Genomic DNA, 72,089 nt, shown 5'->3' on the forward strand with positions numbered 1-72,089 from the left:
ACTTGAGGGGGAGTATTGGAATATTACGTTAATAAGGAGTTTAGTTCAGTTAGTTCAGTATGTATACCTATCTGCAACGTTGTTAGGAATTCTAGTTCAGTATGGTTTCCTAATATTAGGCTGTATATATATATATATATATATATATATATATATATATATATATATATAATAGGGGAAGGATCCGCTGAAAACCACTCTTAGGCTGAAAACTGAAAACAAAGTAACTTTTAACCCCTTTAGGGTAACTTTTAACACTTTTAGGGTAACTTTTGTCAGTTTTGGGGTAACTTTATTATATTAAGGATAGTTCTATATATATCAACGGTAACTTTATTTATTATAAGAGTAACTATTACCACTTTTAAGGTAACTTTTTACCTTGAAATATATGTTAGTGAGAGGGGGTAACAAATAGCTTTAAAACAGCAACTAATCACAATACTTTGGCAACTAATAACAATACTGCCTATTATATCCAGTATCAAATTACATTAGGCATCAAATATATTTTTTCTTCTTCTTGACAGCAAATAAAAGAACAAAATAATCGGAAAAATAAATTTAAAATGGCGAAAATTTCTACCAGGACTGTGTATACGTGCCAGATTTTGACGGTGAGCTCCTTGAAAACATGTGAGACTAAAAATCGCCGAGTTTCCGGTGAGAGCGAGATTTATGAGTGTTTTCTTCTTGAATTTCTTCCTGCAAATTCCGTAAACTTCGTATCGCAAATGCGTTGCTTCTTTTGATCTTTTCAACTTACTGTCAACTCTTCCAATGTCGTCAATGTCAGTCGAATCTGCATTAATAACTCATTACTCAATTTTAACTAATAAAATTCAGCTACTAGAGCTCAAAAGAATAATAATAAAAATAAAATGAAATTTCATTAGCATTTTTACCGATTAATTTATCCGGATGATTGAATCCATTGAACTGAGCTAAATATATGTTAATGAAATTTCACTTTGGCAACTAAAATGAAGATCTCTTCGCAATTTCGATCGAAAATTACTAGATTCAAAAATTCAGTTGAAGATCTGAAAATGATGAACAAAATGAGCTCAAAATTATCATAAAATTAACAATTACTCATCAAATCACATAACTCTCAAACCAGAAAACAGAGAAATTTAAAATTATTCAACCTCAATCAATAATCAAAACAGAGATAGTTCAAAACAATGAAATATGAAAAGTTAAAAAAGAAAAATCGAGAAAGAATACACAGATATCATAATATAGGAAAAAAATCAAGAAGAAGAACCCTAAAATTAGAGGAAATGATGAATTTGATGATGAATTGATGACAAAACTCTGAAAAAGTTCCACAAAAGAAAGAGAAGATGATAAAAATCCGAACGAAACATCACCAATTTCATCTACTATTTTTCGCCATTTTAGGAATTGATCTAAGCTCGCAGAGGAGTAAAGAGAGAAGTAGAGATGCAAATCTTTTCTGCCATTGATGGAGGAGAGAGAAAAAAAAATGGAAGGGTTAAGCGGCACGATCAAAATCTGGGTTGATCTTTAGAGGAGAGAGAGTGGGGTGAAGTTTGATGAGTGAGAGGGAGTGTTAGAGTGGGAGAGAGGGAATTGAGATATAAACCGTACGATCAAAATCAACGCTCCGGATCTTCTGTTTTCAGTTTTCATTTTAATGGGTGTTTTCACAAGATCCTATTCCTATATATATATATATATATATATATATATAATATAATATAATATATATATATATATATATATATATATATATATATATATATTCTCTACCGTTTAATGAGATCAGGTGACGAGTTTTTTTTTATTCTAGATCTTAACATTGTATGACTTTAAATCAATAAATTGATTTTTATTTTTTTCTAAAATTAAGATCACCATTTAGAATTTTGTTTTTTCGGTTTGCCTTTCACCTCTCCTAGGAACATTGTATAATGCTCAAATGTTGTTAGTAATATATTTCAAGCAGGTACCTTACTAGTGGAGTGACCTGCTTGCAAATTAACTAAAATTTCAAGCAAGTAGTTTACCATTGGAGTAAAAAAATTAGTTGTAACTGGAAGGAACCTACCCAAACAAGCTACATTGCTTGGTTGAAATAAAGTAAACAACCTCTACCTAAATTGTACCTTGAAAATGTAATAGCTTAAAAAGCTAATTTGGCAAGTAAAGCTACAAGGTGTTGTTGCTTACTATTGGAGTTGCAAAACACTACTTGTATCACAAAAAAAAAACTATTTACACTACTATCTTATCAAATACTCCCTCTGTTTTTTTATATATATATATTTCTCACTTTTCTGTGCAGATCTCCCAATGTGCATTTTTGAACTTAAATATCTTTCATTATATATTAGTAAAAATTATAACGATTGAATATTAATAATGTATTAATTGGGACGAATCAAACAAAACCCCACATGATTATATTTTTTTCTTATAAATTGAAAAAAAATGAGAAGAGTCTCTCTAACTATAAATAATGTCAAGATTTAAGATGAGAATGATAAAAAAAAATAGAGGTAATACTACTTTTTTTAATTAATATTTTAATTAAATCAAAACATTAAAAATTACTTAAAAAGCTTGTGTCAAACACTCCTTAGTCAAAAGAAATATGCAGCTCAATATCCGATAGCGTAGTATAAAGAATTAATTGCGGTTGCCGTGTCCATTTATTCCGCCCATAACGCCACGATTGGATTTCTTTAGTCAAAAGGAGAAATGAAGACGCATGGCGGTGACCGGTTTTCTTAAAGACGGTATGACAGGATAAGAATGACATTAGCAAAAATCTAGCCGTTACACAATGATAGTGATGGGAGTTCTCGTATTTACTTCATGCGTTAATTAAGTCGACAAAATCATTTTTCGTCCCCCATCTGTTTGACTGTAAAACTGTTTATGTTATCATACTCAACTCCTAAATTTTGCCTGCCTCTGTTCCTCATGGGGTTTAACCTAATTTGGTATTAAAAATGTGGTACAATTATCATGTATAAAAAATGTGGTACAATTTGATAATTATAAGTGTTTATACAATAATGGGTAATTTAGAGTTTCGACCACAATGCCACAAAATTAGATTTTTTCACTACAATAATACAAACTTTTATCCGTTTTCTCACAATAATACAAACTTTTGATTATAAATTGCCAAAAATAAGCTAACCTTTGACTGGTCTCGTGGAAATAAGCCAAACTTTTGAAAATCCAAATATAAACCAACCTTTGCATCATATTAGCCAATTTTAGGTCATATGACTTGCAACTTTGTTTAACCGGTTAAAATTTTTTCTGCTTTTTTTCATTCTTTCTCTCTCCTCTCTTTCTTCATTCTCCCATCTCTCTCTGATCTCTGATCTCTCTCAACTCTTCAACAAAGATGCAGCCGACACCTTCATTGTCACCACCGTCGCCGCCACATGCATCTCTTCTTTCTTCTCTGTTTGTGTTCCTCCTTTTAGGTTGGGGTTGTGGGTCGTGGCTTTTGGTTTTTGATTGAGGTGGGGTTGTGAGTCTCGAATTCGGGTGGGGTTGGGGGTTGCGGTGTTGGGAGGGTGTGGTTAGGGTCTTGAGTTTCGGTGGGGATCAAGTCGTCGATTTCAGTGGGGTGGTGGGGTTCAAGTTGAAATTGTGGTTCGGTTGGAGTAGTGAAGGGATTAGGCTGTGTGTTCGATGGGGTGGCGGTGCCGCTGTGGGTTCGACTTGGGTGGTTGAGTTGGGGTGGTTGCTGGGGTGGTGGGGCTCGACTCTGGTGATAGAGTTGGATTTGGAATTGTGGGTTCCGTTAGTGGTGAAGACTTTCGGATTGTTGGTTTGGTTGGGGTTAGGGTAGTGGATTTGGTGGGGTGGTGGTGGGTTCGAATTAGGTGGTTGAGTTGGGGTGGTGGGGTTGGGGTTGGAATTGTGGGTTCGGTTTGGGTGGTGATGAGGTTCGGGTTGTGAGTTTGGTTGGGGTGACAGTAGTGGGTTCGGTGGGGTGGTGGTGGGTTCGGCTTAGGCGGTTGAGTTGGGGTGGTGGTGGATTCAGCTTGGGCAGTTGAGTTGGTTGCAGTGGTGTGGCGGGTTCAATATGGGTGGTTGAATTGGGGTTTTGGGTTGGGGTTGTGGGTTTAGGATGATGGTAGTGGTAGTGGTGGGTTCGGCTTGGGCGGTTGAGTTGGTTGCAGTGGTGTGGCGGGTTCAGCGTGGGTGGTTGGATTGGGGTTTGGGGTTGGGGTTGTGAGTTAGGATGATGGTGGTGGTAGTGGAGCATGATGGGGTGGTGGTGAGTTCGGTTGGGGTGTTGGTAGTGGTGGTTGTTGGGGTGGTGGTGAGTTGGAGGAGGGGTGGCAGTTTTGGTACGATGCTGGTGTTAGGGTGGATAATTTTTGTTTCTTTAAGTATAATTAAAATTAAAATTAAGTTTAAATTGTAATTATAATTAAGTTTAATTATAATTAAGTTTAATTATAATTAAAATTAATAATAAGATGATTAACCTATTACAACCTGTTGTAGCAGGTAAATGAAATATTTGACCTAAAATTGGCTAATATGATGCAAAGGTTGGCTTATATCAGGATTTCCAAAAGTTTGGCTTATTTCCGGAAGACCAACCAAATGTTGGCTTATTTTTGCCAATTTTTCCTAGTTTTTAATAATAAAACTTTTCATCAAAATTCTTCCACTAGTTCAAGTTGACTTGTAACTTGTAAAACATGTCAAAAAAATTACAAAATGATCTTTCTTCTTTCTCCCTCCTCCCCCAAACCCCCATCCACCCAGACCACCTCACCTTGTTACCTCCTACAACAAGTTAACAATCGGTATTGTCCTACTGGAGGAATTTTGATCAAAAGTTTGTATTATTAAAAAATAATCAAAAGTTTGTATTATTGCAAAAGAACGGACAAAAATTTGTATTATTCTTGTTAAAAAATCCCACAAAATTTGGCGTGAAACTTTTTTTTTAGTAAGATAAGAGAAACCTTTATAAGTTGTTCCAACTTAAGTAGGGTAAGAAAAATTTCAAGACTTTTTGAAATCGAAAAGGAAGCTATAACCACTAAACTATCCCTCTCTCTCAATTTGGATTGAACTTGCAAAATGTAGTTAACGCTGTATCAATTTTTATGTTATTTTTATTTCTTCCTTGAGTAAAATTATTCAAAGGAATCGAAAACGTGTGTGTGTGTGTATATATACATATATATATATATATATATATATATATATATATATATATATATTAATATATATTATATATATATATATATATATATATATATATATATATATATATATTGAAAGTATTGGGTCAGACTGTCTGACGTATTGTTTATTGTCAGACGGGCTGAGCCCAATACATCTTCTCTCTGCTTCACTTTTTAGGTCACATTCTCTCTCCTCTTTCTTCTTCTTCTCTGGATTTTCATATAATCCACCCAGTTTCGATTCTTGAGCTGCAATAATTTCATAATCTCCTTTTATAATCCAAATTTGTCGTTTCTTTCTTCTTCTTTTTTTCTCCTTCTTCAACTTCTACAAGGTTTTTTTTCTCTGTATTTGTGGAATTTATTTTGATCAATTGATATGAACATTGGTCCATCGTTGTGCTTATTATTATGAATTTCACGAGTGTGAAAGAACCCAACTCGAAATGTCGAATTGATCTTTAAACTCCAACACGTGACCAAGACCAATCTCATTTTGTAATATAGAAACTTCTGATTTTTTATCAGTGGACTTCACCTTGGGATTATTCTTCAAACCAAGATGATCAGATACATCTTTTATCTCTACTTTCATATGCTCAACTTTTATTGACGCTTCAAGTCTTAAATCAGCTAAGAGGAATGAAGAAGAAGGAGAAAGTGAGAGAAAGCAGAGGTTAGTGTTTTGTTTTTCAGTTGGACTTTGTTTTGTTTCAGTTGGACTTTGTTTTCTTTCAGTTGGACTTTGTTTTCTTTCAGTTGGACTTTGTGTTTCTTTCAGTTGGACTTTGTTTTGTTTCAGTTGGACTTTGTTATTTTTCAGTTGGACTACCTGAAAAAAATGAAGACTACCTGAAAAAGAATGAAAACTACCTGAAAAAAAATGAAGACTACCTGAAAAAGAATAAAGATCAACTGAAACCCAAAGTAAGTCTAACTGAAGTACAAAACCAACTGAAAAAAAAAGAGAAGACTAAAATGAAGACTACATGAAAAAAAATGAAGACTACCTGAAAAAAAATGAAGACTACCTGAAAAAGAATAAAAACCAACTGAAAACAAAGTAAGTATAACTGAAGTACAAAAATCAACTGAAAAAAAAGAAGACTAACTGAAAACAAAATGAAGACTACCTGAAAAAAAATGAAGACTACCTGAAAAAAAATTAAGACTACCTGAAAAAAATTAAGACTAACTGAAAAAAAATTGGAACCACCTGAAAGTCGTCCGATCAAAGATTATGGTCGGACGAGTCCGACACAATACGTTCTCATATATATATACTAGCCTTTTGTGCACGCGATGCGTGCGATGATATTTTTAGGCCTAATACTAAGTAGTAAACAAACTGAAAATGCAAGTTAGTATTTAAGTTCACCTCCATTTTGTGAATAAGATTCTTCCATGTTCTTTTTATGTTGTCATTCATTTTTGTAATTTTGAATAGTTTTTTGTTTCTCAAGTCTTATATGCGCATGTTTCTTTTATAATCAGTATGATGTTCTTTACTAAATATCGTCATGTTCTTTTTTTTTGGTTTTATTCATTTTTGTAATATATAATAGTTTTTTATATGGATTTCAGTAATTTCTCTATGATCCCAAAATTGTAACTGAAAAGTATAATACAATTTCAGTTTTTTTTTTCTTGTCTAACTTCTAAATTTTGATTTCACAAATTGATATTTAAGAATTTTCATCATTTTATTTTTTTCTCCTTTTCTAGATGTTCACACTTTGAGTTTTAATTATATTTGAAAGGAATTTTAAGTTTTTCATACACAATTCGATTTCGTATGAAATTGTCATTTTTAATTTTTCTCCTTTTTTAAATTTGAACAATTTGAGTTTCAATTATAGGTGAAATGAAATTTCAAATTTTACATGCACAATCTAATTTCGCATGAAATGGTTTTTGCAAATTAATGTATTTATTTTTTCTGAAAATGGATTTTTGCAAAAGTTGTTTGCAAAAAGGTTTGATATTGTTTTGTTTTTCAAAATTTATTTCTGAACATGGATATTCTGCAAAAGTTTTTATACTGGAATTTAGAAAAAAGAACTATATTTGTAACTTTTTCATCAGTGTCACAAAAAAAAAAAAATTTCATACACATCTTGTTTTCTGATTTTATATGAAAATGAATCAAATTTAAGTCTAATTATATAAAAGCCCTTTTCAACTAATTGATATTATATCCATTTTTTCAACTACATAACAGTCGACTAATGTGAAATAACTTTGAAGATTAAAAGAATTATGTACATATTTGAAAATTCGCAAATCCTCGATGGATGAATGTGTGATATCACTATCAAAATCTTATGTTTTTCTCAAATTTGTGTTTATAGGCAATTTTTGTGAGTATGTAATTGTGAATGGTTATTAAGAACAATGATTTGTAAGTGAATTTTGTGAATGTTTTTGTATGTATTGACGTCCTAGTATATTAGTTTTAGCTTGTAAGTTAATTTTTAGTTTTTGTAAAGTTTCCTGATCATTTGAGTGGTTTGCGTGATTTTTACAACGTGATTTTCTCAATTCTATGAGTGATTTGTAAAGTTTCCTCATATAAGTGATTTCTGAATGATTTTTGAAAATTAATTTCCGGTGGCTTTGTTTGACCCTCATTTTAGTATTGAGATTCCTTTTGTAATTTAGAAAGGAAAGGGGGCAAAATAGTCAGTTCAAAAAAGGACACCATTACTCCCCCCTTCCCTTATGTAATAGAGATATATATATATATATATATATATATATATATATATATATATATATATATATATTAAATATAAATTAAAGATTATGGAATTGATAAAGGGTAAAAGAAGTGTTGCATAAAAAACAAGGATTTCATTACTAGAGAAATTTGGATATAAAAGTGTGGCTTGAAATTTCGTTTATTTTTTTATTAATGTATTATTAAACTTTTTTTCTTTCATCAATTCATCACTAAAGCCATCACCTAATTCAATACTATTGACCTTGCATAGGGAAAGAAGGGATCTATATTTGCTAAGTACAATTCAAGCTACATGTGAATGTGATTATGTGAATATTTCGATTCCCATTCGAATTTGTAACAAAATTTCCGATTCTCATTCAAATGATTATCCAATTGTCGCCCACCACCCCTTATTTAACCAATTGGTTGATCAGTTTGTTCCAGTGGTAGTTTTGGTGAGTATAGTAGGAACTAGGAACTAGGAACTAGGGAAGTAAGAAAACTTTCTAATTAGGTCTACTATCAAGAAATTTTCATTGAATGAGAAAGTATATAATGTTTTTGGGCTAAATATCAAATATGAGAAGTAAAATTTTCCCCTCTTCATCTATGACTATAAGGGATCATTCATGATATGCCCCTCTTTTTTTTCGGTTTTTAGTTTATTTTTTTGTTTTGTAAAAATAAATTAATCTTTTTTTATGATAATTTTTCGAGCCTTACTACGAGGATTTTTGTCTTCTCTGTTGTGGAGGTTTCCTTCTCCTTTATGGAAGTTGTGAGTTTTTTTTATATTTATTTGTATGTATAATGGTTAATTTTGTTAATAGCGGCAAGATTCAAAAAAATACAACGGGCATGCACTATTTTGATCTGCTTTATTGTACTGTATTTTTATCAAAAACAAGTTTGATTACATATTGTTTCTTTTAAACATATGATACATGTCATCTGATTTTCAATTACTTCATCCGTTTCAATTTAGTTGTGTCACTTTTAAAATCATGGACTTATAGGCAATTTTTGAAGAGGATAGAGATAGATGAAGAAAATAAAAGAGTCACATGTGATAGGTGAGAGATAGAGAGGATTTATTACACAAAATAAAATGTCACAACTAAATTGAAGTTTGTTTTTTTAAAGAGAAATTTCATTAATTGAAGGCCAAACGCTATGTACAATAGATATTAAAGAAAAACAAGATATAGCCAAACAAAGTTAAATCAAATTCGTCTTTAAGGAAACTACAATGAACCATATCGAGCAATACATCGCAACCCCCTTGTATCTGTTGAATCAAACAACTATTAATGAGAAAGTCTATCATTCTGACATAGATTGGAAAGAGCATTCTTGATCGAGCCATGTTTACCGCATTCGAAATTCCAATACCTTCATATTGAGTCTCGAACTTCAACTAATGAGAACAATTTCTCATAAAAACAAAAAAACCATACTCACAACTCTCATAGAGGAGAAAGAGATCTCCACAACCGAGACTAAAGAAATCTCATAAGTTAGTGTTTGGAAACTTGTATTTCATTTCAAATAATGGATTTGAAATCTGAAATTTAAAGTTTGTATTTCAATTCCTAATCATTGTTTTGTAAAGGGGGTTTGATAGAGGAGAGAGAAATAGAGGTTCAATAGAGGAGAGAAAAAAAGTGTGGGTTAACTAAAGGAGAGAGAAATAGATATTAGAAAGAGAATGAGTGAAGTTGGTATACAGATACTCATGAAGTTGGGATATGTATGAGGAGAGAATTTCAAATGACAAGGTAATAGCTTGAATTTCAAATTCTACTAATATAGGCTTTTGATAAGAATTTGGACAAATTCCATAATTTCAAATTCATTCCATGCCATTCAAACAATAGATTTCATCCAAATCCGGGATTTGAAATGAAATCTTGCTATCCAAACAAAGCATAAAAAAATACTAATTTATTCAACAAAACAAGAAAAAGAACTAAAAACTGAAAATAAAAGCGAAAAAGGAATCATGGATGAAAACATCCATGACAGCCCCTAACTGAAGAAAAAGGGATAGGGAAGACTAGAGTTTTAGGCTCCGTTTGGTAGGGTGTAAAATATTTTCCATGAAAATGAGTTTTCCTTTCATTTTTCGTTATTTGGTTTGATAAGAGGTGTAAAATAAGATTTCCATCAAGGGACCTTTAGGTGAAAATTATTTCCTTTCAAAAAGAAAGGAAAACACATTTTTCTCGCTCTTTCTTAGCAACCTTTTACTATCCCCTTATCTATCCTCTCCTTCCCCCTTCCATTTTTCTCTTTTCCATAATTTTTTTTACATTGAAACAAACAAAAGAAAATTAGCTTTGCATTTGAATTTTTCATTGTAAAATGTTTTACATGAAAAATCATTTTACATTGAAAATGTTTTACATCCAACCAAACGGAGCCTTAGAGAGAAAAGAGAAAGAAAGTAGGAGCAGAGTTTGTAATTTGAAATTTCTAACACAAAAAACGTTACAACTAAATTGAAACGGAAGAAGTAATGAAATTTGTTGATATTAAAAAAAGGATTTTTTTGGTAAAAACAACCTTATGTTTGGTGATTTTTAGAACAATCCCCCTTATGTTTTTTTTTTTTGAAATGCACCCCCAAACGGTTTATAAAAATTTTGGTTGCACCCCAAAAACCTAACTTCTCCGTCAAATTCAGACGTTTGTGGGGCCCACCTAATCTATTATATAACAACCACTTCATCCCCAAATCAAGACATTCCCTCTCTCACAATGGTCACTTTCCGACACCCCCAAATTGAAGCTGGTAATCCAAATTTTCGAACGGAAAATTGCAATTCCACTCTCAATTGATAATTCCTGACATCCTTCAAATCAAGTAAGTGTTACATTCATTTCTAGACATTAAATTTTGGGTAATTTTGCGATTCTAGGGTTTATTTGCTACAATTAATTTGGGTTAATTGTTCAATTAGGGTTACGGCAACCAAATGCAATTGTCGAATTCCTGCTAAGATTTTGAGGTCATGGACGCATGACAATCCTGGGAGGAGTTTCTATGCCTGCAAATTCTCAAATGTTCATACTGGAAGAGAAGGGTGTGGATTCTTTGGATGGGTTGACAAGAACCAGGAGGAGTGGCAGAAGGTGGTCATTAATGAATTGGTGCTGGAGAAGAGGTTGTTGACACTTGAAGTAACGTTTTTGAAGAGTGAAATAGCAAGGATTCAAGACACTAAGCCAAAGGTTGAAAATTTCTGACTGAAGCAAGTGAGAGAGATGAATTCAGAGAACGAAGGAATTGAATGAGAGAGATGAAGAGGTTAGTTGAAGGGTTTTATTACCCAAGGATACAAATGTCATTTCACGCAACATTTAGGAGGGAAAATGGAAAAAAGGGACCCACAAACGTCTGTATTTGACGGAAGTTAGGTTTTGGAGGTGCAACCAAAATTTTTATAAAACGTTTAGGGGTGCATTTCAAAAAAAAAAAACATAAAGGTAATTATTCTAAAAATTACTTAACATAAGAGTGTTTTTAGAAAAAAAAAATCCATAAAAAAAATTGGACATGAGACATTCAGGCATCTCAATTTCCGGCAACAGAGCCGAATATCGGCAGTAAGTTCACCATTTTAGCGGTTACTCCTAAATATCATGATACGATTTGATTTACAGTAAAAAAGATATTAAAAAAAGAGTAATTCACTGCGCTTAAAAAGCCTTGGGTCCACAAACAAATCCACACTTTAGTGATGATTGATCATACATTACGGAAAAAAAAAACACATTACCATCTGAAACCAACAATCTAACATAACAGTGGCAAGTAACGTAATAATCTCCTAAAAACAATCCCCTTTTCATAAATTCAAACACTATAAACCCCGACAACATTTCCTGCTATTCCTTCCATTCCCCCATCTCTTCCTCCCTCACTCAGTCGTTTCATCACTGCAATAGAAACGACTGTCAATAATCTCTCTCCTCCACAACAATGGCGTCCAAATCTAAGATCTACTCCTTCTTCTTCACTTTCTCTCTCCTCCAATTCCTCATTTCTTCTTCTTCTCTTCGTAAAACTTACATCGTTCACATGAACCACCATCAAAAACCGTCCATTTTTCAAACCCACCATGAATGGTATTCCTCTAACCTCCATTCTCTCTCTTCTTTTGATACTTTATCATCTTCTTCTTCTTCTTCTTCTTCCTCACCTTCGTTACTCTACACTTACGAGAATTCCTACTCTGGTTTCGCCGCCACTCTTACTAACTCAGAAGTACAATCTCTCCAACAAAACGACGCTGTTTTTGGAATCTACGAGGATACACTCTACACTCTCCACACTACTCGCACCCCAGAATTCCTCGGCCTCGATGTTGCCGGAGAAGGTCTAGCTTCAGGGGACAAACTCGACACTTCCGACGTAATCGTCGGAGTTCTCGACACTGGGATCTGGCCTGAATCCGAATCGTTCTCGGACTCGGGTATTCCACCCGTACCCAAACGGTGGAAAGGGGAGTGTGAAACGGGACCCGAATTTTCTCTCTCCTCTTGCAACAAAAAACTCATCGGTGCTAGAAGCTTCTCTCATGGGTATAAGATGGCTTCAGGAGGAGGAATTTCAACCACCGACGACGTCGTTTCACCTCGTGACACTGATGGACATGGGACCCACACTGCTAGTACTGCTGCCGGTGGACACGTGGGGAATGCTAGTTTGCTTGGTTATGCTAGTGGTACGGCACGTGGGATGGCGCCTCGTGCACGTGTGGCGGTTTACAAGGTTTGCTACAAATCGGGTTGTTTCGGGTCGGATATTCTTGCTGGGATTGATAAGGCGATTGCGGATGGTGTTGATGTGCTTTCTCTCTCTTTAGGTGGAGGATCTGCGCCTTATTTTCGTGATACAATTGCGATTGGTGCGTTTTCTGCGATTGAGAAGGGTATTTTTGTGTCTTGCTCTGCTGGGAACAGTGGGCCTACTAAAGCTTCGTTAGCGAACACTGCGCCTTGGATTATGACCGTTGGAGCTGGTACCCTTGATCGAGATTTCCCGGCTTTCGCCGTTTTAGGTAATGGGAAGAAGTTCACTGGAGTTTCGCTATACAGTGGGACAGGAATGGGAAGGAAATCAGTGGGTTTGGTTTATGCTGGTGTTAGTGGGAGGAGAAATGGGTCGAGTAATTTATGCATGCCGGGTTCGTTGGATTCGAGTTTGGTTAAAGGGAAGGTGGTGGTGTGTGATCGTGGGGTTAACCCTAGGGTGGAGAAGGGTGAGGTGGTGAAGGAGGCGGGTGGAATTGGGATGATTTTGGCAAATACGGCGGCGAATGGGGAGGAATTGGTGGCGGATAGTCATTTGATTCCGGCTGTTGCTGTTGGGATGAAGATTGGGGAGGAGATAAGGGAGTATGTGAGGAATGCTGGGAGGAAGGCGAGGGCGTTGTTGAGTTTCGGAGGGACGGTTTTGAATGTGAGGCCGTCTCCGGTGGTGGCGGCGTTTAGCTCTCGTGGGCCGAATTTGGTTACGCCACAGATAATGAAGCCGGATGTGATTGGACCAGGGGTGAATATCTTGGCTGCTTGGTCTGAGATTGCTGGACCTACTGGGTTGGAGAAGGATACCAGGAAGACTAAGTTTAACATCATGTCAGGTATATTGTTGTGGCTTTGTTGGATTTTTCTGTTTTTATGCTGGTTTTTGATTTATTGTGCTAATTTCTAATTTTTGAGCTTGTTTCTGTTTTTGGAATTATGGTTGTTGTGTGTATTGAATGTAGGTGATTGAGATGTTTTTAAGATTTAGTATCTACTAATAGTGACAATGTTGCAATAATATATAATGTAGATTGTTTTTAGACGTGCATGGTATGTTAGTTTAAGTGATTAATACTTTGGGTGTGTCATAGTGCTGAACTTGAGGTTTAATTATGCCGTGGATTTGATTAGAAGAAGCTTAATGTTGGTGATGTCCTTGTTGCATGATTACATAAGAATCTTTTATCAAATTGTGATTCCATTGATGTGCTAGAATGTCGAAATTGCTATGGTCTTCATGAAGTCAACCACACTAGTACTGTGTCATTTATTCCTTAATGTCTGTTTGGAATAGCATCATGTTAGGTATAGAAACTACTGATTCGATGTCTGTTGTCTCATCGTCAAACTAGTGTCGAATCAATTGGTCTTACTATAGTAATATTGCAAAGGAATGCAGTTGGTCCATCAGAATATGTAACTGTGAGTGGTTATATGATGCCGGACATGCTCATTAGTAGGGTTAGCTCTAATCCAGGTATTGGAGCATGATCTACAATAGTTCTTCAGGATAGTGTTTTCCTCTGTTTTTGTGCAAAATTCTTAGTCTTTCTTCCTCATCAAGGCACAGGTTCATAGCATGGTCCCAAGTTTAGTAAAATTTTGCTGAGAGTAGTTACTAGTAGTGTTATTGAAGTTGCTTAATGGCTACGTTTGTAATTATCTCTTTGAAAGTTTAGTGGAGTTTAGTGGTTTAGACTTTAGATTGCCTTCTGCCTTGATGAGCTTCGTATCACAATGCTTTAGTGAGGTTGACACTTTTGAGCGGGTATTTCTTGCTGAATTTATCTTGTATTAGAATTTAGAAGTGCAGCATCCGACTTCTATTACTAGAGACGGCCCTATGTTGCGTTCCTGTTCAGATGTTTGCTTCTGATGTAGATATAGCTTTTGAGAAGTTAGGCCAGTTTGTCCAGAAGATCAAAATTAAGAAACTTGCTTTAGTAAGTTGTGCTAAAAAACCTTACCCTGTTTTAGGATAGCAGAGATTTTGCTGTTGTGCTTTCAGCCATCAACTATTCACAAATCTTGTGTCACTGTGATGCGGAAATAATGTATCTTCCTTGCTCTTCTGGAGATGCCTTTCTGTTATAGCCCACTAAATTGAAAAGTTCAAAACAAAATGATGAGGCTTACTCATACTTCTAACTTTGAGAAAAGTTAAAGTAGACAGTAACAGTATAATCTTCTAGTTTTAGGTGAAAAGGTATACATGCAACTTTTTTTCCACTTTCATGGACTCCACCTCAGATCTTTCCCAGCTGTAATATACTCTCTTGGTCCATCACTATACTCTTCTTTCATTGCCCTGCGTCTTCTAGAGAGAGTTTGCTTATCAGGTAACAAATGCACCAGGAAAGTAGGTTTATCGGAAAACCTTGTGGAGCATACTCCGGTCTAAAGTGCTTAGGACTGAAGAAAGTTATTCATTGGCATGCTAACTTCTATTATCCGAGGTCATTGTGGTATGAAAACATTATCGTCCATGCTTCAAAGGATATGTTCCCTCTTTGCAGCTCACATATATAGGGCTAGGTCACATTGATTAGTCTTACTTCTAATACTTTGAAAAAGTTAAAGCAGCCACATTATTGGCTGTTTTGTGTCAAGGAAATATTATTATTGCAGTAGCTGGCCCGGGATTACTTTTAAATGCTTTCATGGTCCCATTTCACATTTTCTCCATTTCCGAATTCATTTCTTGTAATCTTCTCCAATTATCTTTGATACTTTTAGAAAGGTTATTCTGATGTCGGATACCCCTGTTTAAGGATAATATCTTATATTGCTAGAGAAAAATGATGCTCCATGATCCCTGTCTTTTTATACAATCATTCGAGAAATTCGGTTGTTGTTTGACAACGCTACATGTGATGATGATTGCAGGCACATCTATGTCATGCCCACACATTAGTGGATTGGCAGCATTGCTTAAAGCAGCGCATCCTGAATGGAGCCCAAGTGCCATTAAATCTGCCCTCATGACCACGGCTTACAACCACGACAACATGCAAAACCCACTTCGCGATGCAGCTGATGGATCTCTCTCTAACCCTTGGGTTCACGGAGCAGGTCATGTGGACCCCCACAAGGCTATCTCTCCAGGCTTAGTGTATGACATCTCAGTTGATGACTACATTGCCTTCCTGTGCTCCTTGGACTACACTCCACTGCACCGTCAAATCATTGCCAAGAGACCAAATATTACCTGTTCAAGGAAATTGTCTGATCCTGGCCAGTTAAACTACCCGTCATTCTCTATCCAATTTGGCAAGTCTAGAATTGTCAGGTACACACGTGAACTCACCAACGTGGGTGCTGCCAGAACTCTGTACCAAGTTCAAGTTGATGCTCCCCGGTCAGTAGGAGTGAAGGTAAGGCCTTCAAGACTTCTTTTCAGGAGTATTGGTGAGAAGAAGAAATACACAGTTACTTTTGTCGCAAGGAAGGGGAAAACACCTCCACCTACGAGAACTGCTTTCGGATCTGTCTTATGGAGCAGTAAAACAAACCAAGTGAGAAGCCCCGTTTCCTTTACATGGACGACGCTACTATCGTAAGGTTTATCATCTAGCAACAGATTAGTTACATTTTCTGCACTATCACCTCTCACTTCAAGATGCTTGCTAGCTGCTGGAAATGCAGTTTGGAGAGGGAAGCGTGATGCTCAAGATCTCTCCAAAACAGTGTAGTTGGCTTTTTCCGATGGTAGGGAGCAGCAAGCTCGAGTGTGCTAGTTATTTTTAAGGATTGCAGTAGAGAATAGAAGCATTAGTCTAGCTTTTCTATCAAGAGAGAAAAAATTACTGGCCCATCGAATCTGATGATACTGGGCTGGAAACGTGCAATATAACTTTATCACCAGTGGTGTTGTTTGATGTGGTTAATCACAGAAAGCAATTTTAGCTGTGCTTCCAGAATTTCCTCTGGTATAGTATATGTGTATTTTTCTTTTAACTGCATTACTAGTCTTTATTTTTCCAGGATATTCCTGGTGGAACGACCTCCAATTGAATGAATATATTGAATTAGCTACATTTTTATAAAAGAAGACAAAAGAAGATATGCAATCGGCAAAGCTTCATTTTTTGCAATATCAATCAAAAGCTAACAGCATATACAACAGTTATTGCAGCAGCAGCAATTGGTTATACAGCCAAAACAGGAATTGCATATCTGGGAACATGATGGACATTTAGGACATGTTGGACATTTAGGACAAGAGCATTTCCACAACTGTGAACAAGAACATGTAGGACATTTAGGACAAGTGCATTTACATTCACAGCTACAACAGTCGAAGCAAGGAAGAGACTTGCAATTGCAACAATTCTTGCAACTTGGACAACATCCGCGGCATGGGTTCTTGGCACAGCAGCAGGAGCATGGATTACTACACCAACAGCTACACTTTGGTAACGAACAGCTGATGCATGAGCAGCAGTTCTTTAAATCACAAGAACAGCAGCTGCACCCGGTACAGCAGCAAATCCATGAAAAGTTGAAGCATGATGATCCACTGCATATTCACACATTAAACGGAAGTTCTATTAGTTAACTGCCCCTAGATGGCGCGAACCCTGTAAGGGTGGGCGGATGTAATCTCAAGCCAGCCTTGGTGATGGTAAGATTTAATCCCAAAAATACCATGGAGCTCCCACTTGATTCTCAAAGGGGTAAAATATCACATGATAAACAGAAATAAAGCTTTAACTAGGTAAAAGTAAATATTGGTTAAAAAAGTATGCACAATGAAACAACAATTTTGTTTGTCCATCTTTCTATTTTTCCAAATGTCTCCTTCCTGTATTTCATGATCTGTTTTTGGTGATGGAAGGATTTTACTACCATAGACTTGTAGCATGGAAAGCCTCGCAGAAAGATCATAATCTTTCCATAATTTTCGACATGGAGGTTTTCGCATGGTATGAAGCAAACTAAATGATGTATAACTAATTGTGTCAATATATTAATGCAAGTAATGATGGCAACTTAAGATAACTGGAAATCGAAATGGAATGAGAACATACCAAAAGAGCCATCTCCATAGATGGCAGGACTTGCCAATTTTCCGATTTCTGCATGAAGTGCAGCTATAAGATTCGATGATGAAAGTTTTATCAAGTACAAGTTAATGAGAATATATATTTAAATCGTCTTACGTTGGAATCAATGGATCTGCATTTGCTGCAACGAAATCAACAAGCCTGCCGAAGAATCAGATTAAGTAGTAGGCACAATGTAAGTTTTCCAAGATGAATGTTAATAATTTTTGATGTATGCTAAAGGTAAATATAGATGCTATACAAGGCTATTGCAAAACCAAGCATACTCTTTGCAGCATCTGGAGGCTGGTTGAAGACGATCCGCCAATTTCAACTCCTCCTGATTACAACAAAAATCAGTAAGCATTTTTCCCATGTTCGCCGTTAATATAAAGGGAGTAATTAGCATGGCTAAGTAACATGAAAGTAAACATAGCTATGCAATTACTTCAAACCAAAACCAGAAAGAATTTAAGCAAGAAGCATTGTGGTCAAGAAGGCTAGGAATACTCTCCACTGTTTCATAGATCCAAAACCATCAATAAGAATGAATAAACACTAAACCTTATAGCAAACTCTTTTGGAGCATGGAATTTGAACACACAACCATAAACTCCCAACATTGTTTTTAAAGAGAAATTTTATTATTTAAACGCCAAACGACATCTACAATAGATATTAAAGAAAAACAAGATACAATCAAACCACGTTAAATCAAATTCGTCCGCAAAGAAACTACAATGAACCAGATCGAGCAATACAACACAATTCCCTTATATGATACACGACCATTTAGTCTTATTAGAACTAGGGATGGAAATGGATCGGATTCGGGGCGGGTGGAACATCACTCGCATCCACCACCCACAATTGTTTACTCCACCCGCATCCATCCATCCGTCATCCATCGGGTGAAACGGGTGGATCGGGTGCTAAACGGGTGATGATATTTAGTATATTTTTAAAAGAAATTAGTGACATAATATAAAATAATTATATCAAACACATACAATATAAGTAATTTACACGTAAAATTTAATAATTGGGTAATGAGTTGAATGTTAAACGGGTGATGGATCGGGTGACGGATGAAAAAATTCTCACCCACCACCCACTTTCCATCCATTTAAATTCGGATTTTCATCCATTTAAAAAACCGGGTTAAGCGGGTGATGGATCATCCATCACCCATTTCCATCCTTAATTAGAATTTACCCGAACTTATTTAATTGGAATTTAGGACTTACCTGATTTATTTTTTTACTGACCAGGACATTTTTGTTTGATGGCAATTGACAATGACATATTTAAACTTATTGGAATTTATCTACTTATTATTTGATATGACACTCACTTTACATGTCCTAAAATTCAAGAGGGGACAGTCCAAAGATTCAGTGGGCTTTAAAGTTAGGCCTGACCTGACCCTCATGTAGCTTGGCCCCTTTACAGCTGGTTATTAGTTGATTCAATTCTCAGATGATTAAATTGCGTTTTTGTTAATAAAGCTTTCAAAGATGTCAGCTACATGTTACCAGCAAGCAATTACATGTAATTTCTCTTGCGCAATGGAACAAAAGCCAATAATCAGTAGTTGTTACAGGAGAATACAAACTTAATGAAAACACTAGAAAAGCCAATTATTAGCTAAACTTGCATTTTATTTAACTTACTCTACCTAGCCTGAAATTATATAAGCTTATTGAAACCTATTAGGACTTATCAAACAAATTACAAATCTCAAAACTTATTGACACTAAATTAAAAAAAATAAATCCGAACTTAATGAAACTCACTAAAATCTATTGGAGGTTTTTACTTATCTGGAATTATTTTTAAAAAAAAATCAAAACAAGTTGAACACAACAAAGCATTAATGACTTAAAATTTTGCATCATTTCTCAATTTAGAGTGATTATGATTAGGGCTGGCAATGATGCGAGTCGAGCTCGAGTTTGACTAAACTCGACTCGAACTCGAAAACTCACCCAAACTCTACTCGACTCAGAAACTCGCGAACTTCAAAATTTCAAGCTCGAACTCGAACTCGGAACCTAAGCTCGAACTCGAACTCGGTTAAAGCTCGAACTTGAACTTTGTTCCAGCTCGAACTCGGTTAAAATTAGATTGTTGGATTTTTTTTAAATCTCATCCATTGATATAGTTCTATTTCTTATATGAGAAATCCTTCACTTTGCCTTTTGGTCATTTTATATACTTTTTTTCATGTTTTTTTAAACGAAAAGTTCAAGTATTTTTATAGAGAAAAGGTTAAACTTTCTTTATAGTATAAAAAGTATATATATATATAATTTTTCCGAGTATCTCACGAACTTTTCGAGTCGGGTATTGAGTTGCTCGACTCGACTCATTAACATGTCGAGTCGAGTTCGAGTCAAGCTTTGACCGAGTCAAGTTCGAGTAGCTCGCGAGCTGTCTCAACTCATTGCCAGCCCTAATTATGATTAGCATATTTGATAATAGATTCTTTTTCCCTCTTTCATTTAGGTTCCGTTTGGAAGGGCGTAAAACATTTTTTGGAAAAGTTATTTTCCTCTATTTTCAATTTTACATTGTTTAGTTTGTAAAGGAGTGTAAAACCAGTTTTCCTTGGAGCAAAATTGCTCTCACCTATGATTGAAAGCCATTTTTCTTTGTATACACTCCTCTCACAACCTCCTTACTTTCCCTTTCATTTTCCTTTCATGTCATCATTTTTCTTACATGGTACCAAACAATGGAAAACATATTTTGAAAATTTTTTCATTGTAAATTGTTTTCCATAAAAAATATTTTACGCCAATCAAACAGAACCTTAGAGCAATCTCTTCTTTCTCTCTCCACACCACATGAGCCCCTTCACTTGCCTATCATATCCAAATGATGTAATTATAACGAAACAAATGAAGTAACAAAATGTTGTCACATAAGTCTCTATGAGACTTTTTTTGTAAGCATAGTTGAACTTGAACCCACATTGACATAATCTTCATCAAGGATGTCCTAGCCTAGTGGTTAAGATTGAGGTGTTGTAACCAATAAATCACAGATTCGAATTTCCTTTTTATTCTTCATACTTTATACCGTCTTCGTGGCTCGTGGCTCATATAGATAAATAAAAATGACATAATCTTCCATTTAGCTGGCTTTAAGAGTTGTTGAGATTATAAAATCTAAATTTCCTCTCATGAGAGAGTGTAAGGTACAAGAGCATGTTGATTGCGTTGGTAATTGGTATTTGTTTTATAATGGACACAGGTGTAAGTGTATATGACACCATCGCTTGCAACTGCAGGCTCCTACCCCACACATGGCTAGCCGCTAGATATGTCCAATTTTACTTTTGAATGCACACGTACACCAGTACGGCCACTCTCCTCCCTTTCCCTCTCCCCAAAAATATCCAATTTATCTAATCTGAAATTCTTAACGTTTAAGTATGTCATACTAGTATTAAAGAGAATAATTACACGTTCATTCTAGTACTCAATAAAAACAACAATTCCAATATAATAATGACAATAACAATATGCTCCAATTGATACCAAATAAATTTAAGGCCCTGAAATTGAAACTATGAAAGGAAAGTAGTTGGACTGAAGTAAAGTGAGTTGAACTGAAAGTGTCGCTTAAAAGAATAGAGCCTAATTGGTAAAGTTTTGTACGAGTTTGAAATCTAAAATGTGATATCATATTCTGTATACATAGTTAACTTATTATAGGAGAATTTATAAATTAATTTTCATAACTTTTTGGGGTAGATTTTGAAATTTAAAAAGGGGCATTACAAATCTACTAAATATCCATACACATTAGTTACAATAACTTTGATTGAAACACTTGCAAATGCACAATTCCTATTATTAATATCTCAAATGATTCATTAGTGTTTCGGCATAACTTATTATGTTGGATCATCTGTACTAATCATCGATCACCCCAGTGCCATTGTAAAACTTGTGTTACGTCATCTTTATCCAAACTCAATTATTTTGAGGGGAACCAAACTCAATCATAAGATAAGATGATGCAAAACTTGCTTTTGAGGTGATACACATCTCTTTTAAGTGGATTCATGAATCTATTAAATGACATTCTTGAGTGTCCCATGTCATAGGGGTGGCAAACCGGTTTTTACATAAAAGGTTTACTTTGAAAAATGAAATGTGTGACGATTCAATCAGTTTGTGTTCCAATCAAGTCGGATGAAATTTGGTCTCCAGCCTACCTATAGCCGGCAAAATAAACCCGTACTCGAGACCCGTTCTCCACCCGAAAATAATCCCGTATTAGAACCGAAACACGAAATAACCCGACCCGAGAGTAAAACAGACTAGAATATGACCCAAACCTGAATATAACCGAACCCGAAAGTGACCGGACCCGAAATCGACTTGATAATGATGACCGCAACCCGAACCCGGCTCGAAAAGTTATCAGATTAGTTACTTTTAAAACAAATTTAAGGAAAAAATTGTCATCAAGTACTATATATGGTTTAGCCACTGTCCATTAATTATTTAACTTACTCTCATTAGTCTTATATTTGTTTTATTTATTTGCGAGATTGAAAATCGAATTTAACCCGACTTGATATGACATGAAGTCTAATGGACTCATATCCGATCGGACCCGACCCGAATGTAACATCAACACAAAGTTGAGCCGAATATGACCCGACGCCTAATAACCCGACCCGTATGACCAGTTTGCCACCTCTAGGTCTACCCGTCCATTAGTTTAGAAATAAAAGTAGACAAATTTTAATTAAAAATACTTTTTTAGTTGAATCGGTTTCAAATTAGGTCAATATTAGATTATTTAATTTCCAGTAGTGTTTGAGGGTAATCCTTTTAATTTGAATAAATCTCAACCGGGCCTAGTCGCTGGTAAATACGGGTATCTTGTGGACAAATAAGTGAATAACACAACTAGATTAGAAATAACTAGAGGAATACTTCCGCCTCCAACCTTCTGCATTTCCTGATTTTCTGGGTTCTGTGATCTGTCACTCTTTTTTTTTTCCATAACTTCACACAAACCATATTAAATCATAAAAACAACTCAACTGCAACATGCAACCACCTTCATTTATGGGAATTTTTTTTTACCTTATTTAAGGGGTAAACATACTGACAATTTATAGCCTACATATTTTAGCTAATAAAAGAAATATCCTTCCTCTTTTTCTTTTCTTTTGTCTTCACCAAAATATTCCAGAAGAGAAATGCAGTTGCTTTCTTCAGAGCTTTGTCTAGGGAATTATCAGATTATCATTTTTATATAAATAAATCTCTTCAAACCCAAAACAAAGAAACACCAAAAAAAGATGTGAAAGGGAAAAAAAGAAAAAGTCATGTAGAAAAGCATAAATCAAAGTAAGAAAAAATCTTATCTTTTCAGTGCAGCATTTTGTCACACAATTTGTGAGCTTTTTATTTACTAACATTGATAAAAAAAAAAACCAACCAAAAACTAAGCAAAAAAAGCTATATTCCTAACCACAATTACGCCAACAATTTCAGTACCCACTTCAAAAGATTTTGGAAACATCAAGGTCCTATTCAAAGGTTAGCCCCACGAAAAACAAAACATACATTGTCTAATGCAAGAAAATCACTTGTTAACAAACAAGAAAAAGAGAGGTCATATAGTTATTTTTACTTAGCGGGCATCACATGTCCCTAGTCAATTTGCTAACAAATTGTTTGCTGTCGAGCCATACTCTATACTTTAATATAATTTGCCTTGTGAAAACTTTGCTTCTTCTAAAAGTTTGTTCTCCCCATCTTATTTTCAGTTCAGTTCAGCTCTGAATAATACTTTTACTCTCACATATCACTATTCCGTTAAGTTCACCTGTTTTATGCCGAAGAGAACATATCTTTAGTCTAATTTAACAAGTATAAATATAAAAATCTTTATGTGATGAGATTGAGAACAATCATTAACCCAAATCACTTTCTTTCTTTCTTTTTAAGAAATTAAGGTTAAAATTATTGATAAAGAATAGACTATTCATGTAGGTTTTTTAGTTTTATACTGTAATACAAGTGTTGACTAACTATCACTTATTATCAGACATTACTAAGTTACCTCACCAAAAAAAATTACCCTAATCGCACGATAAAATATGGTAAGTCGGTCTAAAAATCCCAACAATCAAACAAACAATGAAAGAAATAGTTGTTAGTTATATACTCCACTCTAATTGTGGCTATAAACTATAAGTTGGGAATTCAACCAACCCTATATGAAGTATACCTGTATCGTCCACCGATGACACAAACTTTGTTATTAATATCATACAAACCATGTTTTTTTATGTATCGAGATTGCTACAAGAGCGAATGATGTAAACGAGATTTGATTCCACGTTTGAGTATAGTGTCACCTTTCAAGACTTTAAAGTAACTAAGCTACTTAATATTCACATACTCATACCAACCATGTGACATATAATTAACTAGATTAAATAATAAATTATAGGCAATTCAAATAAATTATGAGTTACCTCAAGAATACTTTTCTCTCTTTCAAGCACTTGAATTCTAACCATCTCCTTTCTCCTCCCATACAAATCCGGCGGGGACTTGGGTCGTGGTGGTGGCAATGACTGAACTTTCGAACCCGTTCCCGAGCCTGAACACGAACCCGAACACGAACTCGAACCGCCAGTGGCCATTTGACCACCCGCGAAATTAAACCCAGCCTCCAAAATATATAGTAGTAAGAAAAACAAGTATATGAAAGATAATAAAATAAACAAGATTAAGGAAATATAATAGGTAGCTAAAAGTGGGCACGTTGGGCAGTTATAAGTTGGAGACAATGGAAAGTGACAAGAAATGGGCAAGCATTTGTAGTACTCTTACTACGGGTAGGTTTACAATGGGGCAGCAGAGCAATTCTCTCTCTTCATTTGAGTGTGGTGTAGTTTTTTTCTGACAAAACAATTACTGAGAAGAAACTGAATAGAGAGAGAGATATGAAGAGAAACAGTGAAAGAAATGTTGAGACATGACATTTAAGACGTAGGGTGTCCATCTACTACTGTTGCTGTTCATTCATTTTATGGCTCTAGCTAGAGAGAGAATCAATGTGAGTTTACATCATTATGAGAAGAGAAGAGGAAAATAGTAGATCGGTTTTGATATATGTAGCCTTGATAAGAAGCAATTGATTTATGACAAAATTGCGCGTCAATTAATGTAATTAATGAATTGTTAATTGAATTGGAATAAATTGAATGATAAGTTGAAAAGAATAAAATTTGACTAAATTAAATCAAGGATGTCTTCGCCTAGTGGTTAAGATTGAGGTGCTGTGAGCGATAGGTCACAGGTTTGAATCCCCCCTCCCTTTCTTGTATTTTGTACCGCCTTCGTGGCTCATATGGATCAAAAAAAAAAAATTTGACTGAATTAAATTTAAAAAATGAAAAATAAGTTTAAAAGAATAAAATATTATTTTTTAAAATTAAATAACTAAACCCTATTTTTAAAAATGAGCTAAATAAAATAGAGTTACGGATTTTTTTTTATTTTTAACTTGCGATTTTTAATGCTAAGAATTTAGAGTTTTTCTTGTAAGAGACTATCAATTTTTAAATTAAAATTAAGCAATGGTAAATTCAATATTAAAAAGAGAATTAGTCCAATAATGACTAAATTAATTTCTTTTGGTAACTAATTTAATTCATTGAGTGACTAGGTGTATTTTTATACTTAAATTAGACTGTTTCTTTTAATAATTTTTGAAGAATTTAATAAGTACTCTGGTAAAAGCTGGTAAGAATTATTGGTACTAAGGTTGAAATTGGGTAACTTTATATTTGATGTATGTAAAAAAATATTGAATGATGGGTAAGTGACATAACAATGGAAAATTGTGCTCTGCTCTTACACACATACACAAACTCACTTACTGACTTTTCTGGCTGCTGCTGCTGCTGCTGCTGTGAGTTGTAGTGGTGGGGTGGACTAAAATTTTATTTTCTTCTTTGGTGCAGTCAGCAGTGTTGGCAGAGGAGAGGGTGGGAAGGGCGATAAACACAACGCCTACATTACCTGAGAAACACACGTGAAGTGAAAGAGTGACTAGGAGTGAGAATTTCGCACTATTTCTGTAGTTCATCAACATATTACTAGAGTTTGAGGTGGTAAGTAAATTTTGTTCATAATTGAGATTGTACCTGATTATGAGATTTGAAATCTCAATATATCATAATTTTTTTCTTGGATAATGTAAAATTGGGTTTTAATTCCCAAAATGTGCCCAAAAAACTAAAATTCTCTGCGTACCGTCCACGTAGGACGACACGCAAGAATTTTTTTTTTTTTTTAGTAAAACCGCTACTTGCAGTAGCAATTTACAAGTGCCGAGAATTTTTTTTTTTTCAACTTAGGTAAAACCGCTACTCCGAGTAGCGGTTTATTATGAAAACTGATATCTGTTTACCATATTTTGCGCAGGTAAACTGCTACTCCGAGTAGCGGTTTATATTTATAAACCGCTACTCAAAGTAGCGGTTTATTTTAAAATTAAACCGCTACTCAGAGTAGCGGTTTCCGTGGGTTCAAACAAAAAAAAATAATTTTCTCGCGTGCCGTCCTACGTGGACGGTATGCAGGGAATTTTATTTTTTTGGGCATATTTTGGGAATTAAAACCCACTTTTGCATTATTTAAGGAAAAAATTCCAATATATCATAGTACTAAAATTTGAATCATGAGAAATGGCCTGCTTCTTTCTTTGAGTTGAAATTAACATGGATCTATATCAATTGGACTCGAAAATTAGGGTGTTAAAATTTAATATAGGATTAATTGATAGGAATAATCCCACTTGTTAAAAAAAACCTACTTTTGTGCGATTTTCTGAAAGTGATCCAACTTTTTAATAATGGTTATTTCACCTTAACAGAAGTGAGAAGAGTTACTCGAAATCAGTCATGTTATTAACCCCATGAAAGAAAAATTTATTCACCAAATACTCCCACTTTTTTCAAAATTCACCAGATATCTCTAACCTATAATAAAGTTCGCCAAATACCCCTAACCTTTAAAAAATTACCCAAAATACCCTTTTGGCTAATGCACGTTAGTGCTCCGTTAACTAATTAACCTAAAAAATCCTAAATAAACCTAATTAAATCTAACTAAACCCTAACCCAACCCCACCAGCCCCAGCATCCCATCCCAACAACCCAGCCCCACCAACCCCCTCCTCCTCCCCCTCCCCCGCAGCTGTGCCTCCCCCTTCCCACCACCCCCTCCTCCCCCCTCCCCCAAACCCTTTCGAACTCACAAGCCCCAACCCCTTCGAACTCGTCCCTCCACTACCCCTCCAAACGCGTCCCTCCCCCTACCCCTCCCAACTCGACGCTCCCCCTCCCTCGCCGCAAAATCGCGGATCCCGATCCCCCACCCCTCGGCCGGTGGTGCTACTTCTGCTAGAATTGCATTTTCTGCGAGGGAACGAGACGAGTTTGGTCGCCAGTGTTGGGCTGTGTGTAGGGGAGGGGGTTGGGGGAAAGCGTGTAGGGGACAGGGGCTGCGGGAAGGTGGCTGCGGAGGAGGGGTGGGGGGAGGGGTCTGGTGGTGGGGGCTGGTGGGGATGCGGTTGTAACATCCCGTCTAATACAAAGAAGAGTAGAGACTAAAGTAAGATAAATAGTGCATGTAGCGGCAGCGGAAATACCACTAAGACGGAGATGCTACTCTAAGGAGTAGAATACGAAATCATAAATAAGGAAAATCCTTCAAAAACAATATTCAACCTCTGAAATTATATATATAAAAAGGGAAATGAGGTCTCATACCCTCATTCCTGCAAAGTCTCAAATAACATATGATTTCTAAAAGAAAACTCAAAATAGAGAAAAATCCAAACCAAAAGACAACTAAAATTCGTAGTTCAAAACATGTGACAAAACAAAAGGGATAACTACTTAAGACCAACTAGGTAACTAGTTCTAATTCCTGCCTCAAAGTGCTCGTCCACTATGACTAGCACCACTTTCTTGCTCACATGGTTATAACGCACAAACCTGGTCCAAACCATGACGATCCTAAACAGCATCACCATCTGCATAATAATTCAACAACTTCCACAATCGGTGGGGAGTAATTAGCAGTTCTCCCAGCTCAAACAGAATCAGATAATGAACTTAAAAATAACGGTTTTTTCACCAGGTACCCCAGTACTTTATCAAAATTCATGGGGTACCCCTAATTTTTAAAAAATGCACCAGGTACCCTTATTATTTTCACAAAATGCATGAAATGCCCTTAATGACTAACGGTGTTAAGTTTTCGTTAGTCATTAGGGTTAATTAACCCCTTTAACCCCTCTAACCCTAATTAAGTTCTAATTAACTCACTAAACACTAACTTCTAACTTTATCCTAACCTTAACCCTAACAACTTCAAACCCTAACCCCACCACCATCTAACCACCACCACCCCACCAACACCCAACCACTACCATCTCCCCCTCCCCCACCCCGAAGCCCCGCAATAGACCCCCTCCCACCACCCTAGCAACCCCACCCTCCCCTTTCTTTCCTAACAATCAAAATCCTCACTTTCTCTCTCCTGTTGAAGCTCATCAATGGCGCCACTTGCTCGAATATGAGATTTTGCTTGGAAACCAATTTGAACAATTTTGAAAACATTTTCGAAAATAAATTTTGAAAAATATTTCGAAATCATTTTCGAAAATCAATTTCGAAAAAATTTTCGAAATCAAAAACCATTTTCGAAAACCTTTTGCGAAATTAATTTGCGAAAGCTATCTTCGAAAACCTTTTGCGAAAACCTTTTTTGAAATCATTTTCGAAAACCAATTTTGATCTTGGAAAGAAATTTGAAAATACAGAGTAGAAGAAGAAAGTACATGAAGCTTAGAAATGGCGAAAAACTGAAACTGTTGTTGTTCTTGATGATGATGATGATGATGACTAGGAGAGAGAAAATGGTTGCGGCAAGCGCATAGTGGAGTCGCCGCCATTGATGCTGCTCTTAAAGGCATTTTTTCAGAAAAAATTCTGGTAGTTTTTGAGTGATTAAAAGAAAAAAAAAAGTTGTATGTAATTTGATGATTAGAAGAAGAATAAGATGAGGATGAGTGAAAGCAAATAAACGGCTCTCAACCGCCAAAATATTGAATGTTGCGGGGGTAGGAAGGAGGTCTGTTGCGGGCTCCGGGGTGGGGTGGGGGAGGGGGAAGGAATATGGTGGTTGTTGGGTGTTGGTGGGGTGGTGGTGGGTTAGGGTTTGAAGTTAGGGGGTTAGAGTTAGAGTTAGGGTTAGGGTTAGGATAAGGTTAGAAGTTAGAGTTTGGTTAGTTAATTAGGATTTAATTAGGATTAGAGGGATTAAAGGGGTTAATTAACCCTAATGACTAACGGAAACTTAACACCGTTAGTCATTAAGGGTATTTCATGCATTTTGTGAAAATAATAAGGGTACCTGGTGCATTTTTTTAAAATTAGGGGTACCCCATGAATTTTGATAAAGTACAGGGGTACCTGGTGAAAAAACCCTAAAAATAATTAGAAGCAACATCAAAGAACACATTAACAAGCTATCATTCTTACCTCAAGAACACATTAACAAGCTATCATTCTTACCATGAGGTATAAATAATCATAAGTAGTAATCAATAAGGAAATCCAATATCACACCAAAATCCCGGTCAACCATGCAACAAATGCAGTCAACAAGCTGAAACATAACAGACCATACCGTCTGTGAGTAGACTCATTGGACCATGCCGCCCAAGGCCTGAGTTGCATATTCGAGGAACCATACTGCCCTTATCGAATAGCTATATTCAACGGATCGTACCACCCGTAAGAGAACCAATGGACCATACCGCCCAAGGCTAAATCACCAAGTTCCTAGGACTATACCGCCCTGAGGATAATCAAACTCGAATTCCTAGGACCATGCCGCCCTTAGGATCATCAAATCCAAATTTCCAGAACCATACCGTTCTTAGAATCATCTAGCATAAACTCTTAGAACCATACCGTTCATAGGATCAATCAAACTCAACAAACACAAGGTATACATGACAAGGTATCCTCAAATCCATCTAATCCATCTTTCCAAGGTATGCACAACAAGGTATACATCCAACAACGTTCAAATGTGAGTATACAAAAAACAAGGCACAAACCCTCCATACATTCCAACCAAATAACCATAAGCTACCCAAACAAATTGGGCACATGCCCTTAAATAATAACTCAAACCAACCAAATCTTACTCAAACATGCTTAACATACATGCCTAAGACCATCCCTCAACAAATACTCACGCTGTGAGCCAAAAAGAAAATTAAAAAACAAAACCACACAACACAGGGGACAGACCCCTCGTCGCGGGTCGCAACACCCTGTTGTCACGAGTCGCGAGGTTGCTCGCGAGTCGCAAGCTGCGTCTGCTCGTGGCTTGCGATCTGCGCTCGTACGCCAACCAAAAATCCAACGCCTCCCTCGTTTGACTTCACACATCCAAACACATCCAAAATTTCACACCAATCACCATACTAAACACCTTAATCTAGGGCTATACATCAACCACCACATTCAACCACTCAAAGTCCAAAAATAGCAAAGGTGAACCAAAACCAATCCAATCACAACAACAACGAGAAGATAAACTAATCAACGTGACTTAACAATATGATCATAGTAACAATCCAAGATATGAAAACACACTACTAACAACCATGAAACTACATATAACTTCAATCATACAATCCTCTATGTTTCACCTAGCATGACACTACGTTCTCTAACACGATTCCAACAACCTAAGTTCACAATCTATTCTCTATCAAACTAGAATAACGCTAATTACCTTTTTCTTGAAAATAAATGTAATAGAACGCTTTGAAAGTACTCTAATTGCCTTGTGAAATATCACCAACTTCGTCTCCTACGAACACAAATGCAACGAACTCAACGCGTGCTTGAAAACTGGTGCAAAAATGGCTTGAAGACAAGTAACAAATGACTGATTTTTGTGTGAGAAATGTGAATGAAGAACCAAAAGTTTTCCTCTCCCTTTTTCTTAAAATAGGCGTGTGAGATGGAGGTAACAAGGAGGAGTTTTTCTGATTATATTTTCAGAAGAGAAGGTGAAGAGATTGTGTTTAAAAGGTGTAATAAGAGAGGTAAGTGAAGGGATGACTCTTGGTTAACTTAACGTTACAAGAGCTTAGTATGGTGTCCAAAAATCGTTCAAATACCATGTATAAATATCAGAAATTTGGACCTTCTAACACATATTACAATGTACGAAAAATACTAGTACAATGTATATTTCAGGCATCAAGTAGCACGTTCAAAAATAATATGTATAAGTAAATATTTTTATAATTTAAATATTATAAATATTAACGTAATACAAATACGCACTTACCACACTATCACATTTTACACTTTACACAAACGCGAGCACTACATTGCCCGTTTAAGATAATTTACGCAGATACAAGTATTATACGTCTATCAAACAATGTCACACATAAAAACACATTATAAACGCATTAAAACAATATTGATCAAAATAATGTAGGTGTAAAAATATATATACATTTATACTTACCGGAAAATATATATTAGTAAAATATAATTTAACACTCAAGTAATAAAAATTAACGCGCGAAAATTTCAGAGAAATTTTGGGTTGTTACAGCGGTTATTGGGGGTTGGGGTCTGGTGGGTTAGGGGAGAGATCAGAGGGTTATGGTTAGTTAGGGTTGTTGACTTAGGGTTAATTATGTTGATTTAGGGCTAATTAGGTTGACTTAGGGTATCTGGTGAATTTTTTTAAAGGCAGTGGGTAGTTGGTGAATTTTGAAAAAAGTGAGGGTATTTGGTGAATAAATTTTTTTGTCAGGGGTATTTGGTGAAATAACCGTTTTAATAATCCCATCTTATCACCGAAGTTTCTTATGATGGGTCATAACCTGATGGTAACTTGTATAAAAGGTAATAGTTGGGACGTGTCTAAATCTAATTAGTCTAGGATTTATTATATGTTTTTATTTTATTAAATAACTCTTTTCTCTCCTCTCTCTCCACCTCTTTATCAGTATCCCCCACTAAACATCCATCTTCTCTACTTATCATGAGTCACCACCACCACCACGACAATCTTCGCCCCACCACCACACCTCCCCTCAACAACTTGTGTGGTTGTGCCACATACAATGACCCACCAACCTAACCAACTGCTACCCCTAACTCATCCAACCGCCACCCAAACACCAAGAATAACTAGAGGTGGGCATGGGCCAGGCCGGCACACGGGCTAACCCAGCCCGACACGAGCCCGCACGAGTCCCGGCCCGTTGTCCGCTACATGGGCCGCGGCCGAATGCTCCTTTCCTTTGTTTCTTTACCCTAAAACTGTTAAAAATACAAAAATACAACATAAAACATGGGCCGGCCCGCGGGAAGCACGATCCCGACCCGGGGGCCCGGGTCGTGGAATTTATTTTAAAATTTCCAACCCGGCCCGTCATTTACTCAAGCCCGTGGGCCGAGCCCGTCAACAGGCCCGACTCGGCCCATGCCCACCTCTAAGAATAACCATGACCAATTGTACCCACCACCACCACTTACTGCATCCCACCTAATTACCAACAATAATCATCACCAAAGTAGCCACCCATCACCAACACCAACAATACAATAACCATAGCTAGCTGATTATTCTTTCTCTTTGTGGCTTCATATGCAAATCAACAAATGTGTAAACATTGTTTCAATTGGGCTTATCCTCTAGGTTCCACAAATTCCCTTGCTGATTTTCAGAATCATCATTCAAAATTGAAGTCAAACCATAAAATTTTGGATAATATTATATATATGTAAAGGGATAATATTATATGTACAAGTATTTACAATACAGACCTATGACTTAGTAATTACCATTCTACCCTTTACATATAATATTATCTCTTTACATATATATAATATTATCCAATATAAAATCCTCTCTTTCGTTCGCACGATCTTTTTCTCTCACCTTGACCCGCCATCTCGGCTAACGCAGTTGGGTTTGCCGCAGCCGCCGCGAGTCACTACCGCTGGTGTTGTTATTTTTGCAGTGCGTCTCGGTTGGTGTTGTGCCACCTAGTGTTATTGTGCTCGACAACCTCGAACTTCGCTTGTATTGTGTTTCTTTCTCTCTCCCCTGTTTGAATTAGTGTTGGTTTGGTGTTTCGATTTTGTCGAGTCGATGTTGCTGATCACCTACTTGATTTGGTCGGTGGTGCTGGTGGGTGAGTGGTTTTTGTGGGTTCGAGTGAGACTTCAAGACTGTGGTGGGTGATTCTTGTAAAGAGGTTGGGTGGTAGTGTTGGTGGAGGAGTCTAGTGAAGGAGGGTGAAATATATTTTTTTAGGGGGGAAGAAATAGGTTGTTAAAAAGGTAAAATAGCATATTATTGAGAAAAGAAAAGAAAAAGTATCTATACTAATATATTAAAGGAAAAATTGTCAAGAATAAGTCAACCTTTGCGTTGACCGCTTTTAACAAGTCAACCTTCATTTATTCCAGTAGCAAGTAAAGCTTGTACATGAATTAGCTTTTAACAATTTTTTTTACTTATGACCTGAACAACCCCAACAATTTTGTTCAGTTTTAACAGGTGTGTATTCTAGAACTCATTAAATTGTTCTCTAGAACATATTTGCACTGCTTGAATTTTATAAAAGTTCCGTGAGAAACTTAAAACTGAACAAAATTGTGGGGTTGTTCAGGTCATAAGTAAAAGAACTCGTAAAAAGCTAATTCATGTACAAGCTTTACTTGCTACTGGAATAAATGAAGGTTGACTTGTCAAAAGCGGTCAACGCAAAGGTTGACTTATTCTTGACAATTTTTCCTATATTAAAAGGCGTTCCTAAGAACGTAGGTATGCCACGTGTCACCCTCCCTCATCCAATAACATTCTATCCACGTCTTTGTCATATAGTAAAAAGAAGAAGAATTGTTTACATAAAGATTTGAACCCACAACCTCAAGTATGAAAAAAAGAAATCCAACCATTACTCCACCATACCATTATTGATTTTGTAATCAAAATTAATGATGACATATGAATGGAAAACGTTTGAAATACATATTATGAATAAGATAACTTTTTTAAATGAGTATGAGAATACTTATTTAACTACTAATAAATTGTAACAAAGAAAATATCCGGGGCATCGCCCGGGCCTAAACACTAGTTCAGTAATTAGTAAATATAACTTGTTGAACAGATTGTATGTAAAAAGACTCATTTAAAGAAGATTAGGTGTTAAGATGGGATTATTTTGAGATTATTAAAAAGTGAGACTTTTTCATAATACCACGTAAAGGTGGGATTATTCTTGTCAATCAATCCTTTAATATAACAAAGTTTTGTTGAATTACGAAGTTGGATTTTGATCAATTTGACCTCTACTCGACTAAAAAATCACAGCTATTCATCCGAAATCACTCTTTAAATGGTTTTGTATGTTATTACACATGAATTAAAGTAGTCATTCGAAAAGTTACAAGACTCACAAAATTGTAGTCAAATTAATGTACAAGTTACAATTAAAAACATGTCCATTACTAACGCAGGACTATGATCTTTATTTGAGGGAATACGTACTAGTGTTTGATTGCCAAAATGACTCCCTTTGAGCCTTATTTACAGCCAGCCCTCTAAGGCTTGTCAGTCCAAGGCCCGAGAATAACACAAGCCCATAGCAAATGTTAAGGTATATTTGTCTTTTTTTTTACGGAGGTATATTTGTCTTCAGATAGCCGCTAAGAGAGAATCCTCTATGGAAATTTATGTTCTACCACCTTGTAAATATTCTTTCCAAGTTTGGAGGGGTTTTCCTCATAAATACCCCATACCAACTCACATGTATTATGATAAGTGCATATTTTAATATCATTTAGTTTCATATTAGGGTGCATTTTTATGTAGTGTTTGTAATTTTTCGTAAATTCATGGATTTTATAAATGTATATATATATATATATATATATATATATATATATATATATATATATATATATATAGGGTTGGGTTCTAGTGAGAACCGTCTTATGGTGAGAATTGTGAGAACCGTCTTATGGTGAGAACCACTTAAAATAAGCAAAAAAAGTAACAAATGAGCAGAAACATAAAATGATAGAAAACATTAAGTTATCAAAAACATAAAATGTACAAAAATGTAAAAGAAAAAAAACGTAAAATGAGCATAAAAAAGTTCAATGAGAAAAAAAAGTAAAATGAGCAAAACGTAAAATGAGCAAAAACGTTGATAAATGAGCACAAAATTGTTAAATGAGCAAAATCATAGAATAAGTGAGACAAAAAATGAGCAAAAATGTTATGAATTGATCAAAATTTCGTAAAATGAGGAAAAATGAGTGGTTCTCACCATAAGAATGGTTCTCATATAAACTTAAACCTATATATATAATGGACGGTCTAGGCATAGGCTATTAGGTTCCACCACCCTAACAGTGTTAATTGGGCCAAGCAGATATTCCAGGCCTCGAAGATCTTCACGATAAACAGGTCAAGAGAAAAGCAGAGCCCAAAGTCCAGCATATGTGTGTATATAGCCACATGCCCAGCAGGGAAATCTGTTACTCGACTACTAGTTGCCGTTAACACTAATTCATAGTTTGTAGGGAAGGCAAAGTATACCGGCCCTTTAATACAAAATCTGTTCTCCTGACATACTTTTACCCAACCATCATTGACCTGTATAGAGGCCGCACTAGCGGCCTCATTAGGCAGCATGTACAGGTCGGCCAGCGCATCTTCGTCGTCCTCCTCTGGGATGATTTTAAGAGGGTATTCATCCTCCTCGGCTTCTATAGTGGTCGACTCCCCATCAGACATGAGGGCCCGCACCACACTATCTACCTCGTCTACTGCCCTGTCGGACGACACTCTTTCTTCTATCCTTGACGATCCTGCTGCGACCTCACCCTGCTCTACTGCCCCTGTCGGCTTAGAAGACGAGGGCTTGCTGGGGGAACAACAATGGGGAGCGTTCGACAAGACCCACTATAGTCCCATACTGGCCGTAAACCGGCACCCCTAAGGCGCTCACAAGCGCCGTTATAGCTGTAATAGGGGAGGCATGCACTGCTGGCTCCTCATTAGTCCTACCAGAAGTACTATAGTCATGATAACTTTTGGTCCTAAGTTCTCTAAGGGTGTCCACTACTGGTGAATTTAAGGAGGCTACAGGGCTGGAAGAGGTGCTATCGAAATGGAAGTCACTATCATCATAGATGAAAGACTTCCAGAATCATTTTGTGAATCAGAATGGGAAGACATGTTTATAATTTATAACGGAATGAAAGATAGGAAAAGATTTTTGTGAAATACCTGGAAGCAAAGAGTTGAAGAAAATTTGAGCTGGAGACCGAAAGCTTGTGACAGCCGGCAGGGAAGTTGCAAGACTATTCGCGGGTAAGAAGGGAGTAGTGTAGAGAGAGAAAGTTTGTTATGAGAATGATAGCAAATGGAGCGCAAGGTAGAAGTGAGCAGCGGAGGCCACCCAAAGCCTATTTATAGAGAAATTTACGGTTTGGGTTAGGCGAATCTTCGTTTCTCGTCTTTGATCATGCCACGTGGTGTGAGGTACGGAAACAGTTGTGGAGCAGTTGCACATAAAACTTCTGACACCCTTCGCGCAAACCGGGCGATGATTGATATTCCTGCGCAGATCCCCAACGGATATATCCATGATGGTTTACTATTCACTAAGCATGATATGCCTGTGCCAGGCCTACCGGTTTGGCAGCTAGTTGTATGGGGGCTAACTAAGTTCCATACGGTCCTAAGAGACCGCTAAGGATCGTCATGGTCAATGTATTTGCTAAAGGACCTTTGACTATATCAAGCCGGTTTCATCAGGATCGGGTACCTTAACAGTACTCCTATCGTGGGCTATTCTCATATGGCCTAGGACTGATTCAGTTACTATCTAATGCACCTATGGACCTAAAGATAAGTATCGAAAGAGGATATAATTGTATCCAACCAATAGGAGCACCTATCCTAGCAAGGACATTGCCGGCTCCTATAAATACCCCATTGATCCGAGTCATAAGCTACGTTTACATATATAATTATACTCTACTTGAGAGATTCTGGTTTACCTATTACTGACTTAGGCATCGGAGGAGCGTTCCTCAAATCAACCCCTGAGGTTAGTTTACGTGCTCTATTTTGCAAGACACCAAACCGGCTTACCCCAACGAAGGATACCGGTTCACTACCTACCATTTATTCCATACCGGAACACTACCTAAAGCAAATAACACGTTCGGCAGGTAATTAATGTGGTTGGAGTCTTATACATATGCGCCAAGTTACCCGAATAAATAAACAACTTCATGTTACAAGCTCAAGCAATAACTTCTATGTATGTTATACTTCATAAATATTCCTTCCTAGCTAGTCTATACTGCTATTACTACACACTTTCAAACCTTTGCCAAATTTCAAAAAGTCACGTATCCTTTTTGAAATACATAAAAGGGGCAACTTAAACAACTAACGCAACTCCATGTTGCTTTTTATCGGAAATGATTGGCCAGCTCTCATGTTGAGCACGAAACGTCAATGCATGCTATAACTAGCATTAACCTATAAGATGCTTAGTCTTTAAGACTTTATAGATATATGAATATGATTAGTATGAAGTCAAGGTCGGCCAAACTCGGCAAAATACCATTACTAAATTGTACAAAATTTTCCTATAAGAAGCTATTCCCTCCTGAAACCTACATACTGTAATAATTTTAAGACATAGAACAAAAGATGGCAGTGTCAAAGCCAAACTATTTGATGCCAATAATAAGCAAGATGTATTGCTCGTCTTCACAAGTAGTGTTGGTGGTAAGGCGACGGCCGCAAGTGGTGGGCGGCGGTGGTTTTGTGGTTATGAATTGTAGCCAAAGAGTTGTTTTTCAAGTGGATGGTTGTGGGATCCTTGGCAAAAAGGGGGAGCTGATTCTTCGAGATAGCGATGGAGATGCCATTCTTCTCATCCGACAATTAAAGGTGTGTGTTTTGATTCCGAATATATATGCTATACACTTATGTATTGTGATTGGTACTTTATGTTGTTCCTTCACCTCAAATGTTATGTGTATTAGGATTTTTTAAGAGGGATAAGGGTGGCAAATGAGTCATTCAAATTCAACTAGGTTCGCATCATGTGTCAGATCATACTGTGCTAATTATAAACGGTATTTGGGTGGATTCAAATCTTGTCAATTTCTATAGTGCAATCAAGTTTGCAAGATGATTCAAATCTAATAGCTAGCTATGTTCAAACACAGATTGAGTGTCTACTCGGATACGGGTGACCAAATATTCGACTCGGCTTTTTTGTAGAATAAAGACAAGTTTTTAGTTTAAAATGAAGTATCCAAGTGAAGTGTCGTGTCCGCTGTTTTGTACAGAAAAAACAAGTTTTTAGTTTAAAATGAAGGATCCAAGTGAAGTGTCGTATCGGACACGACACCCAATTTTTGAGGTAAATAAAGGTGTCGGAGTAACATAGATAGCTAGTACAAGTGAGTTACCCTAGACTTAGATGTATAACAACAAGTTTATATTATATGCCTCCATTTGTTTCTTTCATAGTTAGCTACTTGATTAAAAAGTACACATATAAATTAAAGCTATACAAATTCACAAGTTAAGATGATGGTAGAGTTCATAAAATTTCTTCTCATAATCAATTAGTAGGAACAGTAAAAAAGATGAAGATTTTAGATGCCATGTAACCTTAACTATATACTACTATTATACGTTTGTTGATCTAACAGGGTGGATTGGTTCAAGCATTAAGCATTCACAAGAAATGGAAAGGCTATTATGATTATCGTGGATTTCAAAAGTCGGTATTTAGCGTAAAAGAACCAAATCAAAATTCATGCTTTCCAACAAGCAATTCAGTTAAAATATCAGCTGAGCCTAATTATGTTGGGCAGAGTAGCGACTGGAACTTTGAAGTGAAAGGTTATTTCCCTGATAAAAATTGCAGCATTGTTGACTCCCTGGGAAATATTATAGCACAGGTAATTTTGCAATTTCTTGTGGCAAATTATATTATAACCCTCCATTTTTACACAGTTTTTCAAACTAACCTTATTTCACAACATGAAAATTTCTCTGGAGTTATCGTTGTTAAGAGTAAAGCCCACATGTGACTATGTGAGTTAGGAATTATTGTCCTACATTGAAAAATTAGAGAGAAAATGACTAACATATAGATTGGTGGGATACTCCACCTATCACCCATTGGTTTTCGGATGAAATCCTGCCAACTTTTATGTGTGGTCAATCTCTCCTTTGGACTTAGGCTTGTGTATGGGCCCAATGAAATTTATGGGTCGTGGATAATGTTTTCAGCATTTTACAAAAATGTCCAATATATGAGGATAATACTAGAGAAAGAAAATCGAAGTGCAGGGTAGCATATATGATTTCTTTATAGTTTTTCTTTACATTTAGCAAAAGTAGAAGACTGACTAGTTTCCAGGTTACTCTTTCTCTATTTTTTTTCTAAAATGTCTACTAGATACTATGTGTAAAAAAAAATGTCATGTAAGTCATACTTGGTTAGTGGATATATATGCTTATTCTCTTGAGGTCTATAACCTACATATATATAAAGTGGATAGTTGTAGGAATTTTAGCTTTATTCCATCACCTCCCACATCATTATTCATGGTAATGTTTCTTGATCTCAAAACATATATGACCTCTCATTTGATATGCTAATGCACTAACTAATTACGCTATAATACTCATGTTGGTCTTTATGAGGGGAAAATCATTTAAATACAAGATACTATTTCTATTTGTGAAGATTTCAAATGGACATTGGTAAATAATTCGGAGCGTATCGCCTAGGACAAGAACTAGTTACTATTTATTACCACTTGGAAAGGGGTATTGGGTGGTAATGAAAATTTATATAGGAAAACCCATATTTATGTGATGAAGTTTCATTATCATGATCATTGATATGAGAACTTCTTTACAAATTTACACTAAATTACATTACCATCACCACTATTTATCACCATTAACCAAACGGGCCATAATGTTTCACTAGTTTTAACTTTAGCATACAACTCAAAAATTTGACTAATATAACACTGATGCACGTTTTAAATCAATAATTTTATTGATGGCAGATTGGGGTGAAAGAAGAAATAGAGAAGGCGATGACAAGCAAAGATGTGTACCATGTAATTGTGCAACCTGGGATTGATCAAGCTTTTGTTTTTGGAGTCATTGCTGTGCTTGATTACATTTACCATGAATCTACGAGGTGTTAGGCAGCTAGATTCAGCTATCAGATCTTCTATGTTTTTAAGTGCTTTTCACTCTTGTTGTTTCTAAAATTTTAATTATGCTTGATTTTAGTCTTGTTCTTTTTGTCTGTCTAAAATTTGAGTAAAAGTTTATGTACATTATTACGTCAGGGGGAAAGTGTACAAAAATGCAAAAGTAAGTGTACAAAAATGTGTTGAAAAAAAAAATGTACGAAAATGCAAAAGTGGCCTATGCAGGTCTCGAACCTGCGACCTTCGCGTTATTAGCACGACGCTCTAACCAACTGAGCTAATAGGCCATTTGCTAAATTTGACATGCAAAGTTTATAGATCGTAAAGACTATGTTCCAAGGTTTAAAACTCATTATTTATGTCCAATTCATTCAGGATGATATGGAGGGTTAGAGTCTTAGAGAGAGAGTGTGTTACCAAGTGTTTTAGGGGTGTGTATAGAGCTTAGCGGAAAGAAAACAAGCACCCCTTAAATTAATTCTAAACATGTTGGATTTTAGCCCTTGTAAATATACAACTATACAAGTGTCATTCAACAAGTAACATTTGATAGAATCATACCTTTCAAGCCATATACCCTCCAATCTCCTGTCCCTCTTAAATCCTAAGCAAATACTTAAGGTAATAATTAAATATTAGACTTTGATAGTAAAGATGGAAAAATTCACCACTTGAGTCAACCCTAATTCCTACACTAAATTATATCAGCTATTTAATTTTTTGTTTTGTTCGTATTTAAGAGAAATTAAGCAAGAGATACGTCTTTAGTATACTAACACAATGGAGCTTGTAAGTTACACTGCATACCCATGTATTCATTTGCAAATAAGGGTGTGCACCGATCTAGGACTGGGCCAAATCGGAACCGGATGGACCGGAGTCCGGGATTTTCTTGGACCGGGACTGGACCGGAATCTTGGACCGGAATATTTTTTTTCAAAAAAAAAACATTTTTTTATTTTATTTAAATATATTTATAAATTATATACATTAAAAATTAATAATTTTAATAACAATAATCCTAAAAGAATAAATAGTAAGTTTATAAGTTTCTAACTCTATACATTTTAATTTTTATTTAACATATAATTTTTTTTTTTTACTAAAATAATAGAAATTCCGGTCCAGCCGGTCCCGACCGAAATTTTTCGGATTTGGACTGGACCGGACCGGTAGACCGGAATCCTAATATTCAAACATTGTTGTTGAAGTTTTTGCGTCCAAAATAGGAAAGTAGGTTCTCTTGCATGGTTATCAAAGTAATTGTCTTTCATGCACAAACATAAATTGGAGGGGGGGGGGGGATGGATTTGCCCTCATGCTGTTGTTAAAACTTTTCTCCTACTCTATAGATATCCCTAATGTACATTGTTCGCTTATAACCCTCAAATCCAACAACAATGTTTAAATTTTTTTTAAATTGGTAAGATTAACGATCCTATTGAATTGACACCTTGCACATGTATAACTAGTCAGGTTTGTAGACCAGACTCCTTGAATTGGGTGGTGGTAAAGGAAACCTTACCCCCAAAGAACTCCTAGTGCGATTTTATCTCATGACCTTAAAGTCATTAGGCTAAATCTTTACCACTAGGTCAAACCTTACTTGATCCAACAATGATTGTATGCTATACCATACATATGTGAAACACGAGTACATTTATACTATAAATTTTCAACAATCCTCCTTAATCAATGACCAACATACAAACTACATCATATTGAAGATATTCAAGTATTAGATTTTTCAACATATTTGACTACAGTAGTTCAGGTTGTAATGGCAAGACTATGGTTTGGATCATTTTTTTTAACAACGGGGAAAATTTGCATTAACTAAAAACAGAAGTACAACCTAACTCTAATACAACCAAACAAAAGCAAAGAAACTAAAGTGAACTTTACTCGCTCTTACATAACAATTACAATAACATAAATAACTTAAAATCAGATAAAATTGTCCGATTTGAAGGTATGCGTTGTTAGATAACTTTGTGTAGCTTTTTTTGTTGGTGGTTGGCAAACGCCATAACAATGATGGAAGCTGGGTGAGGAGTGGATTGATTTCACAGTCGGAGGAACGAGAACAAGCGAGATTTGGACCTCGCAACATAACCGATCCCTGTGACCTTCTATCACATGGGATTCTTGGATCGAGATTCCTGGAAGAGTCACCTTCCAATGTGACTTTATACCCTCTTCAGTGGGTATTACAAACTTCTCTTTCTCAAAGGAGAACCTCCACTTAGTTGATGCGCTATAAAACCAATTGACAATTGGGGAGCCGCCTTCAGATATGTTTTTCTCAAGACAATGATTGATAAGATCATTACCGAGCTAAGCTAAAATCTAACCATCGTTAAATCTCAAACAATCATCCGATTACCAAAATCAGAGAAAACAAACTCCAGTCGTGAAACCTTTTGCCACGCACTTCCACGCTCAATTCCATAAAACAAAAACATAAACCCTAACCAACTACACAAATCATACTCAATACCTTGAAGCCAAGGACTTCCTCTAGCAATTAACAAACTTATCAAGCAGATTAAGTAAGCAAGCAACATACTCATACCAACCCTCTAAGAACTAAACAATAAAATGCAGAGAAATAAACAAATAGAGCCAACACTTAGGCGACAACAAGGATAACAACACAATAACGGGCAAGGGGAAGCCAACGAACACAAACTGGGGATGGAGGAGGGGAGACTCACTAAGACATTAAAGACTCACTAAGACACTAAACAGGGGACGGGAAAGGGGAGACACACTAACACAAGGACAACAAAACTGACGCGATGGAGGATTACGAGGATAGGGGAAGGTGAACGTGGTGGAGGGGAATGCAGCGAAGGTGAACTCGAGGAAGGGGAAGATGAGACTGACGCGACGGGGGATTACCAATGAAAACATCAGGGGAAGGGGAGGGGTGATGCACGAGAGGGAAAGGGAGATGGTGACGCACGAGCGGGGGAGCACCTATCCTACTGTACGATCTACAAGACAAGGGTGGTCGGCTCGCCGGCGACCAGTAGAGCGACCTGCCACTAGCGAGCCTGGGGGGCAAGCCTTTAGGTGTTGATTTTTTGGGGGAAAGCTGGAGAGCAGCGGGAGTGTTTAGGGTTTTTACTCTGTATGTATTTTTTTTGGGTTTTCCTTGGTTTGGATCATATAATTACTAGTATGAAAATACAAATTTAACTACAATCTATATTATGTCTTGAAATTATTAAACTTTTGCATCCACATCCATTCGTGAGTATTTTCAAGTAGTTAATTCCCAAAACTTTGTGAAACTATCCGACCTCATATTGGTTTAGGAAGATCTTTCGACACACACGCATTTAATATGAGCATTCTATTAAACATCTATTACAAATAATAATTCAAACCTTATAGATTTCAGTTTTAGATACCTGACGTGGGATGTATTCATATTAGTTACAATAACAAAATGAAGTAGTATCCTCATTGAACTAATGATCTAAATTGTATTAAATGTTGAGTTTGATTTTCCTCCACTTGTAATTCTTCAAATGGCTTTAGTCATGTCCCTTTGAAGTATTGTACGCCATATCTCTTAGTAGGAATTCAATAAACAAGTCTAACCAGTTCAAATTGGATCGTACAAACTACAATATTAATATCACTATTCACTGGTAATGACTTCATCTTTCTATATTCTCGTGCACACTATTATAACTTAAGCAAATCATTTATTAAGAAAAATTGAGAACCTTAGACACATTGTAATAAGTAACACGAGTTAAGGCCATAAATCACACGAGTTTACCCTTTTTTTTGATCTTCAATATTGACTTTGGCTTTGTTCTTTTAGACTTATTTTCAGTTCAGTTCAGTTAGTTTTCTCTCACGGTTTTCATTAAGTTCAGCTCATCTCAGTCCAAAAGAACGAGACCTTAATGATACAAGCTGGCATGTAAATATTCCGATTATGGTTCCTATTTTTCATACCGGGCACCCGACCTTGCTCACCCTTATTTAAAATTATTAACATAACAAATCTGAATTGCAATTTGACGTCTTATAATTATTTTTACCAACAGCCTAAATACGTATTTTCATATTGTATTTCCGTGCTTTCCATTTCTTTTCTCTCGTTCTCTCCTGCCACCATCACCATCGCCATACTTGGAGAAACCATTATTAGATTCTATCGGGGCTCACCCCCTACCACCACCACCACCTTTACGTCCATCACCACCACCTTCTACCTGTTGCATCGTTCCCTAGAAGAAAATATGTTGTTTTTTAATTATAAAAAGAAGCAACTGCCATGAAAGCCCCACCACTGGCATAAACATTCATGGCAAGCGCTCCACCATAGGAAGAGGCACCTGCCATGGACACCTATACGGGTGGTGAGGCAGCTATGGCATCTTCCATAAAAGCCTACGAATGGAGGGTGAAGATGTGGAGAAGTTCCTCACTATAAGCTGGGCGATATAGGGGGCGATATGGGGGGCATGATGCAAACTTCTAATGGAGGGGGAAGGTGGTGATGCGGAGAGAATTCATGCCTACGCGATGAAGATTTGGAGGGAGGTGAAGGAGGCTGGAGGGGAGAGCGAATTGGGGAGAGTCGTTGCGCCTACTGTGCACTCGGTGAACTGGGTGATCGAGGTCGGAAGCTGGCTGGTTGAAGATCAATGTTAGCGCAGGGATGTTATGGGAGTGGGGTGCTCGGTTGGGTCTCGTCTGCAGGGATGAGGAAGAGCTCATAGTGGGTTGTGCCGTGGTACAACAGGGTGTGCAATGGGAGTCGAGGGTTGCTGAGGCGAAAGCCGTGTTGGCGGGGATGTAGTGAGGGATCTTGCAACTGCTTATGAAGAGCGATTGTCTCTCGGTTATCCAAGCACTTCGTGGTGGGGGATCTGTGTAGATGAGTCCTCTCTTGTTTTAGATGATATTATATCTTTGTCCTCTAGCTTTGTTTCTATTAAATGGTCCTTTGTAAAGCGCTTGAGGAACAAAGTTGCTCACTTTCTAGCTCACCTTCAACCTGTGGAGATTGGTTGGCGTAAATGGGAGATTGACAAAGTTCTTATTAGCGTTGTTAACATTGCTCAGTCTGATATGATAAGTTAAACCTTCGTTGGGTTTTTCTTCTCAAAAATAATAAAAAAAGGGGAAATATAAATATTGATTCTCCATTTCATTGCATATTGCTTGTGGTGGTGGCGGCTCCCGTGGTGTGGTGGTGGTGACGGCGGCTCCAATGATAATAGGGAAAGGGAAAAAGAGGAAAAAAAATATGAAAGTATACCTATATATAATACGGTATTTATAGTGTAAATACGAAATTTTAGAACGTCAAATAGCAAAATCGTAACAAATTGAGTAACATATAGTCAATATTATACTGAATTCCATTATATATCGATGAAATCAATTCACTCAAGAAAATACAAAAACTATGAATATAAAATTACAAGTAAAATCAGCATATTCATTCATTCAAACTAAAATTACAACAATCTCAAAGTGCGTGTGAGAGATGAATAATCAAGAACAAGCACAAGCATCTTCAACAACCAAAGCCTCATATTCCTTAGCACGAAACAAGAAATAACCAACACCCAACCCCAAAACGACAGCGCATAACACACCCCCATTATACGACATAACAGCCAACATCAAAACATACCCAATCGCTGAGTTAACTCCAAACAACACGGCTGTTGCAAATCGTGCCGATTTAGTCAAGCGAGTTCCGAGTCGAGGAGGTAAAAGAGGGGAATTAATCGACGGCTGAGATGGTGGCACGATACCCATTGCTAAGATGCTGAGTCGTCGATCTTCCATGTATTGGTAAAAGGCGGAGAAGAGGATGCAGAAGAGAAGAGCGAGTGAGTAACTCAGCCATGACTCGGTCTTCCAGAAATCAAATAGAAGGATCACTTTAGTACCCCAGTAAAAAGTCATGTGCATCATCTTGATTTTTGAGGGTTGGGAATTGGGAGATGATTATGGAGGAGGAGAAAGAAAGTGAGATTGGATTGAAATTTGAAGAAGGGAATAGTTGTCCAAGGGGAAGATGGTAGACGAGAAGAATAACGCTTTTCTATGTAGATTTGGAATAATGGACCATTTCGATAATATGATCTGCACGAATTTTTTTTCTTTGGAATTGGTATAGTACATCGGTGAAAATTGGGAGTAGTACATTTTGATGTGACGTACAAGCAATGTAGTACTACATTTTCTACTAAACAAAGTTTAACCAACCTTTTGTATCCGACTAGTCATAACGAGGAGTGATAAATCACTAACAATTAGAGGGCAATTGCCCTCTAACAAGGACCAAATTACAATAACAAAAAGGGACAAGGTTTAACTTAAAAAAAAAAGGCAAAACCACCTTTACAAAGTACAACTGTCATTATTTTAGTATGGTAAAAACAAAGCAACTGGTCCACAACAGTAATTTACCCCTCATTTCACGCGTCTCTCTCACTCCTCTAGTCCTCTCACAGCAGCTCTGATAGTCTCACCCCTCTAACCTCTCATCGTCGTCGGCCTTTCTCATATCCCATCATCGCCGCCCTTTCCTCCCTCTCATCGTCGTCGGCCTTTCCTCCCTCTCGTCGTCGCCAGCCTTTCTCATCGTCGCCGGCCTTTCTTCCCTCTCGTATTCCGACTTGGCTCGTGGCCAGTAGCTCGTCGTCGCTCATGGGTCGTGGATCATCGTCGCTCGTGGGTCGTGAGCGGCTCCTGATTCGCCGGCGCTCCAAGTTCCTTCTTCGTTTTCATGTATATTTCAATTCTCGTCAAATTTTCCTTTTAATACTTCAATTAATACTGTAAATTTGCTCTTTTTGCTCGAAATTGATTTTCTTAAATTATGAATTATAGGGAAGGGTTTAGAGTGACATACAATCAAAAGCACCATCAAAAAAATTTGTAGCTGCTGTGAGTCTTCATATTTGTGATATGCTTTCTCTTGCGCATTTGATAATTGCACTTTGATATATTGTAATGCTGTGAGTCTTCATTTTTATGATATGCTTTCTCCTATTCTATTGGTTAATTCGATTGTTGTGAATAATTAGGTTGGGAAAGCTGGTGGTGAGAAGTGGAAATCTTTGAACAATGTTGTTAGTTCTGTAACGGTTTTGTAAAGTTAATTCAAGTTTGTATGTGTATTGGATCAAACTGAATGTTTTTTTGTTATTGATTTTAGGAGAAGGCTCCTTATATTTTTTTTTTTGTAATTGGTGGTTTATTTTGTATATACTGATTTTTAACTTTCCATATTTTAGTTGTTAGTTTTTATATTATTTTTTTGTAAATATTTTGTATATTCTGATTTTAGTTTTGTATATATTTTTGATCATTTATAAATATTTACATTGGCGGTAGCTTGATTTGTTGTTGATGAGATTTCTCTAGTTTTATTTGTATTTTGCAGTCATTTTCCTTCCTAATTTAGCCAAAAAAAAATTCTCCACTAACACCTATTGATGTTGTTCCCGCCAAAAACAGTAGGAACAGGTTTTTTTTTTTATTAAAAAAAATACCTCCGTACGAGACCCCCTTTAAAGTTGTTATATTAACGAATAACAGTGTACTTAGCACGCGCTCATGGTTGTTTTACAATGTATCAATATTGGTGAACCACAAACATGAATTGTTTTAGGACAGACTAGTAGTTTAGCATAATATATAACATTTGGTGACCCAAAAACATGGGGTTGTCCATTAGCGGGGGCACCATGCATAATATATAACATGAGATTGTGTATGTACTCATGATTTGTTGATGCCTAATAAGTGGGCTAATAAGTGGGGGCAAATTTATAATAACGTTTAATAAGGTCTAATAAGCGCAAGGACTAATAAAGTAAGGTATAATAAGGGCAAGGAGTAATAACGTTTAATAAGGTCACTAATAAGGCCAAGGAATATTAAATTTTAATAAGGTCTAATAAGGACAAGGACTAATAATGTTTAGTAAGGACTAATAACATTTAGTAAGGACTAATAAGGATAAGGACTAATAACTTTTAATAAGGACAAGGACTAATAACTTCTAGTAAGATCTAGGACAAGGACTAATAACTTTTAATAAGGTCTAATAAAGACAAGGACTAATAACTTTTAGTATAGACTAGTCTAGTTTAACCACCAACATTGGTTGATTTACCATACACTAGTGTAGTTTAACCACTAATAGGGGTTTGTTTAGCATACACTACTGTGTAGTTTAACCACTAACATGGGTTAGTTTAGCATACGCTAGTGTCATTTAACCGCTAACATGGGTTAGTTTACCATACGTTAGTGTTGTTTAACCACTAACATGGATTGGTTAGCATACACAAGTGGAGTAAAGAAAACAGTTGTTTTTGTCATGAAAAAAGTTCATTTAATTTCATGTTAATTTCAAAGTAACCGTTATGGTTTTATATTTTCAATATCCCATATTCCCACATTAAACCCATGTTTGTTGTTAAACTACACTAGTCTGAGCTAAACCAACCCATGTTTGTGGTTAAACTACACTAATCTATGCTAAACTAACCCATGTTTATGTTTAAACTACACTGGTTTATGCTAAACCAATCCATGTTTGTGGTAAAACTACACTAGTCTGCGCTAAACCAACCCATGTTTATGGTTAAACTACACTAGCTAATCTATGCTAAGCTTGTGGTTAAACTACACTAATATATGCTAAACTAACCCATGTTTGTGTTTAAGCTACACTTTTTATGCTAAACCAACCCATGTTTGTGAGAAACTACACTAGTTTGCGCTACAGCAACCCATGTTTATGGTTAAACTACACTAATCTATGCTAAAGTTGTGGTTAAACTACACTTAATCTATGCTAAACTAACCCATGTTTGTGGTAAAGCTACACTAGTCTACTATAATTTCGGTTTCTTATTTTGTAATTCTTGAACTCCAAATGCTGTGATTAATTTTTGTTTATTTGAATTTAATGATATTAGTCTTAATTAGATCTTATTTAAACTTATCTGATATTATCTCAACTTAGTAGTACTTATTAGTCCTTATTAAAAGTTATTACTCCGGTCCTTGTCCTAATTAGACCTTATCAAAAGTTATTAGTCATTGTCCTTATTACACCTTATTAAAAGTTATTAGTCCTTGTTTTTTGAGAATGTGTGCATACCTCGTTCTTGCTAAACTGAAATTATTAATCCTTATAGTTCGAAATCTTATATTTTTATACCATTAAAGAATGCTCGAAATATGTTTAGAATATCCATTTACAATATAGTTGCACAACTTATGAAATTATGTTTTTTAGATGAGTACTTCTTCTGTTTTATTTTGATGTTCCTACTTGGGACCGGGGAAGAAACCAAAACAACTTAAAAAATGTGCAGGATTCCACTATTATAATTAAATTAATTTAAAATAAAGATTCCACACCGACCCTTTGAGTTAATTTATGGCTGGTAACCAATGAGATAAAAGCTTGAGGAGTAAAAGAGTAAAAGCAATTATTCAATAGTGAACACATTTATTACATCTTAAAATCAATGAAGAACTAAAGTCATAAAATTAAACTATGTGTAAAAAAATTCAAAATAAGAACAATATATTGAAATTTCCAAATAAGAAATACTAGAACAACAAAAGAAACTGGAGTAATATATTATTTATTATTTATTTAAATATATAGAAATAGTTATAAGAATAATATACTATATATAATTACTAATTACTCTGAATATTTCCCCTCAAAAAAAAAATTACTCTAAACATTTGAGCATTGGGTGTAGTGCATGGGGTTAAGCAAAATATAGTTAATCTAATATATCTTCCGTTCCGAATTAAATGCAACAAATCCACTTTTATGCATGCCGAGACATTATTTTGACCACAAATATGTATAATTACATATAAGTAAAAATTTAAAAAAATTATATTTTATGAAAGTACGTCACGAGACGAATCTAACAAGATCTCACTTGACTATATTTTTCATTACGAAAAGCCACCTGAAGAAAAGGAAATAGAAACATGATTATTAATGCTAAATTGAAGTGTATAAATGAAGAAATCGAAGAGTAATGACAACGTACAATGGTTTTTTTTTTTTAACTTTTACTGTTGTCTTTTTTTACTTTAGCAAAATATAAATTAGAAATCCCCAAGAATTCCAGTAGTAGAACTCCCTCGGTCCCAAATTAGTTGCTACATATTGACTTTGAGCACTATTCATTTTGCCACTTTGACTGTCTTTAAATTTATATACGTAACAGTAAACATATTCATGTTAGATCATGTTTGATTCGTCTCAATGTGTATTTCTTAAATATATAATTTTTGTAATATTTGCATATACCAAATTTGCGATATTAGTTTTTGAAATCGTATCTTGAAAAGTGTGAAAAAGTAAATGTAGTAAATAAATTGAGACGAGCGTAGTAAATTCTTTTGATGGCCCGCAATTGTAATTGCAGATTTGTAGTACTACAAAATAAAATAAAATCAATATGGTATTTTTATGTGCTGTCCTTTTCCTTTTTTGCTTTACCCAACTCAAGCCTATACATAGGCTACAATGTAGGCCTGGCAAAAGTCGACCCAACCCAACAACCCGACCCAAAATTAGCGGGTTTGGGTTGGGATTTTCAACCCGAAATATTAAATGGGTCGACCTGAACCCGACCTGAAAGTTAAATGGGTCAGGTTCAGGTCGAATTTTCTGACCTGAAAATGACCCGCTTGACCTGATTTGTAAATGAGTCAAAATCAGGTCGGGTCAACCCGTATAACCTAACCCGAATAGTTAAACTAAAAATTAATTTGTCCAGCCCAAAGAATTTGGGCCCAAAAAAAATGAACATCTAAATCAAGTCTAAGACTCTAAGTTCCTAAACGGCTAACCCTAAATTTCTCTCTCAGTCTCTCTCTCTCTCTCTCACTCTCTCTCTCTCTCACTTTCTTCTTTGCTGCCGGCGCCGACGCTCGTCTTCCGCCGCAGCAATTTGCTGCTCCGATCCGTCGTCTTCGTTGGTCTTCGGTTTTCTTCGTCTTTTTCGTTGGTTTTCTTCGTATTCTTCGTTGGTTTTCTTCGTCTTCTTCAACATTCAGGTATTCTTTTTTGTCAATTTTTTTCCTTTTTTCTTTCTTTTTTTCTGCTATTTTTTAAGCTTTTTTTCGTTTTTTTTTTCTGCTATTTAATTTCGTTTTTTATGCTATTTTTATTTCATATTTTTCTGCCATTTTATTTTATTACGTTTTGTTTTTTTTTGCTATTTCATTTCGTTTTTATGCTATTGTATTTCGTTTTTTCTTCTATTTCATCTCTTTTTTCTGCTAATTCATTTCGTTTGTTTTATGCTATTTTTATTTCATTTTTTTTCTTGAATTTTATTTTATTACGTTTTGTTTTTTTTTCTGCTATTTCATTTCGTTTTTTTATGCTATTTTTATTTCATATTTTTCTGCCATTTTATTTTCTTACGTTTTGTTTTTTTTTGCTATTTCATTTCGTTTTTTATGCTATTGTATTTCGTTTATTTTTTCTTCTATTTCATCTCGTTTTTTCTGCTAATTCATTTCGTTTGTTTTATGCTATTTTTATTTCATTTTTTTCTTCAATTTTATTTTATTACGTTTTGTTTTTTTTCTGCTATTTCATTTCGTTTTTATGCTATATTATTTCGTTTTATTTTTCTTCTATTTTATTTCGTTTTTTATGCCATTTTATTTAATTTTTATGCTATTTTATTTCATTTTTCTTTCTGTTTTTTCATTTTGTTTTTTATGCTATTTTTTTTCCCTGCTATTTCATCTCGTTTTCTATGCTATTTTATTTCATTTTTTTCTGCCATTTTATTTCGTTTTTTCTGCTATGTTAAAGACTGTCATGTTTTTTTTATTCTTCTGTTTTCTTATTTGTTAAATGTTCTTTTTTTTATTCTTCTGTTTTCCTATCTTTTCTAGTTTTCTACTTTATTTATTTATTTGTTTACTTTGGTTTCCAGCTTAATATGGCTGATGAAGACTTCAAGGAGCAAATTGCGCTCTCATCAGAGGCAGAGGAGGAGATTTGTAGCAAAAATGGATCCACAAATAATCTCTTCTTATTTGCTTTGTTTTAATCTGAATTTTTAAATGTGTAACGTTTGTTTGAGTTGTTTGTGTAACTCTAAATCTGAATTATATGTGTTGTACTGTTATTGCCAAGTATGAACTTGGTTAGCTAAGTTTATTGAAATTTCATTGAACTATGCAATTGTTTTGAATGTAAAAAAAATCAGGTTATATGGGTTGGGTCAACCTGAAAAAATCGGGTCAAACAGGTTCAGGTTGACCCACCTACAACCCGTTTTTAAAAAATTCAGGTCAAACAGATCAGGTCAGGTTGACCCGATAATTTTCAGATCACGTTAGGGTTGGTAATATTGACCCGAAAATATAAAACAGATCAGGTTCAGGTTAGGGGTTCTTAACCCGATTTTTCTTGACCCGAACACGAACCCGACCTGATTGACAGGCCTACTACAATGGAGCGGCGCACCAGAGTGTTAGAGCTTCCTCCCCCAACTTTTTTTTTTGTTTTTTAAAAGTAAACCCTTCCAACTTTTTGTTTTTAGTATTTGGTCCTTGTTAGAGGGCAATTGCCCTCTAGCTGTTAGTGATTTATCACTCCTCGTCATATTACTCCCTCCACTTTTATTTATTTGCTACATTCTTATTTACACAAGAATTTAGGAGATGTCTCTTTCATTCTTTTTTGGTGTATTTTTTGACCTATTTAGCATTAAATAAGGTGAAAAAAGTGAAAAAAGTATTACTTTTTGGTGAAAAAAGAGGGGAAACAAATATAATACTATTACTTTTTGGTGGGCCAAGTCACCTTATAAGGAAATGTAGCAAATAAGAAAAAGCAACCATTTAATTTTTGAAAAATGTAGCAAATAAATAAAAGCAGAGGGAGTATTAGTTAATGGTATGGTCATTTTATATATGGGAGTAGAAGGGTTATTTGGCTATTGGAGGTTGGTTATTGGAGGTTGGTTATTGGCGGTTGGTTGTTGGCTGGTTTAGTTGGTTTGTTTGACTGACTTAAAGCATTGACTCTATATATTGGTTTTTTGAGTTGGTTGTTCAAACCAGTTGTTTGCAAAAGTGTTTGGTAAAATTAGTTTCTGGACCAACAAGCCAAAAGCTAATCCAGAAAGCTACTCCAGGCAGTTTTTTCATTGTGGCTTAAAATCCAGCTTTTCAACCAACTAAAAAGCCAATAACCAAACACTTTTTTTACTATTTGACCAAATTGAAAAGCGAAGCCAAAAACCGATGAAAAAGCCATTTACCAAACATGGCCATGAAGTTAGCTATTATATATTAAAATTACTAATTATTAGGTTACTTATAATTGTTGGGATTACCTATATCTTTTAGGGTTATGCTATATGTAATCCCAAGGGTTGCATATGAGACATAAATACACTACATTAACGCCTGTTTGGTAGTCGTTAATAAATTGCGGTAATGGGAATGAATTTTAAGTGTAATTTTATTAGGGAAGTACTCTTAAAATTTCTATGGGGAGACATTTTTTCTCCATGGGCAAGCAACTTCACCCCTAAACTTGTGTTTTTGTCTCCAAGTGGAAGCAATTTTCATTACCACTCCTTACCACCTACAAGGTGGTTTTAGATGGGAATGAATTCAAGAAACAAAGTGGACACTTTAGGATAAATTAGCATTACTATGGGAATGAACAATGGTATTCTTCACAAATTTAAACACAAATTCATTCCCATTACCATCATTTATATTCAACTACCAAACGGGTCGTAAATGCAAATAAGTTGTACATTTATGGAATATATTTATGCATCAACAAATGCAATAAATGATCAAATAATACATATTTTTCCATTTTACCTTCTTATATGCATCCCCTAGGATTGCATATAGATTTTCCCTATTTTTTGTTAGGGTTACTTGTCTTAGAGATTTTTTAAGGGTTGTCTTAGAGTTTTAAGGAGTTACTAATATATTAGGGGTTATTTATAATAATTCGATTACTTGTTAATATAGTGGAGATTACTTAAAATTATTGGGGTTACTTATCTTATAAGTTAGTACTTTTTTGTTATTTGTGCCCCGTTTCAAGAACCCCTTTGGTAAAAAGAATACTCATCTTAACTGCTTTTGCACTGGGTAAGAAACTCATAGGCTCAACAAGCCCCCCCCCCCCCCACACACAAGAATAAAATTAGTTTCCACCAAAATTTAAACTTTAATCTCCCATGTGAGAGGTAGGAATCTATACTACATGAATCCCATAATAGTCATTGGTCTTAGAAGTTAGTAATTAGTATATATTACTTATATCTTAATATAGTACATTTGTCTTTCACGATTGTGCCCACATGATATGTTAATCATGGGACCAACTACAAAGAAAACGTGCTGAAATATTTATAGTATTGTAGGAGTATTAGGCAATTGATTGTTGGTTGTTCGAGACTGATAATTGGTTGTTGGTTGTTTTGATTGGCTGGTCCAACCGAATATTCTATTGATTTTTCATGTTGGTTGTTAGATGATTGGTTGTTTATAAAATTTTTTGGTTATTAGTATTGATTATTTAGTACAAAAGGAATAAAAATCCTAAAGTAAACTTTTAAAAAAAATGCTAATTTAAGATTTTGGCTAGAAACTTGCTTTTTGTTTTTTGACCGTGCGAAAAATCCAAAATTGAAATAAAAAAACCCAAAAAATCATGTACCAAACAACATCAATGCATTAGTGGCAATAACGAGAATACGGACTCCTATAAAACAACTTCAGATTTCAGCGAGTTGGGAAGAGGAAGAAGAGCAAAAAGACCTGCAAGAGACCGAGATAGTACTTTGGCCTCAAAGGGGTTTTTGGAATGCGGGAGGTATAGCCCGATCCTCATTTAAGACTAATTTCCGCAATCTTTTGAATATCACAACCCGGATGTCGCTATCATAGTAGAAACATGGGTTAGTCGTGATCACGCGGCTATGATTGTGTCCAACCTTCCTTTGAAATCGTAGTATCTAGTTGAGCCAGTGGGTTTTGCGAGGGGGGGGGGGATTCATCTCCTGTGGAATTCCAATAGGGTAACGATCCACATCAAGGGGGCGGGTGCTCAAGGAGTCCATGGTTTGGTGGAGATAAGTAGTCTTTCTTCCCTTTTTTGTAATATGTTATTTATGCTAATCAAAAAATCGAAAATAGAAAATTATTGTGGGAAGAACTTTGTGAAGTTACTAGAAATGTGAATATTCCTTGGGTAGTACTAGGGATTTTAATGAAGTTATTTTTCCATCTGAGAAATTTGGTGGTAGGCCTATTAATAGGAGAAGGGCGAATCTTTTTGCAAGTACTATGGTTGAGTGTAAGTTGTTAGACTTAGGCTTTAATGACTCGAAGTACACACTTGGACGAACAAAAGGAAAACCAAGCCCATTTTTGAAAAATTGGATCGTGAATGGGGTAATCTAGATTGGACTACTACCTTCCCAGACACTTTATTTTGGCTCTAATTAGGATCACTTCTTATCATTGCCCTGTATTATTAGAGCTGGCCCATAAGACGCAACACATTGGACCTAAACCATTCTGCTTTGAGCCTATGTTGCTTCTCGATCCTACTTTCTACCAATTTGTAGCTTGAGAATAGGATAAAATTCGATGGAGGGGCCCAATTAAAGAAGAACTAGAGCTTTTGTGTAATGCTATGACCCAACGGAACAAAAAAGTTTTTGGTAACATCTTCCAAAGGAAAAATAGAACTAATGCTCGTTTAAAGGAACTCAAGTGGCGCTAGCTAATAACCCCTCATCTCAATTTCTTCTAAGATTAGAATCGGAATTACAGGAGGAGTTGTTAAGTATTCTTAATCAGGAGGAGGCGTTGTGGTTTGCCAAAAGTAGACCAGAGAGACTTCAGGAAGGGGATATGAATACTAGGTTTTTCCATAGGAGTGTTCTTATGGCTTCTCAATCGAGTAGAAATCCTATCTCTTAGAGACCAAGTAGGAAATGACTTAGAGAACCCAAGGGAGATGAGGGACCATATCTCGAGTTTTTTCCTAAAGCTTTACTCGTCAGAAAAAATGGAAAGTCGGTGGACTTATAAAGAGCACGCACCTTCTCTATGTTTAGATCATCATCTACCCATAATAAAACTCTAGGAGGCCTTGTTTAGTATGCATCCAAACAAGGCTCCGGACTCGCATAGCCTTCATCCAATTTTCTTTCAAAGGACTTGCACTAGTCGGAAAAAACGCAAGGGCTGTGGTCAAAACAACCTTAAGGGCTGCGTATTTGGCCCGCATCCCTTCGGTAAAAATGAAGGGCTGCAATTTTGGGCCTAGACCACATCCCTTCCATACCCCTCCCCTCCCCTGACCACCCTTCCCCTCGCCTCCCTGCACAGACCTCCCCTCCCTTCCCACCCCACGCCTCCCTGCCCACCCCTCCCCTCCCTGCATACCGCTCCCCCTCCATGGATAGACCCCCCCTCCCTTTCCCTGCCCACCCCTCCCTCTCCCACCCTCTCCTTCCTGCACAGACCCCCTCCCATGCACATATCCCTCCCCCACCCCTTTCCCACCCCTCCCCTCCCCTGCACAGACCCCCTCCCCTCCCTGCCCAAACCCCCCTCCCTTGCCCACCCATCCTCTCTCCATAAACAACCCCAGCCCTACCCCTCCCCTGCCCTGCACAGACCCACCAGCCTAGCCCTGTCTTCTTGCACAGTCCCCCCTCCCTGCACACCCCTCCCCCCTTTTCTTGAAGCCCTTATGTTTCCCAATTTCATTTACATGAAAATTTATGCACAAATATTGGCCTATGCAACAAAAGTTTGGAGCTAGATCAACAAAAATATTAAAAAATGACGCGAATCGGCCAAAATAGGCCTAGAATTACATTTACGCTCTTGAAATTCAACCAACAACAAATGCAAGGCTAGAAATATACACATTAGTTATATTTTACCTCATATTATCATGTTCAAAAAGAATTTGGGGTTAAATGACTCGAGAAGTACGAATTGGACGTGAATCGGCCAAAATAGGCCTAAAATCATATTTACGTTCCCGAAATTCGACCAACAACAAATGCAAGGCTAAAAATATACACACTAGTTATATTATACCTCATATTATCATGTTCAAAAATAATTCGGGGTTAAATGGTTTAAGAAGTACGAATGGAACGCGAAAAGGCGAAAATAGACCTAAAACCTTTTCGTTCCCGAAATTCGACTAACAACAAATGCAAGCCTAAAAATCTACACAATAGTTACAAATGTGGAGAGTGAGGTCATATGGTAAGGGAATGCCCATCTAGTGTTAATGGAGGAGGTGGTGGGAACTGATGCCAATGTGTAGACTTTGTAGAGTCAGGTCACATGGCAAAGAAATACTCATTAGGTGCAGCGGAGATGGTGGTAACTGTTACAAATGTGGAGAGCACCAGATGGGCATTCCACTGCCACGTGACCTCACTCTCCACATTTGCAACAGTTCCACCACCGCCACCACCCCACTACACTCCCACCTTACCATGTAGGCTTAAATGACCTTTTCGTTACCAAAATTCAACCAACAACAAATGCAAGCCTAAAAATCTACCCACTAATTATATTATACCTCATATTATTATGTTCAAAAATAATTTGGGGTTAAATAACTCGAGAAGTACGAATTGGACGCAAAAAGACAAAAATAGGCCTAAAATAACCTTTTTGTTCCCAAAATTCGACCAACAACAAATACAAACCTAAAAATCTACACAATAGTTGCAAATGTGGAGAGTGAGGTCACATGGCAAGGGAATACCCATCTGGTGGTAGCGGCAGAGGTGGTGGGAGCTGAGGCCAATGTGAAAAGTCAAGTCACATGGCAAGGGAATGCCCATCAGCTTGGTTTATGAGCACTTTAGAAGCTCCTTTTAGCTTGGTTTGATCCTCTTTATTACCTTTTCTTCCCTCTTTCTTCCTTATTTCCTTATCTATTTCTCTCACTTGATCATTGTTGATCATAGTGATACTTTGCTAGATTTTCAGTCAATTTTGATTGGAGTTCTAGTACATTTGATTTCACCGTATTTTCCCGTGCTTTGATTGCAGGTATGACCTTTTCTGAGGCCGAGAGTTAGGAGATACGGCACAAGGAAGGAGTTGGAGAATCCGACAAGGGGCTTATGTGCACTCGCACCACTCTTAAGGTGTCCGCACAGGATGGTGCTTCCACACATTGAAGTGGTGCGCCCGCACCATCAGTATCTTTTGAATCCTAAATGTCAGAAAGAATGGTGCTCCCGCACCTCTCTCAACGGTGCCCCCGCACCATTTGATGCTTGATGCCATGTTTGAGGCAAAAAGAATGGTGCACCTGCACCATTCAAATTCGCGAAGAAAAAAATTACGAGCCTTGCCTTATAACATTGGAATTGTTTAGTTTTGAGACTTATGCTTTATTCTATGATTTAGAGAGTAATATTAGGGTTTATACTAGAGAAAAAACAACACCTTAGTTTTGTCAAAAATTTGAGATTCTAGATCATAGTTTGTGATTCCTACACATAGAAGGTACTTTTTAATTCAATCAGTTTCAAAGTTTTCAGTTTTTATTCTTTCTTTTGATTTTTATTGTTTGTTCTTCCATTTTATTAGATCTCATTTATTGTCGTCGTTTCTTAATTGCTTATCTTTATTAGAATTATTATTCCTTAATCATGTTTACTCCTAGATTAGTTATAGAATTCATGTTTTTATGCTTAGAATCCATGATTAGTGAATAGTTTCCTATATAGGGTTAGGGTGAAAGTATGGATAAGGGTTTAAATATATTGTTAATGTGATTGTGATGATCTAAAGATAATTATGCATTGATCTTGGTGTTTTGAGGCTTTAGTTTATATATTGATCACATTTATGCTTTGATATTTTGGTTTCAAATGTTCTTAATCGAATTTTGAACTCTTTTATCATCCTTATTAATCAACTTAATTCCTAGGCCAAGATATTGGGTAGAAATTAAGGGGCTCCTTCATTAGGGGTTTTCCGTACTTATAGAATCTCCTAATCAATTGATTAAAGATCATTCGAGAGAGGAATCAAGTGTCTTAAAGGAAAATTAAACCTTGCATTATGGTTGCCTTTGAATCACAATTGCATTAATAATCGTTGTCCACTTTGATCCATACTAATAACCTTAACTCTACTGTCTTCCTATTTAATATTTCATCTCGTGTTATTTGCTAGTTCTTTGATAATAGTTAGTTGTAGTTGTTACAAAAATTATTCAATAACCCCAAAAATCCTTCAATTAAGTAATTTAGACTTGTTAGACTTTGATTAATCCCATTTTTCCTGTGGATCGACCCTTGACTTACCTCTACTACGTTCTTAATAATTGCTTGTTAGGTTTTATAAATATTGTTTAAAAAGTTATTTTTGGTTATGTTGGAACCCAAGGGAACACTCAAGAAGGGGGGGGTTAAATTGAGTGGTGAAATCTAATCGTTTTTCGCAAAAATCCTTTCGTGGCTCAGCGCCTGGCACTGAGTTGAACTCTCGAAAATCGCTAATTTGAGTTTTTGCGAATAATAAACTTAAAGGATACTAGATTTGACACAAGATATAACGTGGTTCAATCTCACCTCTGAGATCTACGTCCACAAGAAACAAAAACTCTTTTATTTCTTTGAATCCTAAAATATCAAACTCTTGATACAATACGATTCCCCTCACTACTAACCTAGTAATGACTCCCAACACTTAACTCTAAGTGTTGACACTCTCTATAATGTAAAAGTTACAAGAAAAGAATGATCCTCAATAATGTGCTTCTTAGTCAAGCAAATAGAGGACAATTACAATCGTAAAATAGTAACTTAAATCTGACTCGCTCAGTGCTATGCTCAGTGCCGGAGGAAATAGTTTTCAGCTTTTAATAGACTCGATTTTTCTCTCTGAAAACGTGAGATCTAAAAGTGAATTATGAATCCCTTTTATAGGACTTGGTTTGGACGAAAATCCTTCAAAAAATATCTTTATCTTTTAATCCTTGATTTAAGGGATAAAACTCTCCTTTTAGAAAGACAAACTTTATCTTTTTCTATCTTTATCTTTAAACTTAAAAAGATAAGTTTTCCATATTAGATTTTCTTTTCAATTCAAACTCTGTTTTTATCTATATCTTTTTCTATCTTTATCTTTAAACTTAAAAAGATAAGTTTTCCATATTAGATTTTCTTTTCAATTCAAAATATGTTTTTATCTAAATAATATTTTCCAAATCTTTTTAGAAAATCTGAAAACACGTTTTAGTAAAATTCTGTTTTATAAAAATCTTTTATTTAAAAACACGTTTTTATCAAAACACAATTTTTATTAAAATCTTTTTATCAAAAACTCGTTTTTATCAAATTCTTTTATAAACACGGTTTTATAAAATTCTTTTTCTAAAAACACGTTTTCCTAATTTCTTTTTATTTCTTATTTCGAAAACTAATTTCCTTTTTATATAGATATATAATTTTAATACAATTATTTATTTTCTTAACTCTAAGAAAATAATAATTATACTAATTTTATATTTCTATATTTAGCACATAGCATATCACCAAGTTTGAGCATATTACATTTTAATCCAAAGTAACTATTCAAAGAAACTATAAACTTGGACTTCATTCTTGATTCTTCTTTTCTTCAAAGTCTTCGTTTATCAATTTCTTGCTTCATGCATCTGTTGCAACTGTTACATACTTTCATGCTACAACATATTATATTGATTTTCATTATCAAAACATAACATGTGCATAAAACATAACATGTACATGCACAACAGGTTATTTTTCTAATTTTTATTTTCTTCCTCTTTATTTTCGGACTCCCCCTCCCCCTTGCGTTTTCCGGCCACCTTGTGGCGGTGTGGCGTCGGCTGGGCACCGGCGAGTGTGGCGTGACCCACTGTTGTGCCAGTAGTAGCAGCATCTGGGCACGACGGGTGCCACCTGCCACTGCCGCGCCGGTGGCGGTGTAGGTGGTGCTCGTGGTGGCATCGACGAGTGTTGGGTTTTGGCTTTGGTGGTTTTCGAACCACTTATAAAAAAAAATTGTTATTATTATTAAATAATTTATGGCAGTAATTTATTAGTAAAGTAGTAGTTTTTAGGAAGTTTTAAGTACTAGTTTATATTGGATTTTGTCTACTAGTAAAGGTTTTCAAGTAATGACTTTAAATTAGTTTTTAAAGCCTTTTTAAGGAAAAATCAGCTTTATTTTTATTTTTAAAATGCTTATTTTTATTTATTAGTAGCCTTGAATTGTTGTTGGTAAGTACTAATTGATAGTACTTTATTGTTGATAGGTTTCAAGCATAGTAAAAGCAAGTCAAATTTTTGACTGTTGATTTTTGTGTGTTATCACACTAGGGGGAAAAAACATAAAGGGTTGCGCAGGAAGGGCTGCGCTTTTCGTAAAAGCGCAGCCCTACTAGTGAAGGGCTGCGCTTATGGCTGCGCTTTTTAAAAAAGGCGCAGCCCTTCAAGTGAAGGGCTGCGCCTTTTTTAAAAAGCGCAGCCCTTCTGTAGGTAAGAAGGGCTGCGCCTTTTTGAAAAGCGCAGCCCTACTAAGTGAAGGGCTGCGCATTTTTAAAAAGCGCAGCCCTTCTGCTTAGTAGGGCTGCGCTTTTTTAAAAAAGCGCAGCCCTTCCTGAAAAATTTTGAAATTTCGGAATCGAGCGCTTTGAAATATTGAGCGGGGATTCGTCAAATATATTATCCCTCATTCTCTCTCCTCTCTCACGTCCCTCATTATTCCTTTCCTCCTTCTCTCTCACCCTCTCTTCTCTCTCATCCTCTGTTCTCTCTCAAAAACTCCCATAAACATTTGCGACAAAAACCCATTTTAAGTTTTTCCGATTTGCACTAAACATGGCGACAGAGTCCGATTACCTATTGTGATACCTTTTCGGAAGCGGAACGAGCCAACGAGTCAAACTCACTGCTATGCTGTGATGTTTAGGCTTTTTAAGCCATCCGAGTTCGTTTAAGCCTCCAAATACCCATTTTAAGTTTTTCCGAAATTTTTTTTTTCCTTTAAATTATGTATTTGGGTTTTGTTTTATGTATTTAAACATTATTAGGTTGTAGTTCTTGTATTTTTTCAGATCTATAATGTTCTTGTATACTTCTCTTTGTTTATATATTTTGATTAATGTTCTTGTATACTTCTCTTTGTTTTGATTAATGTTCTTGTATACTTCTCTTTGTTTTGATTAATGTTCTTGTATACTTCTCTTTGTTTTGATTAATGTTGTTGTATACTTCTCTTTGTTTTGAATGTTATTCTTGTATACTTCTCTTTGTTATTTTGATTTATGTTATTCTTGTATACTTCTCTTTGTTTATTTTGATTAATGTTCTTGTATACTTCTCTTTGTATATAATTTCTTGTATTTTCATCTTTGTTTTGATTAATGTTCTTGTATACTTATTGTATACTTCTCTTTGTATATTAGTTTTTGTTCCTTTTTTTCATTTTCGTTTCATTCTTTTTATTGTTTTGGGTTTAGTATTTTCATTTCGTTTCTCTTCTCTTCTGTTTAATTTCAGAAAATGTGAGATTATGAGTAAAAAAATGTCAATTTTTTTTTTTTGGTAGGAAGGGCTGCGCTAGTTAGGAAAAAGCGCAGCCCTTCTAGCCCAGAAGGGCTGCGCTTTTTCCTAACTAGCGCAGCCCTTCTGGGCTAGAAGGGCTGCGCTTTTTCCTAACTAGCGCAGCCCTTCTAGCTTAAGGGCTGCGCTTTTCTAGCGCAGCCCTACTTAAAAAGTGAAGGGCTGCTGTCAAAAAGCGCAGCCCTACATGCCTTTTTTAGCGCATCCCTTCTTCATTTTTCCACTAGTGTCAAGGTACATAAACTTGACTTTGACCTTTGACTTTAGTATATATAAAGGTTATTTATTGAGCATGAGGAGTAAGGAGAGGCTTATGCCTTATAATTGTTTGAGTACATGTTGAGAACTTAGAAAAGAGATTAGGAATGGAACTTTTGAGTTATTCATGTATTTGAAAAGCATGTGATTGATGATTATTGCTTTTGAGCATGATTAAAGTTATTAAAGTTATTCTTGAAGCTAGGGCTTGCTTGAGAATATTTCATTGACCATGGTCTCATTTGAGGTTATATATTTTATTGATCAAGGTCTCATCATAAATTATGTATTTTATTGAGCAATGTCTCATTATAAGTTATAGATTTTATTGAGCTTGGTCTCATTAGAAGTTATATATAAGCAAGGTCTCATGAGAAGTTATATTTTCTTGAGCAAGGTCTCACAAGTTTTAAAGTTATTTGAGCAAGGTCTCACAAGTCTTAAGTTATTGAGCAATGTCTCACAAGTAGTTGAATCATTGAGCAAGGACTCAATTGATTGGATCATGGATCCTTAAGAAAGTAAGAAAGGACTCATGGAGTCATTAAAGTAATAAGATGAGCAAGCTCTCAAAGAATTTAGAATTGAGTTGTTTATGGTGTTTGTTGCATTCACTTGTTAAAGAAAGATAAGAAATGAATTTATTTGCTAGATGTATTATTATTGTGATTGTGTCTCACATAATGGGCTTTGGCAATAAAACTCTTGGGATGGATCCCCCATGAGTATTGAACATAAGGGGGGAGTTAGTGTGAAAATATACTCCTGCATATAGCTTAGCATGACGATGCTAATGCTTTTATTTTATCAAGCAAGTTTACGGAATTCCAATTATCAAGATCTTTGAGTGGACTAGGCGTCACTCGTATTATTTATCTCTGAGATGTTGAGTCTAGAGGCTCACTCTCACCCTCTTTGATTACTAACAAGTTTAAAATTCTCGAGTCAAGTTATTTAAAGTTCATGGAACTTTAGTAAGAGGTGTGGGATCTCTTACACAAGGAATAGTAGCCCGTATGATTCCAAGAGGAGGACGGTGCCCGTTCATTGCCAAATAACATTAAAAAGAAGTATTCAGTAAGTACAGTTATGTACTTGTTGCATGTAGAGTCATAAGAAGAGCAAGCCGAAGTTGTTGAGGATTGCATACATTATTATTCGCATTAGTTTAGTTGTGTTATGTACTCAGCGTTGCTGATGTATGTGTTTCTTTGTTTTCTTTTGGTTGTTGCTTTTCCTCAATGACCCTATGATGACCCTTTTGGCGAGCAGAGCTTAGAGGAGAAGTTTAAGGTACAAGTTCTCGATGTGCATGGGAATCATAAGCATCCGGATAGGAGTTCTACTACATGCGTACTTCTTATTAAAGTTATTTTGAATTATATGTTTGACTTTACTTGACCATTAGGGTCAAAGTTTGACTTGTTTTGAAAATGGGACTAGTATGGGATAGTCTCCAAGTTTGTAACTCATTTACATACTTTCTTATTTCAGTTGTATTAAAGTATTTCTAGTTTATTTTAAAAGACTTCCACTGTATTCTCTGATTAGCCTTATGTATTATCATGCGTGGCATAATAACTCCCGTGATTTCTCCTAGTTTATATAAGGAGGAGTCGTGGGGGTGTTACATATACTTTAATTAATACATTCATTATTAAATTTATGTTCATACAAGACGGTCCAAGCTCTCATTTGCACACAAGATTAGTTTCGTGCTAAGGGGGTACATGGAGTTGATGTGGAAGAAAATTTGCGAGACTTGGAGGAAGCTTAGAAAGGTGATTACAATTTACAAATGTTGTTATCTTTTATTTTTAACTTGTAAATTTATTAATTTGTTATTAATTATTTTTTCCTTCTTATTAGAAGAGTTTCAAAGTGAGCATTTGGATGATGTGGACGACGTCGTATTTGTGCACTTTTTGATATGAAATATTTATGTTAAAGACTTATATTTGGTTTTATGTTTTTATGTTTGAAACTTGAAGTTTGATAAAGTTAGAAGACTATTTGCATGTTCATATAACATATCTCCAAAACAGGTCCAAAATTTCCAAAAACAGGTCCAAATAGGATATCTAGGAGCCCAAAAATAATATCGAAAATCAGGTCTTATCCTCGATCCGAGAAATTCCACAAATCCGATCCATCGGTTCAGTATGGTCCAGTCCTGGACCGGTGAACAACCCTAGCAGTAAGTGATAGCCTAGTGGTGTTGGAATCATCTTTGATCTTAGAAATTTTGAGATTGAGTCTCACTCTTACAAGGAGAGATCCCCAGTTTTCCCTAGAGATGGCCAACAGTGCGGGCCAAGTCAGCCCATCCAATCCACCTCATGGGCTGTGTGGGCCGGGCCTACAAAAAGCCCGGTCCAACCCAGCTCAAACCGTGAAATTAGTGGATGGATCGTAGGTCAGATTTCTTGAGCCCAGTCCATTAAAGCTTGCTACTAAAACCATCCAGCCCGGACCACGAAATCAGTCCAGCTCGACCCATAAACCGAACCAGCCCAGTCCAAGTAAATATTAAACCAAATTGTGTATATTTTAATCAAGTTGTATATATTTTAATCAAATTGCATATATTATAATTCAATCAAATTTTAAAATAATGTTACTCATTAATATTAATAATTGTATATATTTTAATTTATTTTAAAGATTTTATGTAACAATAATGAATAATTTCAATGATTAAATAATTTTGTAAAAAAGAATAATTCTCATGCCGGCCCGCCAGCCCAGTCCAGCCCACTAGACCCACGAATCGCAAAAAATCACTAACCGAACCGTAAAAACCGGTAACAAACCGTTGTGGGTCAAGATTTTTCAGCCCACGAATCAGCCCACAAAACCCATGAATTTCACGACCCGGTCCTGGACCGTGAAATTTCAGCCCAGCACACTACGCCACACAGCCTGGCCCGTCCAGCCTGCACCAGTGGCCATCACAAGTTTCCCCCTTCCTTGTAATTGATTTCATCTTACCTTAAAAAAAATTATAGTAACACACAAATCAAAGAGAAACATGTCACACTCTCATAAAAAAAATTATTCGCCAAAACCTTTAATGAAACACTCTCTGTTTTTTTATCATTCTCACTTTATTGAGCACGTCTCCCAATGCACCTCTTTGGATTTAAATATCTTTCATTATACATAATTAAAAATTATAACGATTAAATATTATTAAAGCACTACTTAAGACGAATCAAGTAAGACCCCACATGACTATATTTTTCTTATAAATTACTTAAAAAAAATTGAGAAGATTCTCTCTAAGTATGAATAGTGTCAAGATTCCAAGTGAGAAAGAAAAAAAAAAAAAGCCAGAGGGAGCATTTTGGAAATGAAACATTCTACTAAAACAAGTTATCTTCTTCTTGTGGAAAATTTTAAATAATCTTCTCAAAAACTATATTATAAAATGAATTCTGTTAAGATTTTAAATCAACTATAAAGTTTGTAAATTATAGCATTTGAATTTTATTCAAAAAAATGTATGTTCTTAAATTTAATACATGCCGAACTTATCTCCACCCAAAAGCTAGTATAATATTTTTTTTGGTGCAAATAAAGCTAGTACTATATAATATCTGTTTATTAACGTTTTGAATAATAGGATAGACACTAAATGAATAATACTTGTGTTGTTTTTGCCTTAAACTGGAATAATAGATCTTATGGGCCTTCTTTATTTACTAGCTAGTTTTTGAGTTATGTTCCTTATAGCTTTTGTATATGATGTGGTAGGGTTGAGAATTTGAGATGATGCTATACATAAGAGGAATGCAAAATCAGCAATGAGAGAAAGACTAAGAGTTGATGGGGCCAAGCCCAATCATATTTGTCCAAAAAGTATCCTTCGAAACCAAATGAGATTTCCGTTGGAAGGACAGCAACGCGGCCAAACCGAGTTACCCAGTTTATAACGAGAATATAAACTAGTGTATGTTCCATATGGGTGTTCATAAATATTTGATCCGTGATCCAATAGTTCCGATATCTTTTCCAATCTTTTAGTTTTTGGATATTTCGGATTGGATATCAAAAATTATCAGAAACATGGGATTTTTACGGATATCAGATACAAAATATTCGTTTTTAAGACCGGATATCCGATGATCTATCCGATCCAAAACTTTATAAAATTTTCCTTTGAAAATTTCAATTCTCCTGATCCAATCGAAATATCGGATACCCCATCCGTTCCGAAATTTTTTGGATCACATTGTTGCCGATCGAAAATTTAGGATTGGATATCCGAAATGAATACCGCTAAAATCCCAGGCGATTCCCCGGGTTGTTTCTATTTGCAATTTATTGTATAGTAAGGAGAAATAACGTCATAATAATATGATTAATACGCCCTTAAGAGTTTGAAAAGGATTGCAATAGCTTACCTTTCTACAAAGAATTGGATATACAGTTATTAATTATCATAAATGTGTTAGATATCTAACTACTTGTGTAAATATTTCATTGAGATATAATTAGAAGACCTTATTATATTTTCTTTTGAAATAATTAGCAATGATGTTATGTCGGATACATGATTAACCTCTCACTTTTCATTTCAAAGATCATGTGTTTGATACTTTGTAACTACACAACATTTGTAATATGGCTTTAGAGGATAGTGCCATATGACACATAGACTTTCTTAATAATTCCTTTTAATATATTAGTATAGATATATTTGGTTTATAACATTAAAATAAGTAAGTACTTCCTTCGTTGTGGAATTATATTATATTTGTTGAAAAAAAGTAGTATATTATATCTATTATATGACATGAAAAAGTAGTATAATTATATTGTGCTTTTCTATGTTGCTTTTTAAATTCAATAGTATTTGGGTCCAGGCGTTGCCCCGGATTGGTATTGTTTTTAAAACTTGATATGCATTTTTTTTATCATTCCTATCAAATATATTAAAAAAGACTCAATATTTAAAAGGTACAAATACAATAATGTGGAGACTTAAAGTATGATTAAAAGTTGGTTGAGATGGTAATTGTGTGTTGTATTATAGCAAGAAGTCACGGGTTCAAATCTTGTTGCATGATAATTTTACTTGCCTTTTGATATATTTGTATAGATGTGCTAGATTTTTATACTACTTATTTTTTTAGTTGCAAAAACTGAAATTTTATAATTTGGTTTTTTTTTCCATAGAACAATTGAGAATTTGATGTAAGATGCATGAAAATCACATCTCTACATGTGTAGATATGTACGAGCATTGCATCTACCTAGACAGATACGTCATGTCCACACGACTCTAACTCGGTAGTGTTGCAATCTTCACAAATCTAACGATTTTACGACAAAATCAAAAAATTATTTTCGGTATCTTAGGGCTTTGTGTTTGTTTTGGGTCATGGGGCTGGAGGAACTTTTTCCCTTGCATCTAGGTATTTTGGCAATTGAAATTGGTAGGTGGTAGTCTGATAGTGGCAACAGTGTTTGCAAGGTGGATGGCGGTATGATGGAGATGGTGCTGTGTGTGAGGATTGTGGTGTGATTGTTTGATGGTTTGAGGAGAGAGTGAGAAGGTGGGAGAATGTAGAAGGGGGTTAGTAGTGAAAAGATGCTGAAAAAAAAGATGATGCTCGTTCAAATCTTGTTGCCTGATAATTTTACTTGCCTTTTAATACATTTGTATAGATGTGCTAGATTTTTATACTACTTAATTTTTTAGTTGCAAAAACTAAAATTTTATAATTTGATTTTTTTTTTCCATAGAACAATTGAGAATTTGATGTAAGATGCATGAAAATCACATCTCTACATGTGTAGATATGTGTGAGCATTGCATCTACCTAGACAAATACGTCATGTCCACACGACTCTAACTCGGTAGTGTTGCAATCTTCACAAATCTAACGCTTTTACGGCAAAATCAAGAAATATTTTCGGTGTCTCTAGGGCTTTGTGTTTGTTTTGGGTCGTAGGGCTGGAGGAACTTTTTCCATTGCATCTAAGTATTTTGACAATTGAAATTGGTAGGTGGCAGACTGATAGTGGCAATAGTGTTTGCAAGGTGGATGGTGGTACGATGGAGATGGTGTTATGTGTAAAGACTGTGGTGTGATTGTTTGGTGGTTTGAGGAGAGAGTGAGAAGGTGGGAGAATGTAGAAGGGGATTAGTAGTGAAAAGATGCGAAAAAAAGATGACGCTCGTATAAACAAAGGTGATATTTAATAATCGTAAAGACGAAGGTAAGTCAAGAAGCACTATCTTTTTTTTTTGAAATAAGTGAAGAAGCTGAGCACTTTTTTAATAGGAAATCCTGGTGCTGGCAAGGAACTATTGAGCTTAAGCATATTCTGATTTTGTGTGATGTAATATATACTAAGAATGTGATTAACGTAATAATCTCATTTCTCTCTTCTTTTTTTTTTTTTTTTGACAATGATGGAAGGCAAAGTAAACAAAGCTAGACACTGGAGGGGAGGGGAGGGGGAAGGTGAATCCTAAACACATTCGAGCACTATTGTTTGCTAAGAGGTATGTATAATGAACTTGTTGACGATTCACCTTTAAGGCTTTAACAAGAGGCATAATTGAAATTCTTTCGCGAGCGAGAGAATATGACAACTAGCGGAATACACCGAAATAAGAGCCTTCTTTTCATCCTGAAGAATGAAAACAAGATTAGAGCAATCCGTGTGGAAAGTGCTTCTTCAAACTTGTTGTTGATGAGCCCAAACCACAACTTGAAAGAGAGCTTGGGCCTCCGCATCAGGAGCTGGAGTAGCTAAACCATATGACGCACCACCACTAATCTGACTACTAGGAAGGCCCTCAACTACCCACGCAAAACCTGAGACTTTAGTATTCCTATATTCCAAGAGGCATCCATTTGTATAGTCCTGGAATTAAAACCAATTCGTGATTGTTCAAAATGAACAGCTATAAAACCAAGGGGAAAGTCATACTATTTTTAGGTGGATGAAGAAAACGAAGACATTAAAAAGTAGGAAAATCTCTTAAAGAGTCATGTTGTTGCTGAAGGATAGATATTTGATGAAGCACTTTGAAAGGATCATCACTTTCATTCCTAAAAAGTCTATTGTTCCTATGCAACCAAATGTTCCATAAAGCCCAAACAAAATTTGAAAGACGGGGGCTATCTTGTCCATCCTCGCTAATGAAAAGTAGGATATGTGTAATAATCCAAGTACATCAAGACATTGAATTATTTTGAGTTTGAATAGTGAGTTGAATTGCAAGCCAAATTTGTAGTGCAATAACACAATCACGAAAAATATGATGTGAAGATTCAACATGTTGATGATAGATATCACAAGCAAGGGAGATTGGAACACCTCAGTTTACCAGTTGCTCTTTTGTAGACAAATAATCATTTTCCATAAGAAAAATTTCCACTTTGGAAATATAGGAATGTGCCAAAGAGTTTTAAAGATTTTGGTAGGAACCAAATTGTAGTGCTGAGCAGTATTCTAGTGAATAGAGTCGAGAAGGAAAACGTAGGCTGATTTTGTAGATAATTTCCCACTTGGATGAAATTTCCAATACATGTAATCATCTTTATTTTCAACTGGAACCTACATTGCAAGAATTATTATGCACATCAATATGATGGAAGAAGGACCTAACCAGATTTGCTTTAAAAAATGGGCATTAATATCAATAAAATCATGAACATTTGAACATTGTACTTGAAGGAGTAGGATGTTAGCCTTTGACAAAGGAACACTTCCTTCCACCCAATTATGTGAAAAGGAACGAAGCTTGTACCTATTACCAAGCTTCCAAGTAGCACGTTTAAGGGACATTTGTTCAGCACCTTACAATAATCTATAAAAAGCCAAGTTTTAGTGGATCCCGTTTTCTGGACAAACACAACAATATTGAGAGCAATAGGTTTGATAGCATTAAAGACTATGGAAAACATGAAATTTGGGTGAGAATACATTAATAATCTCATTTCATGATGACAAACATATCAGAGAATCTATGAATAATACAAGAGAACGTATTGTGTCGGACTCGTCCGACACAACACTCTCATCGGACGAAACGCGCGCGACTTATTAAAGACCGAAAAAATAAAAAAAAATAAAAAAAACACTTTCATCCCCTTCATCCGCTTCATCCGCCATTGTTCAAGAGCAAAAACATATCCAACAGATCCACTTTCTCACTACAAATCTAGTTCCACTACTGAAATCTAATTTGTTACAAATTGAACAAGAATGTCAACCGAAGATTCGAATTCACAAATCGCAAGTTCGTTACAAATTGATCTGAGCAATGAGAATACTCACAGAGATCTCACATTACAAATGAACTAAACAATAAAAGTGAAATAAACACAGATATCACATCAGAAAAAAAAAGAAAGAAATTACATGAAGAATCAGCTGGAATACAGACAAAGCAACAGGTGTATGTCTAAATTAATTTTCAATTGCATTTACTCATTTTCAGTTAGAATTTTGATTGTATATTAGTATGTATAAATTAGCATTTACATTGCAACAAAAGTCTATTTTTCACTCATTAACTTCTTTTCAGTTAGACTTATTAAGTTTTCAGTTAGACTTATTAAGTGTTCAGTTAGAGTACTTTAGTTTTCAGTTAATATAGTTTTCAGTTAGACTTATTAAGTGTTCAGTTAGAGTACTTTAGTTTTCAGTTAATATCTTTCAGTTAGACTATTTAGTTTAGTTAGACTTATTTAGTTTCAGTTAGACTTATTAAGTGTTCAGTTAGAGTAATTTAGTTTTCAGTTGACTTATTAACTCTTCAGTTAGACTTATTTACGCTTCAGTTAGACTTATTTATCTCTTGTTAGACTTATTTACTCTTCAGTTAGACTGATTCAGTTAGACTTATTAATGTTCAGTTAGAGTAATTTAGTTTCAGTTAGACTTATTAACTCTTCAGTTAGACTTATTTAACTTCAGTTA

The 72,089-nt window shown here is 35.7% G+C and overlaps 4 protein-coding genes and 1 non-coding gene across 5 annotated transcripts; 2 read left to right on the plus strand and 3 right to left on the minus strand.

The window, feature by feature from the left end:
• The first annotated feature begins 11,807 nt into the window (after nt 1-11,807).
• Nucleotides 11,808-16,703, plus strand: LOC104883974 (subtilisin-like protease SBT1.8). Its single transcript, XM_010668555.4, has 2 exons — nt 11,808-13,577; nt 15,628-16,703. Exons 1-2 carry the CDS (start codon nt 11,915-11,917, stop codon nt 16,299-16,301), a joined length of 2,337 nt encoding a protein of 778 aa, XP_010666857.2. The 5' UTR covers nt 11,808-11,914; the 3' UTR covers nt 16,302-16,703.
• A 101-nt stretch (nt 16,704-16,804) lies between these two features.
• Nucleotides 16,805-24,923, minus strand: LOC104883976 (guanine nucleotide-binding protein subunit gamma 3). The gene is made up of 5 exons (XM_010668556.4): nt 24,301-24,923; nt 18,074-18,126; nt 17,904-17,948; nt 17,772-17,819; nt 16,805-17,260 (listed from the first exon to the last, which is right to left on the minus strand). The coding sequence occupies exons 1-5, from the start codon at nt 24,469-24,471 to the stop codon at nt 16,849-16,851; spliced, it is 729 nt and encodes a 242-aa protein (XP_010666858.2). The 5' UTR covers nt 24,472-24,923; the 3' UTR covers nt 16,805-16,848.
• Nucleotides 24,924-37,282: 12,359 nt separating this feature from the next.
• LOC104883973 (protein LURP-one-related 6) lies at nt 37,283-40,269 on the plus strand. Its single transcript, XM_010668554.4, has 3 exons — nt 37,283-37,888; nt 38,662-38,913; nt 40,039-40,269. The coding sequence occupies exons 1-3, from the start codon at nt 37,646-37,648 to the stop codon at nt 40,180-40,182; spliced, it is 639 nt and encodes a 212-aa protein (XP_010666856.2). The 5' UTR covers nt 37,283-37,645; the 3' UTR covers nt 40,183-40,269.
• Nucleotides 40,270-40,404: 135 nt separating this feature from the next.
• Nucleotides 40,405-40,478, minus strand: TRNAI-AAU (transfer RNA isoleucine (anticodon AAU)). Its single transcript has one exon. It is a non-coding gene; the product is annotated as a tRNA-Ile (tRNA).
• Nucleotides 40,479-45,556: 5,078 nt separating this feature from the next.
• Nucleotides 45,557-46,337, minus strand: LOC104883972 (copper transporter 5). The gene has a single exon (XM_010668553.4). The coding sequence runs from the start codon at nt 46,147-46,149 to the stop codon at nt 45,721-45,723; it is 429 nt and encodes a 142-aa protein (XP_010666855.2). The 5' UTR covers nt 46,150-46,337; the 3' UTR covers nt 45,557-45,720.
• Between the last annotated feature and the right edge of the window lie 25,752 nt (nt 46,338-72,089).

This window comes from Beta vulgaris, chromosome 8 (genome assembly GCF_026745355.1).
Source record: "Beta vulgaris subsp. vulgaris cultivar EL10 chromosome 8, EL10.2, whole genome shotgun sequence".
NCBI classification, from domain to species: Eukaryota; Viridiplantae; Streptophyta; class Magnoliopsida; order Caryophyllales; family Amaranthaceae; genus Beta; species Beta vulgaris.

Bases quoted from the DNA above. Each gene is read 5' to 3' on its own strand.
- LOC104883974 (XM_010668555.4), top strand. From the start codon at position 11,915: ATGGCGTCCAAATCTAAGATCTACTCCTTCTTCTTCACTTTCTCTCTC. The intron at 13,578-15,627 runs GTATATTGTTGT...TGATGATTGCAG, and splicing joins TAAGTTTAACATCATGTCAG to GCACATCTATGTCATGCCCA.
- LOC104883976 (XM_010668556.4), bottom strand. From the start codon at position 24,471: ATGGCCACTGGCGGTTCGAGTTCGTGTTCGGGTTCGTGTTCAGGCTCG. The intron at 18,127-24,300 runs GTAACTCATAAT...TGTTGTAATCAG, and splicing joins GAGAGAAAAGTATTCTTGAG to GAGGAGTTGAAATTGGCGGA. The intron at 17,949-18,073 runs GTATGCTTGGTT...ATTCTTCGGCAG, and splicing joins GCCTCCAGATGCTGCAAAGA to GCTTGTTGATTTCGTTGCAG.
- LOC104883973 (XM_010668554.4), top strand. From the start codon at position 37,646: ATGGCAGTGTCAAAGCCAAACTATTTGATGCCAATAATAAGCAAGATG. The intron at 37,889-38,661 runs GTGTGTGTTTTG...TTGATCTAACAG, and splicing joins TTCTCATCCGACAATTAAAG to GGTGGATTGGTTCAAGCATT. The intron at 38,914-40,038 runs GTAATTTTGCAA...TATTGATGGCAG, and splicing joins TGGGAAATATTATAGCACAG to ATTGGGGTGAAAGAAGAAAT.
- LOC104883972 (XM_010668553.4), bottom strand. From the start codon at position 46,149: ATGATGCACATGACTTTTTACTGGGGTACTAAAGTGATCCTTCTATTT.